The 72089-nt window shown below is 30.9% G+C and overlaps 1 protein-coding gene across 6 annotated transcripts; it reads right to left on the bottom strand.

Moving 5' to 3' along the window:
- Nucleotides 1-40803: 40803 nt before the first annotated feature.
- LOC129322801 (uncharacterized) lies at nt 40804-57545 on the bottom strand. 6 transcript variants are annotated; one of them, XM_054969200.1, is made up of 34 exons: nt 57267-57545; nt 55952-56013; nt 55389-55481; nt 53680-53851; nt 52949-53064; nt 52536-52622; nt 52320-52436; nt 52176-52239; nt 51929-52071; nt 51268-51315; nt 51104-51172; nt 49875-49950; nt 49067-49197; nt 48706-48765; nt 48505-48574; nt 48322-48386; nt 48186-48247; nt 47990-48113; nt 47856-47913; nt 47617-47729; nt 47340-47417; nt 47190-47252; nt 47006-47101; nt 46742-46851; nt 46122-46311; nt 44888-45002; nt 43358-43470; nt 43199-43276; nt 42022-42087; nt 41810-41944; nt 41652-41708; nt 41481-41561; nt 41262-41386; nt 40804-41124 (listed from the first exon to the last, which is right to left on the bottom strand). In XM_054969200.1, the coding sequence occupies exons 1-33, from the start codon at nt 57388-57390 to the stop codon at nt 41336-41338; spliced, it is 3087 nt and encodes a 1028-aa protein (XP_054825175.1). In that variant the 5' UTR covers nt 57391-57545; the 3' UTR covers nt 40804-41124; nt 41262-41335. The 6 variants fall into 6 exon arrangements, with proteins under 6 accessions (XP_054825175.1, XP_054825170.1, XP_054825171.1 ...); XM_054969195.1 differs by having other exon boundaries at nt 40804-40935; nt 41048-41124; nt 55389-56013; nt 57267-57543; XM_054969196.1 differs by having other exon boundaries at nt 40804-40935; nt 41061-41124; nt 55389-56013; nt 57267-57543.
- Between the last annotated feature and the right edge of the window lie 14544 nt (nt 57546-72089).

The raw sequence follows: 72089 nt of genomic DNA, 5'->3' as shown, positions 1-72089 counted from the left end.
TTTTCTTTGTGGAATTGAAAAGTGCACAATCTTATAACAGGGTTTTTACTGTCAATTACTTTCCACTCTAATTTTAATTCTTATGGTCCTTTATAATAAATTTTAACAGTATTATATCACTCACCTTAATTTTCCCTAAAACCTTTTCCCAGATTTAAAATTTATCCCATCAATAAATTAAAAAAAATTAAATTAAAGAGTCCTTAGTTTATTTGATGATAATGAATTCTTATGAAATTTTTCTGCCTGTATTATATATTTAAAATTTTGACTACATATAAACAACTCATTGACATATCATACTTTATTAGTAAAATAACGTATTAAATATCTGTACAAATTTAAAATTATTAACTGTTAATTTTCAAATTTTAAAAATAAGTATATATATATATATTAAAATTAAGAGAGTTACGTAAAATATTATACAACGTAATTCCAATAATTTCAATCAAAAAGTAAATTTTTGTTGTGTATACTTTCCTCTTCATGCATCCAAAGACAATTTTTCTTTTTGGTTATGAAGTTGAATTAGGATAAATTGGCGCACTGGTAAAAAAAAAAAAAGAATCTTATGCCTAAAAATATGGACCAACTTTTTGAATATTTGAGAGTATAACAGGTCTATATTGATATACAAGAAGTTTATCATTGATATACAAATAATTTATTATTGATATACAATGGTATATATCAATAGCAAATATAATAAACTAGCAATAATATAAAATATAATAAATATTTGGTTGTTTATTTAGTTTGATTCTATAACATTGAATTACTCCCGCAAGGCCTATTTAATTTATAGGATAGAGAGAATTTTTTTAATTTATATTTATAAATCATCTCATTAAATTTTCATCAAAAATTCTTTCATTTGCCTTTCATTAAATGTTAGAGAGAAAAAATATGTTGTTAAAGTAAGCATATTTAATAGAGATAAAGTTAAAAAAATTATTAAATTTTTAAACAAAGTTAATAAATTTTAAAATTTTTCTTGATTCCAGTATAACATGTTAAAAGTGACTTATAAATAAAATCAATATTGATTACTTTAAATATGCACACTATCATTTATGTCCCGCTCAGTCGTAGCCATAAATGTGATGCTTTTTATTTGGCCCTAATTAGGTGCTCAATTAAATCCCTAAAATGAAGAAGCACGATAATAAATTAAAGTTGATTATTTTATTTTTTTATTTTATTTAAGTAATTTTCGGGAGCTATAATAAATTGCAGTTGACTTGGCCATGAATTATGCGTTCATAAATTTTGTTCGGTTCAAGTAAATTCTGTTCAAAATTAATTTGGTGCATAAAAAATATTATCATATAAAAGTTTAGTAAACGGATGTTGTGAAAAACATTGCCATGATTGGGTTCGAGTTAAAAACTATTATAAAAGTTGCGAAAGACAGTTTGAACCAACAAGAGCATATTTCAGCAAATTAAAAAAAAAAAAAAACCGACAAGAGCATATCTAGTTATAGATTTATTCCGACCTGGTATTTAATTATAGATTGAGACCTCCCTCCCCAGCTGCTTCCATTACAATATCTAGCAAAAGCACTTTTTTTTTTTGGATAAAAATCTCTAGCATTCCAGGATTTTGATCCAAGCTAATTCTGGAATACTAGAGATTTGTATTGAAGTGCAAAAGATTGTCGCAAGACAATAATAGAAAAATTATTGGATCAAAAGTTTAATTGGGCCTAGAATATAGAAATGGGTCTAGAAATGATGATAAAAAATTATGTAATAATCTTAAATAAAAATATGCATAATAATTAACAATGGTAGGTCTAGTTACATTAAAAAATGCATTGATGAGCTTTCAAAACCCATCTCGCCTAAACCTTTATTTACCAAAAATATACATATAATCTTTCTTCAGCAAATCACTAGTGACATCTATATGTTTAAATAAAATTTCAAAATTCGCACCTTCCTTTTAATTAAAAATGAATTCCACACATTTAAATAGATTCGCCGTCAATGAATCTCATATAATTAATTACATAAGTTTATAGTGTTGCAGAATTATTGATAAAACAATACAATCAAAAGAATCCACATTAACCAATCCTTGTTGGACGAATCTTGTTTACTGTTTAGACACAAATGTATGTGAACCACACAATCCTATCGCAGTACACATTTTCAAGTCATTATCCACAAAGCGACTTCAATGCTAACTATTTAATTTGGTGAAACTTTTTTCCTGCTCAATATTTTGTATATACCTCTGTAAATATGTACAGGCCAAGGCAATAACATCATTCCAAAACCACGAGTTCAATCCCAAAAGCAACATGTCCACCACTGTTGTAACAATAATCTCCAGATTTTCTATTCAACTATTCAGCATGCTCTTCAACTACCTCAAATGGGTTCTTGAGTTCCTTCTCTACCACCCATTTTACAGCCTGCGTGTTCGTCATCATCAACCTCTTCATCAAGAGTTTCATCAGATCGTTACAGAAGAAGAAGAAGTGGAGGTATGGCGTGCTGGTGGAGAAGAAAAAGACTGTGCAGTGTGTCTGAGCAAGATTCGTGAAGGAGATGAAGTTAGAGTACTGAGGCGTGACCATGTTTTTCACAGGCTTTGTTTGAATCAATGGATTGGGTTCAGCAACTTTACTTGTCCTCTTTGTAGAGACTTTCTGGATTGTGGGATTAGAACTGTACTTCAGTGGCGAGAGAGGAATTAGAGCTAATCATGTTCTTTTCTTCAAGTTTTCTTCATTCTCGTCTGATAATTCTGAGTCTCAGAACTGGTGGCTACGGTGAGTCATAGGATAAAAGAATTATTGTACCCCAAAGAACAGACATAAATTTGGGCTATAATTTAATATCAGTAGACTAAACTAATCAAGGATGTTATATATATATATATATATATATCAAATAAGGTTAATGTCTGTAATATTGTAGTGTATATTTGTAATAGATTAAATCTTATAATCTATGAAAGTCCTCTGATATTGAGATGGAAAAGTGTCCTTTTCTGTTATCTCTCCTTACTTCCTTACTAATTTATTTTGCTTTCTCCACGTAAAAAGAAAAATTCGTGGTCCTTTCAATCCTTATCCTTTCTTATAATTAAGTTCTTTCATATTTCAAATTTTCGAACTTATCAATTAGCAAATAATTTCTTATTAAATGTGAATGGGTTCTTATTAATTAACGAATAACTACCTGTTGAAATATAATCTACACTTATCCCTCACCACAATTAAGCATTTTCAAATTTTTGAACTTATCAATTAGCAAATAATTTTTTGTTAAATGCAAATGAATGCTTGTAAATCAACAAATGATTACTTGTTGAAACATGAACTATAGTTGTCCCTTTTTCACAACTAAGCTCTTTTATATTTTTAAACTTGTCAATTAGTAGGTGGCTTCTTGTTGAATTTGAATGAGTGCTTGTTAATTAACTAATTGTTGCTTATCAATTAAAAAAGAAAGGCGGGGGTATTATAATTTTTTTATTTAAAATTATTTTCAAGTTAATCTCTTAATCTTGCGGCGATATTTTTTAATCTTTTCGATCCTTAATTAATATTAAATATTTTCAGCAGTCCTTGAATGATATTTTCCCTATGTTACATCAGAAAATATTAATTCAATATCCGATGTCAAAACTATATACAGAAAAATGTTCATAATGCCAATTCAGTGGTTGTTGAAGCTTGAGGAGTCCCTCATGAGTCCCACGTTTCGCAAATCTTCGCCATTGACTAGTCCACAGCAAAATTGATATGAATATGAAGATTAGGAGAATCATAAATAAGCACTCATGCAAGTTATTATTCAAAACCACGAAATTATATAATTGAATTTTTGGATCATCGTGCTTTGTTTAGTTGTAAAAATAATAATTTGACTAAAACGTTCTTTTCCGGTGACCAAGTTTCTTAGTCCGGGATTAAAAGAATTTCAATTTTTTAATCCCTTCAATTAAATTTTCAATCCAATTAAAGTGATTTTATCACTATCAAATTTTAAGCTGGTCAATTCTAAAATTGGGAGCTAAAACATTTCCAATTCAAATAAAATGATTTTATAAAACCTTTCAAACTAAATTTCCAACTCAAGTAAAATACTTTCAATACCAGTGAATCTCAAAACTACAAAAAAAAAAAAAAAGAGGGGAGGCCACAATCCTAAAATGTAATTTCATTATTTGATGGTCCTGATTAGTTACTTGTGATGTTCGAAGGTTTTATGATTTTTCCATAGAGATTTGTGATTCGACCTCCCACAACCACATTTCAAATGGCATTTTCAAGCAGGTTGGGTGATTTAGTGAACAAAGGAGACGCCTTAGGACATGGTTGGGTGTATTAGGCGATGAGAGAATTAGGGAAAACTAGACGGAAGAACAAATGGAAGAGACAGTGATGGATGAACCCAACACCAAAATGCATATAGAGAGAGAGAGAGAGATTTTTTTGGGGGGGGGGGGGGAATGCTTGTTCACATATTGCCCAACATCGGATAGTTGTTAATTATGGTTGCTTAATTGGCAATTGAATAACTCTACTAATAATTATTTAATAGTAATTGACAACTTAAATAAAGACACGAAACTTTGGAGCTTATATGAGATGTAAGAATAATTTTTCCAAAAAAATTATCAGAGACGAACAAGCTTATTGGTTTGCGTAATTTTGGTAACTAATATTTGGGGGCGAAGGGAGGAATAATAAACTCATTTATTAGGGATATTGTGAGGGGGGGGGGGATAACTGGCTAGCATTAAGGGTATATTTGAAAGTTTTTTGCAATACTTCCTACAATTAGAGAAAAAAACGTAGTATGAAAATTTGAATCAACCTATCCAATCAATGTCTTGATCAATTTAGTAAAATGTTTTGTTTATGACTAGTTTAATTATTAAATATATAAAGTTATTTAAATTTTAAATTATACTTAGGCTTTGACACTCAAGTACTACATGAAGTTCGAATACCCTTCTTCTCATTTTCTTCCCTCCTAATGACAAAAGCAAAAGAAAGTTAAGCAAAAGGGAAAGAATGATGTAATGAACAATATATAAGTTGTAAATGTCTAGAATGAATGCAACAATCATAATGACTAGATCTCAAAATTTAAGAAACTGATACCAACTATTTGTAATGCCCTTAATGATATTACTATACAATCCTTCACTTAATCTACAGATATGTACAAAAACCAAGTATTTAGAAAGTTTTGGGATCCCAGATAAAACATTCTCAAAAACATTGTATAAATTGCTCAAACTATAAAACCTTATACAACAGAATTATTATAGAAAAGTACATCAAAGATCAAGAAGACATGTGCATTTTAATCAAATTAGGTCAAAATAGGGGCTGTATAACGCGGCTCGTGCCACATGCGCCACGGCATGTGGCATAAAGACCATAGCTGCCTGCGTTGTGCCATGCACCGCGTCATGCAGATACAAGTTTTGCGACACACACACCTAATTTTGCTGTCATATAGCAATTTTTGGTATGAATTTCAGATATGCGCTGTTTTTGCATCCAATGTCCAATTAGGGTGGTTCAAATGCCCACACAAAACTTGTGTCAAAATCTAACCAAGGACACTAGTTTTATTTAAATATGATATCCCAATTAAAAATTGAACACCCAAGTACATTTTGACCGCTTTATGTCAAAATTTGTCACTTGAGCATCACCAATTGAAACTATATGTCATTAGCCACTTTTAAGACTTTGACTACATCAAAATAGACAATATACACTTGATTGACCAATTACATGGACAATATAGCACACATACACACAATTGATCTGTAAATCACCCATATCACACATTCGGGCAAAATTTCATTTCCCATTTTCAATCTCATATAAGGCTAAATCTTTCTCATACACATTAAACAATTATCATATCCACACCCAATGCCATTCATCCACTATCCCATATTCTCTTTCATCATATGTGCATATATACATAGTTCAATGGGCTAGAATTTCAAAACAATACACATACACACAATTCACATGTTTACACAGGAGATAACCATTCTTATGGCAACTTATGTACAAAATCACTACTATACAATCAAATTCATTACACCAATTCTTACAAAAAGGCATTAGTGAGAGATATCAATTCAATCTATGTCTTTCCCTTTTGCACCACTACTACCAGAACCTGAAAAATATAAATGATAATAAGTGAGATAAAAATCTTAATAATCAATATAGTTTATTAAATGTCATTACCACAAATAACCATATCAAAATGACAAAACTAAAGTAATAGCAATTATATATCAAAATATGTAGGAACATCCTCTTTTCAAAGTATTTCCACATAAATACATACTAACATGATCATCTAGCCACCGAACCTCTAATTCTCCCTGACATGAAACCATAGGCTCTACTAAATCAATTACTTATTGACTTGAACATACTTTCAGTAATAGAAACAATCGGCCAAAGGTATTTTATCCTACCCATGGACTATGGTTTTCATCTTTTCACACACTCGTGATAAAGATATGGTTGACTTTTAACCACACTCTAATAGGCACTAGGGAATTTTTGGATTGCTTATATGTCCCATAGTAACAATTTCATAATATGTTGTACTGGATTACCCATGGTATCAACCTCTACTATGCTGCATCAGATGTCCTATGGTGGCAGCTCGACCATATGAATTTTTCACTCTCATCTCCACACACACATCCTCACATATCCTGGGTGAACTCCTATCCCCTATGATCATGCTTTTTTACACAATTTATCTTAATTTCATACTTTTATACCTTATATATGTATATGTATATATATATCAATTAAAGTCAATAATCATCAAACTTCCCTTTTATAAATCTAATTTCATACTAAAATCATTCACAATGCAAAACCATGCATAGAAACTAACAAAACCATAATTTCACGATTATACCATTACTTCCACATAATCGTAATAGTTAATGAACATAATAAATTATATGGTTACTTCAACCCTTCTGTTCGCAAGAAAGGGTTACCCGTGTACTTAAAACCTTACTTTACTCCTTTTCACAATTTTGAAACATCACATATGTTAATCTACATAATTAAGCACCCAGAGTCAATTTCACTAGAAAGTGTCAATTACAATAATCAAGCACCTAATCACTTTCATTTCATTTATTCACATTCACTCACGCGCACTATAGCCAATTTTCACTCACAAAATGCATTAACTTCCTCACAAGAAAATTTTATCTCAATACCCTCTTTAGATTAGGGCAATTTGTGCCTATAGCTTGAAGCTTCATCGTTCTGACTCAAACCAGTGACAAAGTACTAGTTTTAGTCCTAGTGAAATTTTATCTCAATACCTTTCTATTACTATAGGGTAAAAAATAAACTCCTTAGAACTTTTGAATTCAATTTCTCACCACTTAAAAATAAGAGAAAATAGGGTAGAATCAGAGGTTAAGGCAGTACGAGACTTACCTGATAAGTGACAAGTTAAAAAAGTTGTCCTTGCTCCTAATTTTGCTTTCCCTAACAAATGTCTTTCTCTCCTTCACACCTCACTCTCTCTTCTTTGCTTCTTTTTCTATTTTCCACGTGCAGACATGTCCTATTTTATCTGTTTTCTACATTAAGCAGTACAGCGCGTGGCACAGTGAGGGTAATCCTCAATATGCTCACACGCTCTGCTTCAAAACTTCTTTCTGCAACTCATATCTGCTCATATAACATCCCAATGAATCAATATAATATTCCAGTGCCCAAAATATTAATCTCACGTTAAATCACTAATATATTCTATAATCAATCATTCATGTAAGATTAAAAATTTAAGATGTTATAGGGGTCGTCAGCTTTGAGCATTGAAATTTATGAGCTTGGTTTAATAAATGGAGATCTAGCATATTTCAATTTTCTAATTTTTTTAATGAAAATTTTTAAAATTGCTAACATATATTGGAAGATGTCTACCTTTTTTTCTCATCAATATTTTAATTAAGAAGATTAGTTTTGACATCCAATGAACACTACAACAAAATGCAGTATTTTCAACTTAAGAATATTGACGAGCATAACTTAAAGTCAAAAATAATAGAATTTTTCACAAATAATTATGACCGTCAAAGTATCATGTCAAGATTAAAATAATATTTTCAACACTACTGGAAGAAAGCTTTTGCAACAACTATTTTGACCCTCTTTATTTAGTGTCAACAATATTAATATTTAATAAATTTTTGTTAACTTTTATTTTTAATAAACTTTCTTGGTATTAATAAAATTGATGGAAATGTCTTATAAAAAAAAACTTTCTTGTAATGTGAAGACTAATTCTATGTATTTAAAACTTGGAAAAAAAATATTGTTTTTTGGGTCATCGTCGCTTTTTAGCAATTAAACATAAATGGAGATGTGAGAAAGATTTGTTTGATGGAAGTAAGGAATTTGGGCATCGTCCTAAGCAACTATCTGGGGAAGATGTATTTCATCAAGTTCGTGATCTAGAAGGCCTAGTCTTAGGGAAATATACCAAGAAGAGGAAGAAAAATGAAACGGGGTGTCAAACTGGTTGGCTTAAGAAAAGTATTTTCTTTCAATTGCCATATTGGAGTACTTTATTGCTACGACATAATTTGGATGTTATGCATATTGAAAAGAATGTTTGTAATAATATAATGGGGACATTGATGAATGTTTTGGAAAAAAAAGATAATTGAAATGCTCAATTAGATTTGCAAGCTTTAAGTATTAGAGCCAATTTCTATCCTATACAACATGGTGATAAGGTTTCAATGCCAGATACTCCTTGTCCTTACATTTTGACTAATGATCAAAAAATTATTTTGTGTGATTTTTTAAAACATGTTAAAGTTCCATATGGATATTCTTCTAATGTTGCTAGATGTGTGAAAATAAAGGAGCAAAAGATTTTTGGATTAAAAAGTCATGATTGTCATGTTCTAATGAAGTGCTTTCTTCCCCTTGCACTTCATGGGTTGTTAGTGGATGAAGATATTTGAAATTCATTGATTGAGTTTTGTTCATTCTTTAAAGAGTTATGTTGCAAAGTTCTTACTACCAAAAATTCGGATCAAATTGAAGATCAACTTGCTTATACACTTTGCAAGCTTGAAATGATATTTCCTCCTTCATTTTTTGATGTCATGGTCCACTTACCAATACATTTAGCAGAAGAAGCTAAGATTACAGGGCCTGTTCAATATCGCTGGATGTATCCCATTGAAAGGTAGTTAAAGTTCACTCCGCCAAATGAGTATATAAAATTCTAAATGTTTCCATCAATGTGACTAGTAATAATGCATATGTTCATCTTAAGCAGGTACTTACGAACTTTAAAGGAATATGTGCATAATCGAGCATATCCAGAAGGTTTTATTGCTGAGGGATATATTGTAAATGAATGCTTGATGTTTTGATCAAGATATTTTCATGGAATTGAAACTAAATTCAATCGTGTTGAGAGAAATTGGGATGGTGGTCCTTGTGAATTGTCTGGAATATCTATTTTTATGCAATCAGGTCGCCCTACTAGAGTTACTAGAACAATAAGAAAATTAAGCATGGAAGAAGTGAATCAAGCTCATCTATATCTTTTGAAAAACTGTGATGAAGTTATTCCATTTATTGAGTAAGTATATTATCTTTCAACCTATGACAATATTTATTATATGTTCATATCTCTAAGTGTAATGATTATACATGTTTTAGGAAGCATAAGTTGGAGATCGAAAGAGAAAATCTTATAGGTATTGAAAAATGACACAATCAAAAATTTTCACAATGGTTTGAAAGTCATGTATGTAATTTATATTTTTTTTAATTTCACTTATTTGTCTATGAGTATAATCTGTTCCATACTTTTATGTAGGTGGCACAACTTTATAATGAAGGAAGTGATCTAGTAACACAACAACTCTTCCATTTGGCTCGTGCTCCATCAAGAGAAGCCATATCTTACAAAGGTTTTATGGTGAATGGCTTCATATTTCGCACAAAAGAATGCGACAATACCAGAAAAACACAAAGTAGCGGAGTTGTGATGAAATGGGACTCTAATAAAGAATACTATGGTGTTATTGAGGATATTATTGAGCTGTCATATTTGGGAAATAATAAAGTAGTTATTTTCAAATTTTTTTAGTGGGACATAAATAATCATGGTAAGGGAGTAAAAGTGGACAAGTATAGGATAATAACAGTAAACAAGTCACAAAGATTGAGCACAAATGAACCATTTGTTATAGCATGTCAATGTGAACAGGTATTTTATGTGGAGGATATTACTAATTCTAATTGGCTATGTGAAGTGAAGGTTGCACCAAGGGACTTTTTTTATATGCCTATTCTTGAAGATGATGAAAAATTAGATAGGGCTATTTTAGAACCTTACCAACAACATATGTCTCATGATGTTGTTGACCCTCCAAATACTCTATCTAACGATGAAAGATTTATGGAGTAGGAAGGTTTCAAATGACACTCTTCATGTGGATATAAACATAATAGGTCTAAGAATTTTAATTTTTTTCTTAATAAAATGTTTGATGCTTTTTATTGAGTTGTATATAGTGGACAATTTATGTGGATTATCTTTTATCTTTTTGGTGAACTATACTAGTGGCTATTTTATTTTGTCTCATGTGTTTTTCTTAGTTGTTCCCTCTATTCCTTTCTATATTATTTTGAATTTTGATTTACAGAGAATTATCACTATGGTTGATATCAATACTACGACAAGAGATAATGCAGGTATGCTTTAAATTAATACTATTAAGTTTTTATAATTTTTTTAAGTTGTTATATATTACTTTGTGAAATTGATATTGTTGAATAGGTCAAAGAAATTACACAAAAAAAAAAAAGGTCGAGGAGCCACACGTAACCTTGAACTATCTAAATTACCTTATGGGCAAAGACTTGACATCAAATGGAGAAACAATCATCCTGTTGGTCCAAATGCAAGGTTATTTAACTCTAGGTGCACACTATTAGCAAGGGATTGCAAAATGCACCATTAAATGTTAGTGAATGGGCTGAAATTTTTATAGAGAAGAAGAACAAAATGTTTGATCAAGTTTTGGTTGTTACTTTAACACTACAAAATTTTTCATTATTTCTATTAAATATTTATACTTTATTTTGACTTACTAGTGATTTTAGAAAATCAAGGTTCCTTTTAAAGTTGAAGACTGTCAAAAACTTGTATGGGCCTAAATGAATAGGTCATACAAGAACCATTGTCATGCATTAAAGAAGAAGTATTATGATTGTTCTGAAGATCTTGAAGAGGCTCTTGTTAACATGCCACCAGATGTTAGAGAGGAAGATTGGACATACCTTGTAAGCTTATGGAATTCCCCAACTTGGAAGGTAAGCAAATTGAATATTAATTTATTTTTATATTGTGAATGATGACAATTAAAGGCTTGTCTTTTATCTTATTTCTAGCAAATAAGTGAGCAAAATAAAATGAATTGAGCAACCAACAAAATCGTGCACACAACCGGATCAAAAAATGCCCAACAATATGTTGAAGAAGAGGTAGTAAGTTTAATCATATATCTTATTCAAATTTAATTTATTTAATATATTGTTGTTTATTCAATTATAGAAGGAGAAGACGGGTGAAGAAATTGGTCGCATTCGCTTATGGAAAATTACACATACTAGTACTAATGGTAATGCTGTTAACCTTAAATCACAAGATAAACTGGTAAGTTATACCAATTAAAATATGTTTGTGCATATGATATGTAATGACATTAATTATTAAGTCTTGTACATTAATATCTTATTGTAATATTATATGAACAACTTAAAAGCATTGTATCTAATAAACAAATAGGATCTGAGGACATCAATGAAAATGAAATATTTTTAGAAGTTTTTGGGCTAGAGCGTCATGAAAGAGTTCGTGGCCAAGGAGCTGGTATTAGTCCAACTCAAATGTTTGCGCCTCCATCTTCTCAAGTTTCAAAACTTCAAAAAGAACTTTCTGAATATGAAAAATGTTGTGAAGCATCTGATGCCAAAATTAGCTTGTTAGAAGACAAGATTAATCAAATGGAGGATATACTAGCACACTTTCTTGAAGAGGGTATTGCAAATAGAGCTCAAAACTCATCATAGTAATACAATGGCTTTAGTAAATATGATAAGATTTCTATAATTATTGTGTTACTTTTCAAAATTAACATGTTTGTTTTAAATATTCCTTATTTAAAAGACTTATAGATCTTAGTATATTGTTATGATTTGAAAAAATATGAGGTAATGTTCAATTATTTTCCTTCATTTTGTGATATCGGGTTCAATTTTCATTGTGTTCTAAAAAATATAATTATTTTGCAAATGGCAAGTGGTTGAGCTTTATGAAAATACATGAAGAGATTGAGATCCTATGCCTGGAGAATCTCTTAACTTTAGATAATATTTTGCAGACATTTAAATATGTTGTAGTTTAATGTTTTATGTTTTTAATGGTACATTACAATATTGCGATACTTGGAACAATTATTGTTTATATACTTATTGGCTATTGATTCAAGTTTATACAAATATAAACAATGAACTCAATTAGATATATTCTTTCTTGAAATGAATTCTTGCTAACTCATAATATGATTTCATTAATCTAGAAACTATTGATATACATAATAATATTAAATATATTTGGATTAAATATTACAATTGGAAAAAAAGATTAAATTTATTATTTATGTAATATTGACGATCATAGTTGTTGAAAGTATTTACTTATAGAAGTCAAAAATATTTTATAATTGTCATTATTAGTGGCCGACAAAAATTGTATATTGATTTGGTATAAGAATTTTTAACACTTAATGATTGTCGAAAAAAACATAAAACTTTTATTCACAGCTACTTATTGTCGATAATACTATTTTCGACAATATTTTATTCAACACTTATTAACGATCACTTAAGCTTTGATAAAACTAATATTGACGGTCAATGACACATATTTTGACATTTGTAACCTTCAAATATAGTGATTTTTCTAGTAGTGGAAAGATCCTCTTGATATCTCACCAAAAAAGTGCTGACATGTAATTTATAAATACAAGGTTTGAGATTTGAGTTTCTAAAATGTTAAAAATATCTTTCAGAAAACTACCTTTAATTAGGTCTAACAATGTAGTCTAATCTTACAATCAAATAATCATATAAAAATATGATTTAAAGTAAATTTTTTTTCCTGGTGAAATGATTTAATGTAAAGTGAATTATTATTATTCACAAACATAATGAACAATAATAAACTTTGTTGCCACAAATTTTATAATTCTATAAGATTTTAAAAATAACTTATGATTTCATTTTTTTTCATAACATGAAATAGAAAGTGTTTTTTGAGCCAATCAAAATACACCGTTTAACGTTCACAAGGAGTCATGTGAATCATAAAACTATCAATTTATAATTGAAATCATCTAACAAGCTATATAACTAACTAGCTTGGATCTCATGCATTGCAAGGTTTTGAGATTAAGAAAATCATAAGAAATAATATAAATAACATTATTTACAAAACTTCAATTTAAGTATTAATATTGCCTTACTAGAAAAAGAAAACATTTGTTTACACATATTTTCAATTTTAAAGTTTGAATTAAAATTAGAGTTTATATATACTTTATGATATACTTATTTCAACTTAACCAAATCCTTTCAATATTTTACATTCCAAATAGTTTAGTACAATATTAGGGTGTTTTAAAAGCCAACCAATAGATAGACATGCAATGCTAACATCTTGCAAAGGCACAGTTAAACTATCACGCCTCAAAATCAGAGGATGACTGACATAAAATGTGAACCATATTACACATCACTCAAATTTTAGATTGAGAAATCTTTTCATTTTAACATATAGTTGAATTTGTATTGAAAATTTTAACATGATTAAAAAAATTATTATAATAAAAGTTTCAATATTTTTATAAAAAATTCGATACAACCTTCCTTGTAAATAGAATCTCCCAAAATTTCTACAACACAATATTTTACATAAAAATATGATACCATTCAGGAGTTTAGCTCCTTCCAATCAGCACAAAACATATATCAAAATGTAAACCTAACTATAAGCTACGTGAAGCACCTAACCTTACCTTTAAAATAAAATATGAATTCAAGTATTTACAATAATAATAATAATAATAATAATAATAATAATAAAGATGCTAGGCCAATTTCCACCCAGACTAGTTGTATGCCCTTCAGAGGTCAACAGTGGGATCAGTGACAACTAATGAATCTGAGACCAAAATAAATTTTCAGTGAATAACGTCCCAACAATAAATAATTTAAGATGAATAAAAATAAAAGTTTGAAATAATCATGTAAGTCAAAGAGACAATAATTTTCATAAAAAAATGTACAAACTTTAAAATAAAATAACTCTATAAAATTTTGAATAAAATCTTAAACTATTGAACTATAATAGCAAATGTTAATATCACTTAATTTTTAGAAGTCACATAAATAAAATAAATACTTGTAAATGAATTACTAAATAAAAATCAATAAAATATGAAATCATCAAATGATTGGATTCATAATTATAGGGACTTATCAAAACAATTAACAAACGTGGACACACAATTCACGAGTGTAAATAATCCAAACGCAGCTGATGCCACGAAAATAAACGTGAACACACAGTCCACGAGGGCAAATAACCAAACACAATCGAAGCCACGAAACAAACGTGGATACACAATTCATGAGGGTAATGATAACCAAACGCGGCTCAAAACCACAAAATCAAACGTGAGTACGATGCTCACAAATAACCATCCCTCCATTCCATGTGTGTTGGCTATCGCACGGGGCTAGCACCTCCTATAAACACCCTGCTAGCTAGGTGTACCATGGCACCTCCAAGGCTAATGAAACTGTCATTAGCAACCAGTGTTCCGTATAAAGTCTCTTTTTAAAACTATTTTCAAACATGCAAGAAAATTATCACTTTTAAGACACAATTCTCTTTCTCAAAATCAAACTCACATGAATACTTTTAAGCATTAAAATTTGCCAGAATTAAATTTTATATTCAATGCTCATACTTGCATTTTTTGAATAATTAAAAATTGTCAATGTTAATAAAAAAAAATTTTATTAATCCTGAAAGGGTATCTCATAAAGGGTAAAACATTCATATGCCATGATGAATCGTTTTTCACCACCATCTTAAAACTTAAAAATGAAAAAATTTAATTAACAAAGTGTCCAATAACCAACATAATTATTATTAAAATAATAATGTAACAAAATAAATTTTAAAAAAAATTAATTGATAAATTAGTTGGAACGCTATCCACTTACCTGAAATTTCTCCAGAAGTCAAATTTCTCCTCTCAACTTTAATCAAACTTCTTCCATTCCAAACACCTTATAAATCATATTAAAATTTTATTCAACTTTCAGCTAGTACAATAAATCCATCTCAACAGTCTCACCAATAATCAAATATAATACATTTGAATCTTTAAAACCAAAGTTTTGTTTAAAAGATATTCTTCATTAGGATTTTGTCAAGATATTAAATACATCCTTTCCAATCCCCTCATAAAAAAAACTCTAGCATTTAAATATTTTCTCAACAAACTATCGATCTCCAAGCATTCTAGCAAGCAAATGTTATTAATTTCATAGTCAAATGTCCTTTACAACTTTCAAGTCAAATTTATAGATTAATAACATCTAAGCTAACTCTACTTTCTATAAAAATCAATGAAATTTCAAAATCAAGTTCAATTCTTCTAATAAACATTTTAACAAATATCTCATAAGCACTAATCTCCAAGTGTCCCATTTACGCTCTTCTCTTCCCCTTTTATTCTAACAATTACTTCAACACCAGCCATTCCAAACACATCACTCTTATCATAATTATTTACACAAACATCTTGGAAGCACCTACAAATAATTCTCACAATGACATTGTGTCAATCTATACAATAGTGCTCCATTTAGCCTTGAAACCAACAACCCAACACCATCAAGAAAATGCATTATAACAGCACCATACACCACAACCCATTCATTTAAAATTTTTCTCATATCTAAATAAATAAATATGAGGTATTTCTTTTAAGCAAATTTTCATCTTCAAGCCTAAAATAAATAAAATTCCCAATTCACACTTCCAATCAGCACCTAACAATAGAAAAATAATTGATTTTATTTCATCAATCTCATCAACATTCCCTAAATTCTCGGTCAAATAGCAGAAAGAAAGAAGCAAAAGTTCAGATCTCATACCTTTCAAGGATGAGCACGCCAAAAGCTAGAGGAAGAAAAAATACAATATGAAATTTATCTAAACCATGAGTCTCCATCACCACCTTGCACCCACAGCCAACAAGATCACAGTATAATAAGGAAGCAAGACAGAGCCGACTTCGAAAAATGATGAGAACTAAAACACTATACAGCTCCACACTCCCAACGGCTGACCGAAAAATTAAGGGGTTCGAAGAGTTCAACTCAGCAACCAACAACAATGAACGAAAAGAAGAACAAGAAATCTACACACCTCCCAAACTCCCACGACAGCAACCAAGGAAGAGAAAAGAAATCATTCAGCGTCCGCCACTCCTAATGGCAGCAGCTTCGGCGAGCAGAGGAAAAGGTTGACGGCTAAGGAAGAAACTGATTGTGAAGGGAGGAGTTCAACGGTAAGAAGAGGAACCGACAGTGAGGAGAGAAGGAGAGCACGATGTCGGTCGATGGAGAAAGAAAGAGAAGAGAATGCTTTGTTTTTCACACAGAGGAAAGAAGAAAAATTTAGATATAAAAATAAATGAGACAATTACAAAAAAAGACACACAAAAAAATTACACAAAGGGCATCCAAAAAAATTACAAAAAAGAATACAAAAAATTTCCTCTAATTTAAAACAAAATAAAACCAAATTTTTACTCAGTAAAATTCAAACTATAAACCTTTATAAATATTATTAGTACAAGATTTAACAAACTATCACTGTCTACTTACTCTAAATTTTAACAATTAAATAAAATATTTATTAAAAGAGAAATTTATTTAATTTAAAATTTAGAGTTGTTACATAAACCAACTCATCCGTCAACAGCAGAGAAAGCCTCCTCCCCAATTTAGTACCCTTGATAAATCGTTTCAGACTCGGAATTATGTTTTTCTATTGCATCAAGGACCCATGCAACAATGTTATCACCGCCACATACCAACAGTTCAAAAAATATTGCACGATCTTGAAAAATTCCAACCCCACCTCAAGACCTTGGGATGCACTTAACTCAAATATCTACAGTCATCTAGAAAAATTCAGCCCAGGCTCATTAAGACTATGGTATGAGATAAATGCACCATTATAGATAAAGGCAAGAATTGCAAATTAATTATTTTAAATAGATTATTTTCTTTTGAAAAGATATTTAGCGGAATTCAGAGAAACATTAAGTTGCAGGATCATCCAGAGGTCTGTGAGAACAAAAGCCACACTTTAAGACAAATTTGATGGGCGACAAAAAAAGAAGAATGTAGTATATGGTGTTTTCCAGGTTCCATCTGTCTTCGAAGCTGAGCAAATCTATCACATACCAAGTTATGATAAACTTTATATCATAACGGAACTGTGTCTCTTCACTTTGGAACTTATGAGCAGTCAAAGAAGACTAGTACTTAATTAATAATGATAAAAGAAAGTTAGCTAGGTAGCTAGCTAGTTGCGAGTCATACAGCAGCTAACCCTTCGCATAAATGGAGGGGGATTATACTATTATTAAGAAGGAATCAAGGAAACTCCATTATTTTATTTTCCTTTCTCTTCAAAAAAAGAGAAGGAAATTTCTATATCCTTCAGTCACGTCTCAACAAATTATTTACATTTTGAGGACTACGGGTCCAAATCAGACAAGAAGATGCCAAAGGCTTGCACAATTTAATAGAGCAAGGTAAAATTAGAAAGTGTTTTCTAAGCCAATCAATATGTAGGTATGCATGTTGATCATAAAGCAATCAAAACACAAATAGAAAAATATAACGTCCCTGACATAGGATGAAAATACATAGAAACAAAACTCCTCTAAACATTCCATAAAATGGTCTTTGCATTTCATCTCAAAATATTCTAGACAAAAAAATTGGAATGCCAAAAGGATTAATTATAATGATGATAAAACTCTGATGAGAATAAAAGATCTTACATAGAAAAGCAGAAGAAATCAGAGGCTGAGATTCAAAACAATATACCTCGGTTGTTCATTATGTAAGGGAAAAGGTAAAGCCTATTGAAAAAAAAAAGGAAAAAAAAAAAAACTGAAATCATAGTACTCTATCTGTATATTAAACTGGTTAGGAATATGTATAAATAAATAGAGGATCAAAAATCAACAAAATCAATAAAAGATACATAGGATTCAAGCACTCTACTGTTTTCGAATAATGTGGAGCTGAATCCTAGATAATTATACATTACCATCTCAAGAATCCCTGCAAACTCCATGCACATCGAAATTAGAAATCCAAATGCTGACAAGAAGGCCTTGAACCAAAACCTCATCTATTCGCCCAAACTTTCTCTGGGTTCATTTTCTTCCCTTGTATGATTTGACGGGAAAATCACTGCAATCTATGGCTAAGCTTAAGGAGTTATCGAGGATTTTATCATCTGCCAAAGCCCCTAAGCCCATAAAAGCTCTTCCCAGATCTCCAAATTGTGTTGTGACTCTGACAGCTCTCAAATCTCAAGCATCGAAGGTAAAGATGGAATGCCCTGAAGGGGAGCAGACTAGGATTCCACTCTCCCACGTGGTCAGAGACTTAAAGAAGCACGAGTGAGAGTAAACAAACCCAACAAGATACTCGAGAACATCAATGTCACGCCCTAAGATAGAGGGCAACCGACACGGGCGCAAACGATTTTACATATTCTCGTAAATTTTAAAATCAAAATTCATTTTATTTAAAAATAAATAATCAAATTATATGAAAATTTTAATCATTTTTAATACTAATTGTTATAACAGACCTTCAACGTTTTTATAAAAATTTTAGCAAAATCTTTCTTGTAAATAGAATTTCTCAAAAATTCTGCAACACAAAATCTTCACAGAATACAGTACCATTCAAAGCTTAATTCCTTTCAGTCAGCAAACAGCATATAGGTCAAAATAAAGTTCTAACAACAATCTACATAGAGCAGTTGATCTTTTTTCTAAATTTAAAATACATAAGTCCTAAAATATTTACATAAAAAAATAAAAATACAAGCAAAATTTCCACCCAATATAACTGTATTGTCCTTCAGAGGTCGATGGTGGGATTAGTGTCAGCTAATAAATCTAAGACCAAAACAAATTTTTTCAATAAATTATTCCCAAAGTAAAATTTAAAACAATTAAAATAATAACTCAAATAAATAAATATAAACTAATTGAAAAGATGATAATTCAACATAATAAACTTACAAGTCTGTAAATCATAACCATGATCAAAAAATGAGAGTAAATTAAAAGCAATTTATTTTATCATGCTTAAAGAAAATAATTTATTTACACATAAATCAAAGTGATATACTTGCTAAGAAAAACCATTGAAATTTTAAAAACACATATTAATCAAAATTTAGAATTGTGAGAACTCAATAGAACGGGTAATAAATGCGGATACATAGTCCACGAAGGTAAATAATCAAACACAGGTTATGCCATGAAAACAAACATGAACACATAGTCCGCGAGAGTAAATAACCAAATCCATCTTAAGCTATGAAACAAATATGGATATATAATTTACGAAGATAAGTAACCAAGTGCGGCTCATGGCCACAAAATCAAACGCGGGTACCAAGCCCACAATAACAAAAGTGACAACAAAGTCCACAAGACAAACTAGCTAGTTTTTTACCACAGTACGGTACAGGCTAACGAAACTGCTATTAGCAGCAGTGTTCTCTTTAAAGTCTTCTAAAAAATCACATTTTGAACATGCGAAAAAAATAATCACTTTTAAAATACAATTTATATTTTCAATACCCAACTCACATGAGTCATTTTAAATTTCAATTTAATACTTGTCAAGATAATATTTTGTAAATAATATTTTTAAAGTTTAATAAACAAAATAATTTTATAAATCTTTGAATTATATTTCTTGAGGAAATAAATGTACATATCATCATCTAATTATCCATCATCAATATTCTATAATTTTCAAAACTAATGTAATTCATAAAAGTATAATATTTTAGTAAAAATCTATTGAAAATAAAAATAAATTAAAGAGAATAATATTCACTTACATGTCAAAGCTCCAAAATTTCAAAATATTTTGTTTTCAATTTTTATCAAAATTCTCATCTTCCACACACTCTATAAAGATATAATAAATAAAATTTAATAGATTTTTAATTTTTAACACAATTTTAAATTATCCATCATCATCTAAAATTTAAAATTAAATTTATAATTTAAAGTTAGTCCATACATTATCATCCATCTCATTAATTTTCTTCATATATCTTTAGTCATATCACTCTATTTACTTGAGGTAAAATTTAAAACTAATTTATGATTTAAAGGAGCTCAATGAGGCAGCCCCTGTGTCGCCGAACTGAGAGAAGAAAGGGCAAAATAATAATAATAATAACCTACAGCACCAACAGAGGAAATATGAACGTCTATCTTGGAAGAATAAAACAGAAGGAGATAAAGAATACCGATGACAAATGGAGAAGAGAAGCTCACGCTCAGGTAACCACAAGACTCTCCACGGCAGAAACAAAGAGGAAGAAAATGAAACAAGCAACTAAACAGGGAGGGTAAGACCCGAATACAGCACGCCAGCAAGGAGAAAATCGTATCAGAGCAACAGACCAAACTCGCGACAGCACCACCAGCAGCAACTCGAGCACGACGGCACAAACAACAGACAGAGCCGAAGACGAAGAGGAAAAACAGAGACAGGGAACATGGAAGGAACGAACCAGAACAACTACAAGCTTCAACCTCACCAGTCACCACCGGAAACACGTTGGGGAGAAGAGCCAGCGATCACTGGAACGAGAAGAGGGTCGGAGATGTAGAGAAAATGGTGAATTGATCAGCTTCTCACACTCTCTCTCTCTCTCTCTCTGGCGATTTTTCTGGAATGGCCGAAGAAGAGAATGAAACTTTTATCGGATTTGAAGAGGGGTAATTTGGTAATTTTATAAACAAAAAGCAGAAAAAAAGATATCCTGATCTTCATCACATTCGAACACGTGACCTAATGAGAGAATCTATATTCAACTGCCACTACATTCGCTTTTTTCTTATCATAATTATTTTAAAAATTAATATAATTACTACTAAAATAGAAACTTATATATTTAATTTTTACTTAAAATTTTTGGGTTATCACAATCAGAGAGATAATAGGATCCTCGGCACTGACGTGCTCGCCGTACTTGCTAGCCTCGAGGAAGCGATCGATCCTTCTGAGTTCTGACAGGAACTAAACACCAGCCTTCTGGGACTTTGATACTGACTTAGAGGCCTTGGGCATGCCCATGCCACCCTTGGTCGCACCACCAACCAACTTCATGCCTCACTCCGATTTAACTTTAACCCTAGATTTTGCAGAGGAAGTGTCTGGCTTCACCTTGTCACTGTAATGGCTCCATAAGTGGAGATTTAAGCAGCATCTGAATAAATGAAAGGCTTCCATTAACAAAAGTGATGAGAATGAAGGAGAGGAAGAAGATGAAAAGACTGATTTGAGAGATGATGTGAAATTAATATTTCAGATAACAAATTAAAATTTAAAATTTGAATTAAGAGAAGAGAGTGCTAAGATCAGTTAGCAGAGTCTCGAGAATATATGTATTGAAAACTGAAACATCTCTTTTCATTTGTCAACATGTAACATAATGGAAAATGCTCTTGTGATAAGTTGCTGCGTAAAATTTGAATTTGAAATTAACGCTCTCATGGAAAGTGATGAAAAAAAAACAGTTGATTAAATGCTCCCGTGGATTTCAATTTTTCAATTCAAAAATTGAAAACAAAAATGACAGTACATGAATAATTAAAAAAGTAATAAAAAAATGTATACTTAAAAAATTAATTGAACCAATTGAAAAGGATAATTAATATTATACCCATATATGTTGGTCAATAGAAGAAAAGAGATTTGTGATCAATCACCATAAGTTTTGTATTGGTTGATTGTCAATTGTTAATTTATATAAAGACATAATTCACAGTCTCGTCAATTTTAAAATTATGGAAAGAACTAAACATTTTAATCGTTTTCATCAGCATGGACCACAAAGAACATCGTTTCGCATTAAATATTAGCCACTAATATCGCAAATGAAAATAACACGTTTATTTAATGTAATACCTCAACTAACTATATTGCTTTCTTTATTTTCTTCTTTCCTGGGCAATCACTAATATTTATTTAAAATGAAAAAACGTTGCTTTTAAGTCTTAATACTTCGGGGAAATTATATTAAAGGGCCTGGAGAAGATAATATTATTAGAAATGATCTTAAAAATAGTAATTATTTAGAAGGATCAAATACCAAAATATAAATTTTAAAATACTAAATTGCCCCTATTTAAATCTCATACATTTATTAACCACACATCTCACACATTGTATTTAATAGTTACCAACAAAACTCATTATTTGAGAGAAAACTATTTCTTTTATGTGTGTGTGTATAATAAGGAAATGAAAATAAAAAAAGTAAAACGAAAAAAACTAATTCCCAGAAACTCGTAGTAAGTTAATAATCTCATCTCCCTTGAAAATTCATAATTGTAGAGATTGAGACAAGATATTCTTTGAAAATATAGTAATTCTCTACAAGTATAATTTTTTAATTATATTGATTTAATTTTTAAAAAGTAAATATTTTAAATTTATATTAATTCAATTATTTAAAAGTAAATAGTTTTTAAAATTACATTGATTTAATTGAATTTAATACTCCTTTTATTTCTGTGTGGAATTCAAAACTGCACAATCTTATAACAGGGGTGTAACTGTCAATTACTTTTCACTCTAATTTTAATTTTTGTGGTCCTTTATAATAAATTTTAACAGTATTATATCAGTCACCTTAATTTTCCCTAAAACCTTTTCCCAGATTTAAACTTTATCCCATCAATAAACTAAAAAAAATTAAATTAAAGAGTCCTTTGTTTTATTGATGACAATGAATTCTTATGAAATTTTTCTACGTGTATTATTATTTAAAATTTTGACTACATATAAACAACTCGTTGACATATTATACTTTATTAGTAAAATAACGTATTAAATATCTGTACAACTTTAAAATTATTAATTTTTAATTTTGAAGTTTTAAAAATAAGTGTGTGTGTGTGTGTGTGTATTAAAATTAAGAGAGATACGTAAAATATTATTCAACATAGTTCGAATAATTTCAATCAAAAAGTAAATTTTGTTTCTGTAAATTTTCCTTTTCACGCATCCAAGGACAATTTTTTTTTATTATGAATTTGAATTAGGATAAATTGGTGCACTGGGCAAAAAAAATAAAATCTTCGGCCTAAAAATATGGACCAACTTTTTGAATATTTGGGAGTATAACAAGTTCACATTGATATATAAGGAGTTAATCATTGATATAAAAATGGCTATCATTGAAAATTTAAAAATTTACAAACAGTTTATTATTGATATAATGGTATATATCAAGAGCAAATATAATAAACCGACAATAATGTAAAATATAATAAATGTTTGGCTGTTTACTTAGTTTGATCCTATAATATTGGTTATATTTGCAAAAGCCCATTTGAATTACTCCCTCAAGGACAATTTATAGGGAAGAGATTTTTTTTTTTTTTTTGCTTATATTTATAAATCATCTCATTAATTTTCATCACAAATTCTTCCATTGCTTTCCATTTAATGTTGGAAAGAGAAAATATATTATTAAAGTATGCATGTTTAATAGAAAAAAATTGAGAAATTATTAAATTTTTAGACAAAGTAAATAAATTTTAAGATTTTTTTTATTCTAATTAAACATATTAAAAGTGACTTATAAATAAGATCAAAAAAAATATTGATTTAGATACACACACCCATCATTATGTCCTGCTCGGTCGTGGCCATAAATGTGATGCCTTTTATTTGGCCTCAATTAGGTAAATCCCTAAAATGAAGAAGCATGGACAATAAATTAAAGTTGATTTTTTTATTTTATTTAAGTAATTTTTTGAGCTATAATACATTGCACTTGACTTGACCATGAATTGTGCGTTCATATTTTGTTCGGTCCAAGCAAATTGTTTGTTCCGTTCAAAATTAATTTGGTGCATAAAAAATATTTCAATATAAAAGCTTAGTAAACGGATGTTGTGAAAAAGATTGCCATGATTGTGTTCAAGTGGAAAAACTATTATAAAAGTTGGGAAAGACAAAGTTTGAAACCGAAACAGCATATCTAGTCATAGATATCTTCCGACCTGGTATTTAATTATAGATTGAGACCTCCCTCCCCCAGTTGCTTCCCTTAGAACATCTTACAAAAACTACTTTTTTTTTTTGGTACAAATCTCTAGTATTCCCAGGATTTTGATCCAAACTAATCCTAAAATACTAGATATTGTATTAAAGTGCAAAAGATTGTGGCAAGATAATAATAGAAAAATTGTTGGGTCAGAAGTTTAATTCGGCCTAGAAAATGATGATCCAAAAATTACATAATAATCTTAAATAAAAATACCATAATAATTACAAAGGTAGGTCTAGTTGGTTAGAAAAATATATTGATGAACTCTCGAAACCATCTCACCTAAACCTTTATATACTAAAAAATATACATATAATCTTTCTTCAGCAAATCACAAGTGATATCTATATGTTTAAATAAAATTTCAAATTCGCGCCTTCCTTTTCATTAAAAATGAGTCCCACACATTTAAAATAGACTCGCCGTCAATGAATCTCAATAATTAATTACATAAGGTTATATTATTGTCGAATTATTGATAAAACAATACAATCAAAAGAATCCGCAATTAACCAATCCTTATTGGACGAATCTTGTTTACTGTTTAGACGAAAATATATGTGAACCACACAATCCTATCACAGTTCACATTTGCAAGTCATCATCCAGAGAGCGACTTCAATGCTAACTAATTACTTTGGTGAAATTGTTTGCGTGCTCATATTATGTGCATACCTCTATAAATATATACAGGCCAAGGCACTAACATTATTCCAAACCACAAGTTCAATCCCAAAAAAATGTCCAATGTTGTGGCAATAATCTCTAGATTTTCTCTTCAACTATTCAGCATGCTCTTCAACTACCTCAAATGGGTTCTTGAGTTCCTTCTCTACCACCCATTTTACAGCCTGCGTGTTCATCATCATCAACCTCTTCTGCAAGAGTTTCATGAGATCATTACAGAAGAAGAAGAAGAACTGGAGATATGGCGTGCTGGTGGAGAAGAAGAAGAAGTAGACTGCAGTGTGTCTGAGCAAGATTGGTGAAGGAATGAAATTAGAATACTGAGGTGTGAGCATGTTTTTCATAGGCTTTGTTTGAATCAATGGATTGGGTTCAGCAACTTTACTTGTCCTCTTGTAGAGACTTTCTGGGTTGTGGGATTAGAACTGTACTCAGTGATGAGAGAGGAATTAGAGCTAATCGTGTTCTTTTCTTTCAAGTTTTCCTCATTCTCGTCTGATAATTCTGAGTCTCAGAACTGGTGGCTACGGTGAGTCTTAGGATAAAAGAATTATTGTACCCCAAAGAACAGACATATAAATTTGGGTTATAATTTAATATCAGTAGGCTAAACTAATCAAGGATGTTATATAAATATATATATTATATATATGTATGTATATGTATATATCAAATAAGTTGAATGTCTGTAATATTGTAGTGTATATTTGTAATAGATTACATCTCATAATCTATGAAAGTCCACTGATATTGAGATGGAAAAGTGTCCTTATCTGTTATCTTCCCTCACCTACTTTCTTGCTAATTTATTTTACTGCCTCCACGTAGAAGGAAAAATATGTGGTTCTTTCAATCCTTATCCGTAAAAATGTTCACATTTATTCATAAAAAGAAAAAAAAAAAAAAAACAAACAAAAGAAGAAGTTGTTCACGGTTATTCATTCAATATATATATATATATATTATTCACACTTGCAGTATTCAAGATGTTTTTTAATAAGAGAGTATTTGTACGCAATTAAAATGCCCTGGTTTTCTGATTTCGCTATATGTCTTGTTCCTATTTTAGCATGAAAGTTATTTTTATAGATTCAATCAAAAGGAAATAAAGAATATGAAAAAATTTTGAATAATTTTTTTTTTTAGTTTTCTAAGGTATCTTTTACAGCCAACAGTCATGAGACTAATCTCTTAAGAAATCTAAACACATTTTAAGATGTTATTGTCTTTAAGTGATGCTCTCTACTAGGAATCGAACACTTTGAATAATTACTTCACTAATAAAATAAACAATTATAGTATTATTATTAATAATAAATAACTCCCTCCAATCTTATTGTAAGGCATAAAGATTAAATAACTTTTTGTCTTATTTATAAATCATGTCATTAGTTTTTTTATCAAAAGTTTCTCTTTTATCTTCCATTAAATGTAGGTAAAAAATGTGTATATTTAATAAGGATAAAATTAAATTTACTAAAAAAAAGTAAGATAAAGTTAAAAATACTTGGAAATATATCTTGTATCCTCATTATTCTCCAAAATCATTAAAATGTGAAGTTATATAAAAACAAGTTATACATGCATTGCAAAGGTTAATTCTTCAGCCTGAATTCTCATATCAAAACGAAATATTCACTACCAAGATAAAACAAAATATTAGATCATAACAGGTTATATAAAATCAATAAAGAAACAAAAAGAAAATTTGAGTCCAAGAACCGGTGTGGAGGGAGAATATTTCCTTTCATGCGGAAAATGATTGCAAATATATATAGGTGGGTGGTATGTTTTTGTGACTGGCCCCTATTACAAAAAACAAAAAAAAGAAAAGAAAAGAAAGAGAAGAGAAGAAAAAGAAAACGAAAAACGAATGGTCCTGAATTTACTGATTATTCAAAATAATTTTAAGCAAAATTCAAAGTAAAGAAATATCATTCAAGAATCACTGAGTAAATTTAATCTCAAACACGAACAAAAAAAAATTCTGAAATATCTGCTAAACCAAATAACTGATTTGAAAATCATTTTTAAGGTTTAAAAAGAACATAATACTCTTGTTTTTCATAAAACTTGTGGACTAGCGAATGTTTGTTAAACACGTATAAGTACTGTTAATTAATGAATGATAACTTATTGAAATACTTTTCCTTCCCAAAATTGAGTTCTTTTAGATTTTAAATGTTTGAACTCATCAATTGGCAAATAGTTTCTTATTAAATATGAATAGGTACTGATTAATTAATAAATAATTACTTGTTAAAATATAATCTACACTTATCCCTTCTCACGACCAAGCATTTTTAAATTCTTGAACTTATTAATTAGTAAATGAGTACTTGTTAATCAATAAATGGTTATTTGTTGAAACATCAATTACTATTATTATCCATTCTCACAACCAAACTTTTTTATATTTTTAAATTTGTCAATTAGCAATTGACTTTTTTATTAATTTGAATGAATGCTTATTAATTAATGAATATTGCTTATCAATTAACAAAGAAAGGCAGGGCATTATAGTCTTTTTTCATTTAAAATTATTTTCAAGTTAATCCCTGATCTTGCAGTAATATCTTTTAATCTTTTGATCCTTAATTAATATTAAATATTTTCAGCAGTCCTTGAATGATGTTTTCCCTATATTACATCAAAAAAATTTAATTCAATATCTGAAGTCAAAATTATAAACAAAAAAAATCTTCATAATGCCAATTCAGTGGTTGTTGAAGCTTGAGGAGTCCCAACGAGTCCCACGTTTCGCAAATCTCTTCGCCATTGACTAGTCCACAGCAAAATTGATATGAATATGGAGATTAGGAAAAATCATAAATAAGCACTAATGCAAGTTATTATTCAATACCACGAAATTATATAATTGAATTTTTGGATCACGGTGGTTTGTTTAGTTGTAAAATTAATAATTGACTAAAACGTTCTTTTTCAGTGACCAAGTTTCTTAGTCCGGGAGTACAAAAATTTCAATTTTTTAATCCCTTCAATTAAATTTTCAATCCAATTAAAATGATTTTGTCACTGTCAAATTTTAAGTTGGCCAATTGTAAAATTGGGAGTTAAAAAATTTCCAATTCAAATAAAATAATTTTATAAAACCTTTCAAACTAAATTTCCAACTAAACTAAAATAATTTCACTACCAATGAATCTCAAAACTACAAAAAAAGGGGTCACGATCCTAAAATTTAATTTCGTGGTTCGTGGTCCCGATTAGTTATTTGTGATTTTCGAAGGTTTGTATTTATGATTTTTCCATAGAGATTTGTGATTCGATCTCCCAAACCACATTTCAAATGGCATTTTCAAACAGGTTGGGCGATTTAGTGAACAAAAAGTCGAATTGGGACATGTTTGGCCGTATTAGGCAATGAGAGAATTAGAGAAAACTAGATGGAAGAAAAGATGGAAGAGACAATGATGGATGAACCCAACACCAAAGTGCATATAGAGAGATATTTGGGGGAGGGGAGATCACATATTTCCCAACATCAGATAGTTGTCAATCATCGTTGCTTAATTGTCAATTGAATAACTCTACTTATAATTATTTAAGTAGTTTATCACCCGTGCAACGCACGGGATGTTACTTTTAAAAAATTCATCTAAGTATTGAATAACAAAATCAGTGCATATTAATATTTACATGAGCAAAACAATAAAAAAAATTCTTGGTGAATAAATAATATGTAATAACTCAGTAGTAAACACATGCTCAAGTAGTTGATATAAGACTAATTAAGTTTATATATCTTGAAACAACTTCTATATTCTTCACATTTGTTTCAAACTTTTTACAATAAAATTTAGCTTCATCAGGAACAACTTTTATATACTTCTTGCAAGAGTTGTAAAACCATCCAGGCTCAAGTCTTGAACCACAATAATAGTAATAGTTACACACACACACACACACACACACACACACACACAACATAGTGTCTTGTAATGTTCATGTATATGTTAGTACACATGCAGAAAAAAATCATTTAAAAGTAGAGTTGGTAATATAAGCCAACTCACGGATCACGGGGGTTGCAAGTTTTGCAGGGCAAGTTGATAACTTGCATGTTACGTGAATTGTAATTCTTCTGCCAACTCGCACAAGTCACAGCAAATTGGCCTATCAAACTGCTAGTGAAAACATATTTTTTATAATTTTAAAAATTACAAATTCACCTCTTTATATTATTTTTTGTGGTAAAAAAAATCATATATTTTCCATCTTGCATGGATTATACAAAGGATTCAAGCACTCCACTGTTTTCGAATAATGTAGATCTGAATCCTAGATAATTATTCATTACCATCTCAAGAATCCCTGCAAACTCCATACGCGTCAAAATTAGAAATCCAAATGCCGACAACAAGGCCTTGAACCAAAACCTCATTTTATTGCTTGCCCAACATTTTTTTGTGTTCATTTTCTTCCCTTGTATGATTTGACGGGAAAAACACTGTAATCTATGCCTAAGCTTAAGGAGTTATCGAGGATTGTATGATCTGCCAAAGCCCCTAAGCCCATTAAAGCTCTCCCCAGATTTCCGAATTGTGTTCCGACCCTGACCGCTCTCAAATCTCAAGCACCGAAGCTAAAGATGGAAAGCTCTGAAGGGAAGCAGATTAGGATTCCCCTCGCCCACGTGGTCAGCGATTTAAAGAAGCACGAGCGAGAGTTAACGAACCTAGCAAGATACTCGAGAACATCAGAGAGATAAATAGGATCCTCGGCACTGACTTGCTAGTCTTGAGGAAGCGATCGATCCTTCTGACAAGGAAATAAAAGCCAACCTTCTGGGACGTTGATACTGACTTAGAGGCCTTGGGCATGCCCATGCCACCCTTAGTCGTACCACCAACCAACCTCATGCCTCACTCCGATTTAACTTTAACCCTAGATTTTGCAGAGGAAGTGTCTGGCTTCACCTTGTCACTCTAATGGCTCCATAGGTGGAGATTTAAGCAGCATCTGAATAAATGAAAGGCTTCCATTAACATAAGTGATGAGAATGAAGGAAGAAGAAGATGAAAAGACTGATTTGAGAGATGATGTGAAATTAATATTTCAGATAACAAATTAAAATTTAAAATTTGAATTATGAGAAGAGAGTGCTAAGATCAGTCAGCAGAGTCTCGAGAATATATGTATTGAAAACTGAAACATCTCTTTTCATTTGTCAACATGCAGCATAATGGAAAAAATGGTAGATATTAATGCTCTTGCGATAATTGCTGCGTAAAATTTGAATTTGAAATTAACGCTCTCGTGGAAAGTGATAAATTAATGCTCCCGTGGATTTCAATTTTTCAATTCAAAAATTGAAAACAAAAAGAGCAGTACACGAATAATTAAAAATAAAAAATAAAAGATGTATACTTAAAAAATTAATTGAACCATTGGAGAGGATAATTAACATTATACCAATGTATGTTGACCAATAGAAGAGAAGAGATTGTAGCCAATCACCTTAAGTTTTGTAGTGGTTGATTTCAATTGTCAATTTATATAAAAGACATAATCCACAGCCTCGTCAATTTTAAAATTATGGAAAGTACTAAACATTTTAATCGTTTTCATGAGCATGGACCACAAAGAACATCGTTTCATTAAATATGGGCCGCTAATATCGCAAATGAAAATAACACGTTTATTTAATGTAATAACTCAACTAACTATATTACTTTCTTTCCTTTCTTCTTTTTTGGCCGATCACTAATATTTATTTAAAATGAAAAAACGTTGCTTTCAAATCTTAATACTTCGGGGAAATTATAACAAAGGGCCTGGAGAAGATAATATTTATTAGAAATTACCTTAAAAATAGTAATTATTTAGAAGGATCAAATACCAAAATATAAATTTTAAAATACTAAATTGCCCCTAATTAAATCTCATACATTTATTAACCACACATCTCACACATTGTATTTAATAGTTTCCAACCAAACTCATTATTTGAGAGAAAACTATTTCTTTTTATTTGTGTGTGTGTGTATAATAAGGAAATGAAAAATAATAAATTAAAACAAAGCAAAACTAATACCCAGAAACTCGTAGCAAGTTAATAATCTCGTCTCCCTTGAAAATTCATAATTGTAGAGATTGAGAGACAAGATATTCTTTGAAAGTGTAGTAATTATTTACAAGTATGTTTTTTTAAAAATTATATTGATTTAATTTTTTAAAAGAAAATATTTTAAAATTATATTAATTCAATTATTTACAAGTAAAGATTTTTTAAAATTATATTTATTTAATTGAATTTAATACTACTTTTTATTTTCTATGTGGAATTGAAAACTGCGCAATCTTATAACAGGGTGTCAATTACTTTCCACTCTACTAATTTTTATGGTTCTTTATAATATATTAACAGTATTATATCATTCAACTTAATTTTCCCTAAACCCTTTTCCCAGATTTAAACTTTATCCCATCAATAAATTAAAAAAATTAAATTAAAGTGTCCTTAGTTTTATTGGCAATGAATTCTTATGAAATTTTTCTAGGCGTGTTATATATTTAAAATTTTGACTACATATAAACAACTCATTGAGATATCACACTTTATTAGTAAAATAACGTATTGAATATCTGTACAAACTTTAAAATTATTAATTGTTAATTTTCAATTTTAAAAAATAAGTATATATAATATATATATTACAATTAAGAGAGTTACGTAAAATATTATATAACATAGTTCGAATAATTTCAATCAAAAAGTAAATTTTTGTTGTGTATATTTTCCTTTTCACGCATTCAAGGACAATTTTTTTTTTTTTTGGGTTATGAATTTGAATTAGGATAAGTTGGTGCACTGGCCAAAAAAAAAAAACCAAAGAAATCTTATGCCTAAGAAATATGGACCAACTTTTTGAATATTGAGAGTATAACAGGTTCACTTGATATACAAAGAATTTATTATTGATATACAAATGGCTTATTATTAAAAATTTTAAAATTTAGATGATGTTTATTATTGATATACAATGGAATATATCAATAGAAAATATAATAACTAGCAATAATGCAAATATAATAAATATTTAATTGTTTACTTAGTTTGATCCTATAATATTGATTATATTTGCAAAAGCCCCTTTGAATTACTCCCTCAAAGCCTATTTATAGAGTAGAGAGAATTTTTTTTGTTTATATTTATAAATCATCTTATTAAATTTTCATCACAAATTCTTTCATTTGCCCTCCACTAAATGTTAAAAAGAGAAAATATATTATTAAAGTATGCATATTTAATAGGGATAAAGTTAAAAAATATTAAATTTTTAGACAAAGTTAATAAATTTTAAAATTTTTCTTAATTATGATGAAAATGTTAAAAGTGACTTATAAATAAAATCAGATAAATATTAATTACTTTAGCTATACACACCATCATTTATGTCCCACTCAGTGGTAGCCATAAATGTGATGCCTTTTATTGGCCCTAATTAGGTGCTCAATAAATCCCTAAAATGAAGAAGCATGATAATAAATTAAAGTTGATTATTTTATTTTATTTAAGTAATTTTTGTGACCTATAATAAATTGCACTTGACCGTGAATTGTGCGTTCATAAATTTTGTTCGGTTCAAGTAAATTGTTGGTTCTGTTCAAAATTAATTTGGTGCATGAAAAATATTGCCACATAAAAGCTTAGTAAACGGATGTCGTGAAAAATATTGCCATGATTGTGTTCAAGTAAAAAACTACTGTAAAAGTTGGGAAAGACAAAGTTGAACCGACAAGAGCATATTTCAGGTAAAAAAGAAAAAAGAAACCGAGAAGAGCATATCTAGTTATAGATATATTTCGATCTGGTATTTAATTATAGATTGAGACCTCCCTCCCCAGTTGCTTCCATTAGAATATCTTCCAAACATACTTTTTTTTTTTTGGGTACAAATCTCTAGTATTTCAGGATTTTGATCCAAACTAATCCTAAAAAACTAGATATTTTTATTAAAGTGCAAAAGATTGTGGCAAGATAATAATAGAAAAATTGTTGGGTCAGAAGTTTAATTGGGCCTAGAATATAGAATTGGGCCTAGAAATGATGATCCAAAAATTATATAATAATCTTAAATAAAAATACTATAATAATTAACAAAGATAGGTCTAGTTGGTTAGAAAAATATATTGATGAACTCTCTTGAAACCCATCTCACCTAAACCTTTATTTACTAAAAATATACATATAATCTTTCTTCAGCAAATCAGAAGTGACATCTCATCACGCCTAAAATAGAGGGTGATCAGTACGGAATGTGAATCGTGCCACACATTCCCATAAGCCTCAAAGCATAAGTTAATTTCATTTTAAAATATAATCAAATCTATATTGATACTAATCATTATAATAAAGTTTTAATATTATAGAAATTTAACAAAAACCCCCTCCCTATAAATAGAATTTCTCAAAAACTCTACAATACAAAATTTCACAAAAATCTTATATCAATTAGGAGTTCAACTCCTCCCAGCTAGCAAACAACATGTATGTGTGTGTGGTGTGTGTGTGTGTGTGTGTGTGTTAAATAGAAACCCTAGCTATAGTCATGAGTACCTAGCTATCTTTTTCAGAATGAAATACACATAAATTGTCATTACATCAAAAGGAGGGACTTCCATCAACTCTTCACTTAGCACGCGTAAAAGTTCTCAAGATCAATATAAGGTCAATGTTAGCAAAAGTATTTGAGACCAAAAAATATTTTTTCAGTGAATAACGTCCCAACAATAAATAATTAACATGAATAAAAAGGAAAGTTTGAAATTATGTAAATTAAGAGAGAACAATTTTCATATAAAAAATTTAATAAACTTCATTAAAAATAGCTGTATAAATTGTAAATAAAATTTTAAACCATTGAATTATCATAGCAATTGTTAATATCACTTGATTTCAAGAAAGCACATAAATGAAATAAATAAAAAAACCAATGAAAAATAAAATTATCAAATAATTCTATTTAAAATTATAGGGACTTATTAAAATAATTAACAAATGTGAACACACAATCCACGAGAGTAAGCAACTAAATGCAACTGAAGCTACAAAAAAAGGTGGACACACAATCCACGAGAATAATGCTAACCAAACGTGACTTGAAATCATGAAAACAACGTGAGTATGAGACCTAAAAATAACAAATAGAGAACAAAACTTACAAAAAATCAAACTAGCTAGTCAGTGACCATGGCGCGCTAAGGGTAACGGAACTACCGGTAACAACCACTGTTCTGTATAAAGTCTTTTTCAAATCCATTTCAAACAACATGTGAAGAAATCACTAGTAATATATAATTTTTCATCTATCAAAGTCGAACTCGCATGAATCATTTTTGTGTCAATCCAATATTTGATAGCATGAAATCTCTTAATCAAAATTCAAATTTATATTATTAAAATTATCAAATCTAATAAAGATTTTCACAAAATAAAGTAACTTGAGTATCAAAATAAATAATAATCACATTATTGTATTAAAATGATTTACATCAAAATGTAATATTTTAGCAAAGATAAATTTAATTGAAAATTAGTTGAGATACTATTCACTTACCTGAATGTTTTTCAAAGATTTTAAAACTTACTTCTCTTAACTTTTGACTTTATTCTAATGAAATCCTTAATGTCTTAACAAACAAGTCAAAATTCTAAATAGAAAGCAAGAATGGCAGCAAAGAAGGAACAAAGAGAGCTTCAGGCTTCCACATGTATGAGAAGGAAGGAGACCAAAATCCAACTAGCAAACAACATCATCGATCTTCATCCGCGATAAACAGAGCAGAAATAGGGAAGAGATTGTTAGCCACTCCACATGACAGAGATGAACAAATCGTTGAAAGCACATAATGAAGGAACAGCCAATGATAGGGAAAGAGAAGCAGTAGCTCGACTTCACTATGGCGAGCAAACAAGAGCGACGAGAACGACAGTAGACAAGCAACAGTAGCAATGCGAATTCACCATTGACAGCGAGTTAAGAATGTGGGTAAGGTTTAGAGAGATGAACCGACTATATGAGGATCTAGAGAGGTGTATGATGGCGGTGAGAAAAAAAATCGAGATGCTCTATTTTTTTTTTTCTTTTTTTATCTACGTGAAAGAACTAATTCAAACCAAAAGAAGTAATGGGAAAAATTACAAGAAGAGCAGAAGAAAATCACAATAAGAGGCACAAAAAATTTACAAGAAAGGACACAAGGTTTTCCTACAATTTTAAAACTAAATTTTTACTCAGAAAAATTGAAACTTTGGATCCTTGAGAAAATTTTTATCATAAGTTTCTCTCAACTACCAATTCTACTTATTCTAAAATTTATTTAAAGAAAATATCTTTTGGGAGAATTTTCTTTTTCAATCTAAAATTGAGGGTCATTACACATCTATATGTTTAAATAAAATTTCAAAATTCGCACCTTCCTTTTAATTAAAAATGAATCCCACGCATTTAAATAGACTCGCCGTCAATGAATCTCATATAATTAATTACATAAGTTTATATTGTTGTAGAATTATTGATAAAATAATACAATCAAAAGAATCCACATTAACCAATCCTTATTGGACGAATCTTGTTTAGACACAAATATATGTGAACCACACAATCCTATCACAGTTCACATTTTCAAGTCATCATCCGGAAATTGACTTCAATGCTAACTAATTAATTTGGTGAAATGTTTTGCGTGCTCAATATTATGTGCTTACCTCTATAAATATATACAAGCCAAGGCACTAACATTACTCCAAAACCACAAGTTCAATCCCAAAAACAACATGTCCACTGTTGTAACAATAATCTCCAGATTTTCTATTCAATTGTTCAGCATGCTCTACAACTACCTCAAATGGGTTCTAGAGTTCCTTCTCTACCACCCATTTTACAGCCTGCGTGTTCATCATCATCAACCTCTGCTTCAAGAGTTTCGTCAGATCGTTACAGAAGAAGAAGAAGTGGAGATATGGCGTGCTGGTGGAGAAGAAAAAGACTGTGCAGTGTGTCTGAGCAAGATTGGTGAAGGAGACGAAGTTAGAGTACTGAGGTGTGACCATGTTTTTCACAGGCTTTGTTTGAATCAGTGGATTGGGTTCAGCAACTTTACTTGTCCCCTTTGTAGAGAATTTCTGGGTTGTGGGATTAGAACAGTACTCGAGGGCGAGAGAGGGATTAGAGCTAATCATGTTCTTTTCTTCAAGTTTTCTTCATTCTCGTCTGATAATTCTGAGTCTCATAGCTGGTGGCTACGGTGAGTCATAGGATAAAAGAATTATTGTATCCCAAAGAAAGGACATATAAATGTGGGTTATAATTTAATATCAGTAGACTAAACTAATCAAGGATGTCATATATAAATATATATCAAATAAGGTCAATGTCTGTAATATTGTAGTGTATGTTTGAAATAGATTAAATCTTATAATCTATGAAAGTCCTCGGATATTGAGATGGGAAAGTGTCCTTTTCTGTTATCTCTCCTCACTTACTTCCTTAATAATCTATTTTGCTTCCCGTGGTCCTTTCAATCCTTATCGGTAAAGATGTTCACATTCATTCATTAAAACAAAAGGCAAAAGAAAAGAAGAAGTTGTTCACGTTTATTCATTCAATATATATATATATATATACACACACACATATATTTACATAGTGTTTTTAGTAAGAGAATATTTGTACGCAATTAAAATGCCCTGGTTTTCTAATTTCTCTATATGTCTTGTTCCTATTTTAGCATGGAAGTTATTTTATAGATTCAATTAAAAGGAAATAAATAATATGAAACATTTTGAATTTTTTTTTTTCAGTTTTCTAAGGTATCTCTATAGCCAACACCTATGAGGCTAATCTCTTGAGGAATCTAAACATCATTTAAAAGGGTTATCATCTTCAAAGTGATGCTCTCCACCAGGAATCGAACATTTTGAATAATTGTTTCACTAATAAAATAAACAATTATAGCATTATTATCAATAATAAATAACTCCCTCCAATCTTATTTATAATGCATAAAGTTATAATTTTTTTATCCTATTTATAAATCAAGTCATTAGTTTTTTTATTATAAGTTTCTTTCTTTTACCTTCCATTAAATGAATGTGAAAAAATATGTATATCTAATTAGGATAAATTAAACTTAACACAAAAAAGAACGATAAAGTTAAAACTACATTTGTTCATTTCCACAATCAAGTTCTTTCAAATTTTAGATTTTTGAACTTATCAGTTAGCAAATAGCTTCTTATTAAATGCGAATAGGTATTTGTTAATTAATAAATAACTACTTATTGAAACATAATATACATTGTCCCTTCTCACAACCAAGTATTTTCAAATTTTTGAACTTATCAATTAGTAAATGATTTTTTGTTAAATACAAATAAATATTTGTTCATCAACAAATAGTAACTTATTAAAACATGAACTACACTTATCCCTTCTCACAATTAAACTCTTTCATATTCTTAAATTTATCAATTAGAAAATAGTTTCTTATTAAATTTGAATAAGTACTTGTTAATTAACGAATTGTTACTAATCCATTAAAAAAGAAAGGCAGGGGATATTATGGTCTTTTTGTTTAAAATTATTTTCAAGTTAATTCCTTAATCATGCTGTGATATTTTTAAATTTTTTAATCCTTAATTAATATTAAATATTCTTAGCAGACCTTGAATGATATTTTCCCTGTATTGCATGAAAGTATATTAATTCCATATCCGATGTCAAATTATTTACAGAAAAATCTTCGGAATCCATTCAGTGGCTGTTGAAGCTTGAGGAGTCCCACGTGAGTCCCACGTTTCGTAAATCTTCGCCATTGACTATTCCACAACCACGAATTTATAAAATTGAATTTTTGGATCATGGTCCTTTTTTTAGTTTTAAAAATAATAATTTGACTAAAACATTTTGTTTCTCTGGAGACCAAGTACGGGAGTTAAAAATTTTTTCAATTTTTTAATATCTTCAATTAAATTTTCAATCCAATTAAAGTAATTTTATCACTATCAAATTTTAAGCTGGCCAATTGGGAGTTAAAATATTTCCAATTCAAATAAAATAATTTTATAAAACCTTTCAAACTAAATTTCCAACTCAACTAAAATAATTTCAATACCAGTGAACCTCAAAACTACAAAAAATAAAAAGGGGGTCACAATCCTAAAATTTAATTTCATGATTTGGTGGTTCTGATTAGTTATTTGTGATGCTCGAAGGTTTTTATTTATGATTTTTCCATAGAGACTAGTGACTCGACCTCCCACAATCACATTTCAAATGGCATTATCCAAACAGGTTGGGATTGATTTAGTGAACAAAGAGGATGAATTAGGACATGTTTGGCCGTATTAGGCGATGAGAGAATTAGAGAAAACTAGACGGATGAAAAAAATGAAAGAGACAATGTGAATGAACCCAACACCAAAATGCATATAGAGAGATTTTGGGGAGGGGGAGAAAATGCTTTTTCACATGTTGCCCAACATCGGATAGTTGTTAATTATCATTGCTTAATTGTCAAATTGTCAATTGAGTAACTCTATTAATAATTATTTAATAGTAATTGACAACTTAAATAAAGGACATGAAACTTTGGAGCTTATATGAGATATAAGAATAATTTTTCCAAAAAAATTATTAAGGACAAACAAACTTATTGGCTTGTGTAATTTTGGTAACTAATATTTAGGGACGAAGGGAGGAATAATAAACTCATTTATTACGGATGTGGGGGAAAAATAACTGGTTAGCATTAGGGATATATTTGAAAAATTTTTACAACTTCCTACAACTATAAGGGAGAAAAAACATAGTATAAAATTTTGGGTCAACCTTATTCAATTGAGTCAATAAACTGTTAAATTAGTGTCTTAATTTATTTAATAAAATGTGTTATTTATGATTAATTTTATCTTAATTCAACTAAAATTTTAATTATTAATTCTTGAATCAATATCTTGACCGATTGAAGCTTTTAGTAATTTTAAAAGTGACAAAAGTCATTAAAACGAGATGCATGAGATGCATGAGAGGAGGGAGGGAGGAAATTACACACATGTAAACCCCAAGAAATGGTTATAAAATAAAAACCTTATTTATTAGCTATTTCCAATATTCTCTTGTTATTCATACTCCTTGTAAGGTAAGGGGGAAAAAAATTCAGAAATGATGGATCTTTTCACTTTAAATGAGATAATTCTAAGCGATATATATGACTGTCTCTTGTGTGTGTGTGTGTGTGTGTGTGTCAGAATATTAAAAAAAAAATTCACAAAAAACAAAAACAATGGTTGTTGGAGATCATCGATTTCCATTGACTAAGTCCATGGAAACATTGACCCAAAAAGGAGATTTATGTAATTCCACTTCCCGCAGCCGCGTTTTTCTCCTTAGGCGAAACTCTTTCACGTTATTAACATCGCCGATTGGAAACTCTACCAAAAAAAGTCTCCAACTATTAAGGTTAGAATAAGAATGTTCACACGTTGGACTAAGCTCGACCTCAGCTTGATGGCATATTACTGATTACTGAACACCCAGTTTTTTTTTTTTTTATATTAAAATAATAAAACGAAAATACAAGTCAAATTCAGAGGTTCAAAATTTGCTCATTTATCCTTTTTTATTAATAAAAAGATAATTACCTTCTTCTAAAGTAATTTTATTTGAAAAGTAATGTTAGGATTAAAAGTAGCATTTTCTAAAATTATGAATACTCAATACGCAATATTATACATTACTTTAGCCTAATATAAACTGAAGAAATCAATTTAAAATTTTAAAAAGATAAAAGATTAAAGAGCTTAAAAAGTCTTCAAGATAATTATAACATTTTTATCTAAATAATCATAATACCATTAACATATGATACATCAAGAAAAAACAAGCATGTAAAATCAATCCATATTCATGAAAAAGTATTATAAAGAAAAATTCAAAAGAAAACAGAGAACACCACAAACAAAATGCAGATAAAGATGAAGCTGCTTGTGGGATGCAGAACTCTAATATCAAATTAAATAGTATAAATTGTAAACTGACTTGCTATCATATTATCTATACCACTTTAATATAAAAGAAAATAAATCAATAATGGATGATATATAACTTTGATAAATTATGCTATTGAATAATAGTACTTGAATTACCATAAAATACATTGGAAAAGAGGTCTAATTTGTGATGTAAGCTTCAGCCTTCAAGCCACTAGCATATTACTTTTTCGCTAAATATTTCCTCATGAATTTGTGTTAGTGTGTTCCAATTTGAATGTAACACTAATTCTAATAAAATAACATCTCGTTAACATTAAAAGTACTGGCTCTGCCACTAACAGGTACGCATCATCAGGCACATCCTCATATTGAAGTCTCAAGATATTTGAATAAAACTAAACATTTCAAAAGATCACACAACATGATTATTCAAAATCAATTGTTTACATTACAAATCACATGTTACTAACTTTGATCTTATGATATACAGATAAGAAAGAAAAATGGTAACTTGGCAAAGAGCAATAACCAATGTCAATGGAAAACTGATCATTGAAATGATGGATAGCCAAATAAGTTACACATCTCAAAGACTCACATTTGAACAATCCAAACTCCAAAATAAATCTACGCCTCGGAGGACACATCCACAGGGCCCTAGTACAAGAACAAATGAAAATGTAATGAACACACAAAACTGATGAAAAATACATTTAAAAAATAAAAAAACTAAAAAAAAAGAAAAAGAAAAAGGAAAAGGGGAAAAAACTGAATCAGATTACGCCTTCTCAACCATCTGTTCGTTGATTCAAAAGGGGGGGGGGGCACCATCTCTTGCTTTAGACCCTGAAAAATAAAAAATATCAGGTTTTAGTCTTTCCCATGAGGTTTTCCTACTAAATATACAGATAAGCTTTTGAAAAAAAAAAAAAAACCAATAACATGCTGCTAATTTGTAAGAAAGCATCCGTATTTTCGAACACCTTTAAAACGCTCAAGTAACTTGTCTTATCAACCCATCTTTAGGAAGAGTGCAGAATGGTCATTACATTAAAACTCATCTCCGCAGCACCGTTTGAATAGCATTTCGTTGAGCCTGAGTCAAGTTCTGCAGTACAAGGTCACATGTTCATATTCAATATTACCAAGAACATAAAATATCGACTTAAAACAAATAATTCCAGACGATTGATTAAGCAAACCTGACAAATGTTATCAAAAAACTGTCTATCATTTTGGTACAAGTTACCAAAAAAATCCGTGAGGTAGATTGCCAGATTTATCTGTCAGATAAAATCAAAATTGTTGGGGAAAAAAATCCAAATTCATGCAACAAAACCTGTGAATTACAAAGCAAAATGTAGAGCACAGACCTGATTAAGGGGATCAGCAATGCTTAAAAGGTTATCTTCATATTGATCCTCTTGATCCTTGTGATTTTCAAGAAAGTTTAATTAGTGATCAGCGATATGAAAACAGTCAATGAAGGTGAAAAGTGACGGGATATAATTACATCATAGGTCAGACAAACCTCATTAAATGTTTTTGCTATTGCTTCAAGATGTTCATATGTGGGTTTCCCTGAAGCAGCAGCAGACAAGGAAGAAAGAAATCCTCGCTCATTTTCAATGTCATCCCCGGGTTGAACTTCTTCCCAGTCATCATCCTGAAAAAGCAGCCAGTTTTCCAATTGTGAGATTCAATAAACAGAACGGAATTGGCCCTCATCAGTAAGTAAACGACCTCATCATCACCAGCCAAAACTTGCTCTTGTATTTCAATTAATGCATCTGCCAGTAAAGCCACTATCTGCAACATATTGGACATAATCAAGAAAAGGCTTCAATTATTTATACACCAGCAGCAACAATAACAAGAAGAAACCTTATCCCATTAGGTGGGGTCGGTTATAAAGATTGCACAATTTCATTATGCTTTATCATTTACCAAACTTTTAGAAATGATGTTAACTAAGAAGTTTCAATCAACAATTTTCAAAAGTGTTCTCTTTAGCTATCCTTTACCTCTCTTAACAAAGCTTAAAGTTATCAATTCCACTCTTCTCACTAGTGCCTCTCGCGCTCTTCTTTGTACATGTCTAAACTATCTCAAACAATTTTCCACTATTTTCCCCTTAATAGGTGTTATCCCCACTTTTTCTCATGTGCTTATTTCAGATTTTATCTTTACGTGTATGTCCGCGTATCCATCTCAACATTCTCATCTCCGTTACTCTTACTTTATGCTCTTACTGTCCCATTAAAGCCCAACATTACTACCATAAAACCAATAGTAGTTTTGATAAAGCTTCAATTATTTATAACTAAAGAAATTCAACTTTGATGCATGTTCTTCTTTAAAAGATGACAGGAATCTTTGATCATGATGGTGCACAGACAGTACGTCTTAGTGAAAAGCATCCTATAGCTTCTAGAAGAAAAATCATATTTCAAATAAAAATGTTTCAACGTACGTGCCCGTATAAAAAGGAACCATTAAACTCTGACTAATGTCCTGTAGAGCAGTCATCATGGAATAAACGGAAGACAATAGAGATTTCAGTAATAATTTCCCACTGATAAAGCGATATGAGCTGCTCAGTCTTACATTTGGAAGCATGGGCTGCTTTATGGAACACTTATGTGTGTTAGTTCTCCTGCCTCAAAATTAAAAGAGACCAAGATAGAATGGGCTAAATAATCCAACATTATGTATTATGGGGCATCGGCTGCATTGTAGGGCATTTAAATGGGTTAGTTCCCCCATTTCAAAAAGTACTTTCAGTAGGGAACTCCCCACCACACTGGGGGTGTACATAAACTACCGGGAGTTAAGAGGATACACATTAAGTCATGAGCATAATTCTGTCAATAAATAACCGTCCTAATTATATTAAGACACTGATCATGATATGGAATACCTTTGTAGGAAGTGGCAATATTATCCACTGATCCGAAGCTGATTTTGCTTTTGACCTTGTGGTTATTCCCACACCAGACTTCATAAAACAAATTCCAGAATGAGGAAGCACAGTCGAAATCATAAATGAATAAATGATTACATAGAATCAGAGAATAACCTTAATTAGATGGCCTGGAACACTTAATTTTGCCAGTTCAGTGTGCGAGCTGCTTAGCAGCAAGGCTAGAGCACTTGTAGTAACTTTTATTTGATAAGCCCCCTGTATCTCACCTGCACTCAGATTGCATTTGGATGAGAATTTAATAGGTCTAAGTTATGCAAGCATAAGGACTTCAAGTTTTATTGTTCTTAAATAAATAAGAAATTCCGTTAGAAAGAGGGGGCATCTTGTTGGAGGATAAAAAATTAAAAATACCTTCAAGCCAAAACATACAAGAAGGCCAAAAACTACCTAATATCTATATAAACATGTATAACATCAGATCTATTACAAATAGTAAAGTTATTTGCATTGTAGTTCTGTTGGGCCTCCCAACATTTTTGGGGCCGTGTTTACACAAGGAAGCCCAACAGAAATAACCAGGAGCAGAGTGAGCAAGGGCATAGGGGAAAGGCACAACAAATAACAGTGCCTGACCTTGTCAAGGTAGTGGGAGGTGTGAAAAGGGGCAGCGAATGACAGACGAGGGAGGACAGTAGTATCATGTTAGTGGAGTGTGCCTGGTCTCTCGAAAACCAGGTTGTGTGTGATGTCTCTTTTTGTTCTTTGTCCTTGATTGAGGATTGAATAGGAGTAGTGTGTGAGGTGCTGATTAGTGGTTGTATTCTCTACATTTTCCCTCTGTAATAGAGGATACCCAGTGAATTATCTCTTTGTTCACGTGTTAATCATTTCCTTTATCTGTTATTGTTGTTGGCCCTGTCATATTCTCAGAAAAGTTACACAGCACAAGAACGAAAGAAAGCTTGCTGCGAGAGGCAGAAGACCAACGAGGGGAAATTAACAGCCTAGTTTGAGCCCCAGATGAAGCAAACAACGCATGACAGAATGACTCCACAAAGTGTAATTCTCAATCGATTTTAACGCAAGCATGGTGTCTAAACAAAGGCTTGGATTGCCTGTCAAGACATGAGAGCTAAGGAGTAAATATTATGGTAGAAATTTGAACAATATTTCTCTCATCTGTAGATCCTTCCTACTCGCAGCAAGCAATACATCTAAAGAAAGAAGAAAGTGAATAGACATGTAAATGTAATAGACTAATAGCAAGGATTTTTTTGGTCAATAATAGCATAGATAAACAGCAGAAACAAGCCCAAAAAAAAAAAAAAGGCTTGCAACTAATTAAAACCTGTAAGCCTACATAAACCACAAGATTATAATCTCAATTTCCTATCTGTTCTCATGGGAATATCAAGCGTTTATTCAAGTGAAAGAATAAATCATGTTAATCAATTTATTTTAAAAAAATCAGAAATTATCGCCATAAATTATAGGGGATTCTCCTGAGTAGTTTAGTAAATTCCAATAACCGTTTCAACCATCCACACAGGGGGAACCCATAAGCTATTTCCAATAATCATAGAGAAATTGAAATTCATGCTCTTAAAGAAATCCCATGCAACGACAACTCTCAATTTGAAACACACCAATCACATTGCAAAAAGACAGCTGAAGGATGCTCACCTTGTTGCTTAGTCCATTCTGACATTACATAAGCAAAGGAATTATCATGGCCTTCAGCAGGAATTGAGATCAGCAAATCAATAAATTGTCCAACATTAGGAGCACTCATATGAACCTGCAGTTATAAAGAAATATTTGAAAAGTGTACCCCAAGAGCTACGGTGTGGACAAATTTTTTGCCAAACAATGTGGGAAAAGGTTTAATTATCATGTTGGTCCCCTAAACTTATTAATTTGTTTCATTTAGTCACTTCATTTTCAATTTGCATCATAGTCACCCCTTAACATTATTTAGTGTTTCAAAATGGTACCTTAATTTCTTTCCAGTGTTTCAAAGTGATCCCTTGCTTTTCATAATGTTCCAAAATAGTCCTTGATATAACAGAAAAAGGTGAATATGGTACAAAAGTTGAAAGTTTAGACAAAATCAAAACAAATAACAAATTGCCTAAAACAATAATTAAGCCAAAATAATAAGGATAGCATGAGAAGGCATCCTAGAAACTACTATTGACTCTGCCAACTATATGCAATTTGAGTTACAGCAATACCTGTAACTGGGGAATCTAAATCATTATAAAACTGAAAAGGAAAATATAAGGACAATAGAAAACAATAAATTCCCTTGATTTTACTCATATATCAGTCAATTCGGAAGCTTAAATCTTTTTATTTTTCATTGAAAAATAATTTTATTAGAAAGAAGAGAGAACAATACATAAACGGAGGACCTCCCAACGCAGAAAAGACTAAACAAATTTTAGCTTTTTCTAGTCCCATTGCAGTAGCGGTCATCTAAGTTCTTTTCCCAATTTCTTAGCCACTCACTGAATACGGAGAATTTCCTCAGTGACAAACCCCTCTGGGAATCTAAAGACAGGGCCTCTGATGTCAAAAGTTTTCATTCGCACAGTAGTGTCAAACAAGATTGAATGATGAAGGAAAATGCTGAAGCATAAATGTGGGAGTTATCACAAGATCTGGGGGAGATTGTTCAGGAGGATGAATAATTATCAGTATAATTTAAACGGATAGACAATCATGTAATTATAGCTTTATTCCTAGGAGTCAACTGTTGGGTAGGACAATTGTATGAAGATATGTTTCCATTTATGGTAGAAAGATCTGTATACATAATTTTCCCCAATTATCATTTGAAAGAACAAATACAATTACCCACTTTCTACACATTGTATAAGAAATCCATAATAATCTGATATTTTGGTTACATTACCAATCTGGCAAAAACGACTAGCAATGAACTCCTCAAGGAAGCAATTTGAGCAGATTGCATACGTCTGACAACAGCAGCAACCAGGTCGCGTATATGTACTGCCATTTGTGACGGCAAATGTAATATAAGTTGAAGAATGTAACTCCCAACAAAAAGAGATCCAGAGCTTTCCAAATTTGGGTCTAGAAGCCTGCCCCAAATTCCAAGAAACACAGCATTTGGAACATCAGGATTCTATGAAGAGAATAGAGGGAAAAATTCTGATTTCTAAATTGATGGATAGGGAAGGAAAGAAACAATTAAAAAAGCCCACTTGTAAAGACTATGAGAATCAAAGTGAAGACCACCAGGAATATAATGCCTTATTTCATTTTGATTCCTTATATCACTAAACCCTTCTTCTATTAATGACAGCCTATGTTCATCTAAGTTCTACTAGGATGCATATACATAGGTGCCATGATATGGAAGGTTGAATGTAAAAAGCATAGCAGAGAACTGATTCCCTTCATAAGATTTCTTTTCCATCAGTATTGACTAGACAGATGCCATGCTCCTTCGAAAAGGATGCTTGCATTATGATGGTATTTATGAAGCAATGTAAAATAATTACAAACTACCTTGAAGCTATTTCAAGTAAACTTCTCATAGTTGCTTCAGAATTAGATCCCCAAGCAAGAACTTCTTGTCTTCCCTCAGATATAAAAGCAGCTAAACATTCTGTGGCATTCTGTTAAGTGTTGAGTTGAGTTAATGGATGCCAATTAATTCTACTTTGCAGAGTACAGCTATCAGAAGACGTATTAATTTGAACCAAACATAGCCTCCAAAATATTACAACTCAAGTCTTCAGATATACATGCATGTATGGAAAACTGCATGACCTGAATTTCACTATGATCATTGCTTTGAAGTACTATTCTGACCATGGCCTCAAAACAAACATCATATATTGCTTTCACTACATCACGAGGGGCATTCTGTAACATGTGATGAGAAACCACAAATCAGCAAATCATGAGTTGACAAAAGTCAAAAGAAATTATGCTTTAAATCAAGTAAACTTGCCTTTAGTAGCATTGTTACCAGATCCAATGACCCAGCTACCAAACCATCAACCTGCTCTTGTGGCTGATAAGGGAAAAAAAGGTGCATCAGAAAGCAATACTTAGATTTATTATTCTACGCTAACATTAGAACAGCTTTAATCAGTCGTACTTTACTTAAAATTGGTCCAACATATGGCAAAATTCTGGAAACCAGTGGATGTAAACATCCAGGTATACTTTTGATGGCCTGGGGAAAATAACAATAGTTAGGTGAATCTCAAAACCATCTATAATCATGTTGCCAAGGTCTGAAAATGTGAACCTAGACGATACAGAATATATGGAGCTTAAATGAGTCATAACAAATAATTAACATAACATGCCAACATCAATAAGAAAACACAGCAGATAATAGCTTCTAAAAATAATATGTTAAAGACCGTTACCTCAAGAACCTCAAGTGCATCACTACTGATAAAAGGATCTGAAATGTGCAATGCCCATACATTAAGGATAACAGGAGAAATAATGGGCTCCACAAACGCTGATGATTCATGACCTATAATGAGCAAAAATATAGGCATCAACGCAGGAATAGTAGCTGACCAAAAAAAAAAAAAAAACACACAAACCTAGAGAAACTAGAAAATTTTGGTATTTACTACCAAGTAATATCTAAACTTGCCTGCCTTAATTGTTGCTTGCAAAGTTTCAAGTACCATGTGCAGGGTTTCATCCGATGCCTGAAAATCATGTTAAGATGATTACCAAATGAAAAAAAAATGAGTACTAGTAAAAAGATATAATATTGCATAGTACTTGAGAAAGAAGCTCCGAGAGAGATGAAAATAAACCCAACATTTGTGGTTGGGTAATTTCATTCTTCGTTTCAGGAAGGAGCTGGCAAAGTGCACGACAAGCACCAACTTTCACAGGCAGAGGCCTATTACAATTAGAAGTAAGTGAAGGCAAATTACAAGAAAAATATAAGCTACCAAAGGACAAATGCGCTCACACATCTATTGTGATTGCCTTCACTGCTGCATAAAGGAAATGTTCTAGAACACCACTGCTTAGCTGTACAATAAAATAAGTAAGAAGACCAAAAGAAAGAAATTGGACTATAATAAATTAGAAAAATTAACAGTTACCATGGAGGAGAATTTAGCAACTGAAGCAAAAATACGAGCATAAAGAAAGGGGTATTCATGAGAACCTGCCAAGAGTGTGGGGGGAAAAATGTAGAGAAACATCAATAAAGGAAATATAAAACAATTGTATGTATTACATAGAATGGAAGCCCATGGCAGGCGAGGAAAGAATTAATGAGTAACCTATTAGAGAGTCCTCAGTGATTATCTGCTCAACCAGGTGGTGAAAGCCACTTGCTACTAGACCTGAATCCTGTATAGATAACATAGGAAATATGAAATTTGAACACCACCGCAAAACAAATTCTTAACTAAAACAGGAAAAAAAAAAAAGTTATAATATATTAATGATAATCAAGAACTAAAATGCCAAAATGCCCAAACCTCTGCCTCCAACAGTTGCTCAGAAATAAATGATAATGCAAAAAGAGTAGCCTCCCTTATCTGCCATGAATTACATATTGTCACAACTTGGAAAGTTGAAATGAATTTAAAGAATGCAAATTCATAGGAAATTTTCATGAAATGCTTGATGCATATGCAAAATCTGCCTCTTATACAAAGGGGGTCAAAGACTGAGCATATATGCAAACAGAGAGGAAAACGCCAAAAAATGATGATTGAGACATGGCAGAACATTTAGAAGCTTACTTTGAGAGCCTAGTCAAAATTTTATATATCATATCACATATTGGACATATTAGACCCAAAGAAAAAATGCAACAAAAAAAAATTCCGCATTTACTTTCCACCAGCTTGCATTGCCAGCTACTTTTCTGCTTTGAGATTCAGTGTACTGTTGTTTTGCAGCATCTATGATGGCCAGAATTCCCTCACCGCCATAAGAATTAACTACTTGTTCCAGCAAAAGTGCACCTGGAAGAAACAACTTTCTAATAACTTATTTGACAAAAACTCCAACAGTCTCCCCATTTTTATTTTTATTTTTTGAAAAAATAGATATAAGCATAAAAAATTATAAAATAAATAACTGGAGTAAGCCAATGAAATTCTAGTAAATTCAATGGGATTTCCTTGAACTTTGTTAAAATCATACAAACATCCCATCCCACTATTTTAAAAAATATATATAATTTAGTTTAGTTTTAAATATTTTGACTGAACCACCCTTTATTAAGTTAATTATACAAATATGTATAATATCTAAATATTTCAAAATAAAAATAGAGTAAAATTTTCACACGTGCACAAATTAAAATAAAAAAAAACTGATTTTGTTTTCATCAAAGTTCGTCTAAAAAGCAAAGTTATGTTCAAGGAGGACATTTTAGTAAAAAGATTAAAATTAGACTAAAGTGCAGTATAAGTTGAAAAGAAGTTCTTGTAACGTATTTTCCTAAAAACCAAAGGAGGTTTATGTATTTACTCATAAAATTAATGTTATTTAAAAGTTTTGAAATCTATCAAAATATGAATTTGAATAATGATTTATCTTCCACAATGATTAAAACTATTATCAAATCAATTTGAAATGAACTTCCAACATTAAGAAATTGAAACTGATATGTCAAATCTTCAAGGGGATTCTTAACCAGAAATTCGGCAGCTGTAATTGGCATCATCTTCATCAGCAATAAATTGATTCGCATCCATTGACCACGTATGAACCTAGAGAGAATAAAAAATTCCCAAATAACAGTATTAAAATTATTCAAGGAATTATTTGTAGATTTTAAAAGGAGACATAGCCTTGCATATAGACCACAAAAATGGCACCAATATATGCGTCCATAACTTCCATTTATGGAATATTTAAGTAAACCTATGTTCAAAATCAAGACTAATGAAAAAACAACTATGCCATTAGTTTTTAATTTTTCCTTCATCTTGGGATCAGATGAGAAGAATTCGTTTTCTTTTACTTTGCCATAAAAAAATGAAGGAGAAAAACATATTCAAGCTAGTGCCAATCAATCATGACGTACTTAAACATGAATAACTAGCATTATTCATACAAATGCAAAGCTGAAAATCACAGCGAATTTCCAACACTGAAAAATATATACGAGTTAAAATCTATACAAGTTATTACACAGTAAAATGGTCGTTGGACAAAATTTACTATTTTAGTTACTTCAAAGGTTCCATGAAATTCTGAATTTTATGCCACAGTGTGTGTGTGGAGGATTAGACTAAAAGGTAACGCTCTAATCATACTTCAATCTTATTGACAAATTGTTGACAGTAAGCTCTATTATTACAGAGAACAAAGACAAAAATTATTATGCAAGTAATGAGCCAAGGAAAAGGAACAAATCAATTTTGAAAAATTTAAATTGATGGATCAAGTTAATAGGAGTCAAATATAAATCCAAGTTCATACTCTCTGATATAGTAAATCTGAAGAATAAAACCAACTAGAATACTTTAAGTAACTCTGTTCTATCAAGATTTGAGTGCGTGCACACATACCCTCATTATGCAAATGTTCACACAATAATACCATAGGTCCTAAAAATATTGACTATAAATCGGCTCAGGTTCACAAAAGACTGCTACAAGCAATGTAAAATGACTTCTTGCATTTGCAGTCATCAAGTCAAGATAATGAAAGAGGTCAGTCTGCATTGCACTAAATTAATATTAGACACTGATATTTAATAACAACATTTTGCTTTTTCATTCAACAAGCAAAACATGTTATATTGCTGAATATCGTCTGACTAAAAATTGCAGAAGGCCAATCAGATACTGCTGAGCAAAGTCATAGCAAATATGATCAAGAAACTACTAATGAGAAGGTTCAAAATGGAAGTCATACCTGCTGTTCTGTCATTTGCAGAAAAGAGATAGTGTAGTAGACCAATTCTTTCACATTTGCCACAACAGCCTAAGCAACAAAAACACAAGTCATAAGTCAAATTAGTTTCAAATTAGGAAGAAAAAAAAAATGAAACAACAGTTTTAAGAAGTTCAGACTCAAACCTTTCCCAATCTTGTATTACCCACAATAGTCAACAGAAGTTCAAACATCTGTAAGTAAAAATATGGATGTTAAACAAATAGTTGAATGGAAATCAAGGAAAGACTAGCATAAAACCATTTGGAGCTGCAGGACACTAGTTTAGACACACTGCAGCCAGTTAATTACTTAAAACTCCTGATTGATGAAAGATATAAAATGATTCAGCTAGGCTACCCCAAAGTGTAATTAAAGGAGCCGGAAATCTAAAGTCATTGTCTATACCCTATACAAATTTATAGATAAATCCAGAAGGACGTATCTTTTGATGAGCATAAAACTAGATAAAAAGCCATATCACATAGATTGACATACCCGACAAATATTATCAGGGCAGGCCTTCCACATAATAAATTAAAAGGAAATATAAAGTCATATGAATGATAAAGATGTCCCATGTAGCAGCTAAAATCAGCTATTCAACCACTACAACTACAACAATTACAAGCATTATCCTACTAGATGAGATCAAGCACATGGATTGCACAATGATGTTGTGCTCTATCAACAATCAAATCTTTTAAAATCAGCTATTCAACTATGACAGCATAATATCATCAGAAGTGGAGTGTTTTTTCCCTTGATAATTAACATGATGAAATTAATAAGCTTATGCCACCATACCTGAATAATAAAGGAATCAAGGCTTTTCTCTGCACCTTCAGAATCATATCTTCCATCATATGAACCTTCTATACCATCAATCAATGATCGTTCATACACTCTCAAGGAGGAGATAAATGTATTCCACAGTGATCGCAATACTTCTACAGTGGACAGCATGTTGAAAAAAAATATAAGAGAACAAATAGTGAAAGGAAATTTTAATTTGTATAAGCATATCAACTAGACAAAAGAACAAATTATTTACCCTCAAATTCACTGCCAATAAGGCTTGAGAAATTCTGGACAAACTTGTTCAAGCACTTCAAAACCTTGATGAAGAGAGATACTTGTTATTTCTTGGGAAAACAGAACACACAGTTAAGAAGACTTCAAAAAGAACTAGATCAACCTCCATTCTGATACCCCAATCATCTGAATTTTCAGATTGAACTGGAACCTCAAGAATAGAAGAGAATTGGGCCATCCATGGCTTAAGCATAGGGAATATCATGGTTCCTGTTTCTGTCTGAACAGAATGTCTTGATCAGTTAATAATTAGGGGGGGGGGGAAGATAATCCAACAGCTACCAGAACAGTACACCATCACTAAAAGGAAAGAAAATACCTTATAGACGCCACTCATTGTCCCCAACATGGAAGTGCAAGAATATACTACTGTAATGGCCTTGCTTCGTATATATGCATCATATATCTGTACCCCAATAAAAAATCATCAAACGGGAACAGATCAAGCTAAGTTCACCCAATAAACTGAACACTCTAACATCTATTTTTTTGTCCCATCTTCATTTTCAAAATATAACTATAGGCCTCCGTGAACACAGTCACAGAGACAGACTAAAGAGTGCAAGAGTATGCTTGCACAGTAGTGTTCCTCCTAATAATTGTGTAAAATCATGTTTTGTAACCTTCATCTTAAAATATTCAAAAAAAAAAATTGACACAATAATAAGTGAACATAAATGAAGTAAAAATACAGGTCAACTTGAGATTATAGGTAACTTTACAAAAAATGACCTGGGGAGAAGATACAATTGTAAGCAAACATGGAAACAAAGCAGGTACTAGTGTTGGAATTATTTGATCATCCAAGTCTGCAGAGAGAAGCGCCAAGCATCTCATGGCTCCATACACTAAAATGTTCAAAAAGAGAAAATGAATTAACATAAAGAAAACAGAAGACAAATACAGAATAACAACAAAAACGTCAGAAGAAAACATGACACAATTGATAAAAAAAAATTCTGTTTAATTTAAGGAAGAACACATTCATCCTAACACCTCTGATTTTCTTTAAAATTTAATCAGCACATCTTTTCTGCTGTGGCAGATTTTGGCAGTGCATAAATGGTTTCTACTTTCTCTTAATTTTTCAAAAATATCAAACAATCAGAAACAGGGAAAAAGAAAAGATGGAGTGTGTGTTTGGTTTTCAATTTACATCTAGTAAAAGTCCATTTTCAAGATTTGGCAAAAGCACATCCCAGATGTGGTTTGAATGTACTTTTGAGGATTACCCAAACAGGCCAGGAGAGTAAGGAACCTCTAACAAAGAATCATGGCTTTATATTTGGAGATGACAATATTTGATTTGTAATCATACCACCAGAATGCTAAAGTTTCCAAAACATTTTTCAATAGCACCAATCAATCCATAAAACTGTTCAGCAAGTAACTAATATGCTGTTCTGATTCACTGACACTATTGACATTGGATCCAGATAAGATTGATTACAAGAAATGCTTGCCTCCATTCAAGTTGGCCTGATTGCTAATTAACCTCAAGAGGAATGGTAACAAGTCTGGCCAAAACTCTGGCCAGTCATATTCTGCAATAGATGCCACAGCCATGCTGATAGCTGTGCAGATTTTCTTGTGAGAGTCATCCAATGCCAATAGAAGAATTTCACGGATCACCACCTGAAGATCAAGCATAATGTAATTACATGTGCAGGGGGCAAAAATAAAGAGCCAATTAACAATTAACAATATATCTTTTTTTCTGGCCAACAACAATTAACAATATATCAAAACATACAAAAAATAGCATCTCAAATTATTAATGATCAACTTTTGAAGAAAACTAACATGAGTTCATAATGAAGTTGGCCAGAGAAAATTCACAAAGAAGCAGTTTTGTAAGTGAATAGTGATGAATAGATCATCATGTCATAAGAAAGGCCAAGGGGAAAAAAATTACTTTTGAACCAGTCTAGCTTCCACAGAAAACATTTTCATCCCATGTAGGAAGGATGCAAGTAATATACTAAAATATTCTAGTTTTAGAAAAAGAAAAATATGAAATTTATGCAACATGGTTGTTTCGGGCCTCAAATGACACATAATCCATCAAATATTTGGGAAGACGGGCTAGGTTTAACAAGTTCATAAAGAAAGGGAGGTGGAGACGTTTTCAAATTTGCTGAATTCATTTTTTGCCACTTCCATTTACTCCAATACAGAAGCATGGAATTTGTAGTGCAGTGCAGGACTTTATCCTGCAATAATCTATCTGCTTCAATAATCAAGCTTTAACAATGTCTGTAAAGCATATAGTTTTCTTAAGAAACTTCTTAAAAAATAGCAAGTTCCTGAAATGAAATAATATGAAAACAGAAATAACTATTGCAATCCACATTATTCCAAAAGCTCACAATAATTAAATTCTACGCGAGAAAACCAAACAATCTAGCCAATTAAAATAAGTATGTACAACATTATTAATCATATTATGATCCGAAAACTAACAAACAATGCATTTTAAATCATATTTTCATTCATTCATTTTATTAAGATAAAAAGAAGTCCAAAAATTACTGAGAACTTCAATGTAATTCGGATAACCTGGTGTAAATAATACTAGCAAATTTTATTTTTGTTGGAAGTCATGGTTTTTAAAGGGATATTAAGTCAGTTAGTTTTTTATCGTGTTAATAAAGACTGAGTAAATATGTACTTTTATTGTTAGGATCAAATAAAAATCCTGGAGATATACATATATATATACACATATTTTCCTGATGCTACATGATTTTTGGCAAGATCAGGCAGGCCTGTTGCTTAAGTTGTTCATTTAAACCCTAATCAGAAGTACATTCAATGCGGCCAATATTCTCCACTAGCGACCTACATTTTACTAAGCACAAAAATAGTGGAGTGTTCTGTTATATAGTTCGAATTGGTAAAGTGAATTATATCTGTTTATTCACCCTCTTCATCAGGCGTAAACAGACACTACTGCCAAGTATTAAAAAAAACCAACACAGATTCAACCGCCAATCTAACTGCAGTACTGGACAAATATGAAGTAACTTGTGGTTTTAGAAAAGCAGATGAAAAGCTAAGATGCAACTAACCACTCTTGAAAGAAATGCTCATCTTTACCAGATAAAAACCTTAACTTTTCCAAATAAAAAAAAAAAAAAACCCTTAACTTCAAAGATGGAAGTTTATTCACCTTTTCATGACTTGAAACAACAGGAGGTTCAAAAGCGTCCTCACCCTCCTGCCAATGCTTTTTAACAAACTGCTTCAAAAGGACTGCAGCTAGGTAGAGGTAAGTTAAGCCATTCAAGTTGTAAAAAAAAAAAAAAGGCTCATGGAAAGTGGATACTTTCTAGCACAAATATCAACAACACCCAAGCATGTAACTCTTGCTATGTCACCAAAGAAAAAAAAAAAAAAAAAGCAAATGTAATGTAAGGGGAGAGAGAAGATATGACAAACATCAATTTACTGTTTTCCTGATCAAATTTGAGAATAAGGAAAGTTCAAGTTCTCCGCATTATTTCAGACACCAACAAACATTTCCTTAGTTGTCAAAAAAGATATTTTCGTTTTAAATTCTTTTTCTCTTACCAGTCCTAGCTATGCCTTCTGCCAATGGTCAAAAGTAAAAATCACTGTTTACCACAGGCACAGAAAATCAATTAAGAACTGTGTCACAGACAGTATTCTTCCCTTAAGAAGGATGGAAAGCATGAGGGAAATATATTGATGTATCAAATATGACAAGGATATTTGGCGCAATCCCACTGCAAGCTCCTTATTTGCAGCAACTTTTGATAGCGCAGTGCCAAAACCTTCAGGGTCATATATAATCCAAGTTTAAGATCAATGCAGTTATACCAGATCGATAAATCTTCATAATCAAAGGAAAAGATGCCTTTTAGCATAAAATTTATGTCACCATGCATGCACAAATTCATGCATCATATCAGCACATTTCAGTCTATCAAGAATCAACATCTACAGAAATAATAAATAACAGTAATATAAGTCGATTTCAAAATCCCACTGATACATGCAGTGCATTGATTCTATTCAATATAATTATTAAACAGGCATACAGCTCTGCCAGAGATCACATAACAGTCCCCTCTAGAAATAAATTATCAGAATTATTTGTCAATCGAATCTCAGTTTGAACCACGAATACTCAAACTTAGTACTAGAGAAATTGTTTTCTTCTCCTCTTTCTCTGTTAAGTCAACAAAGCAATCAGGTCTTTAGTTCCAAATTCATTTAGAATCGACATATAGAGTCCAGTAATCCACTCAACAACTAAACAAGGACCAAATCACCGAAATTAATCATCCATCTTAGCTAAGATTTCTTCTTCATCCAAAACCCTTTGAATTCCCCTCCCAAGTCCTATCCAATATGAACATTCCTATTGTTCATTGTTGGTCATCATTTTTCAGGTACAGCTGCTTCCTTTGCCTATTCTCATGTCCATATTTCTATATCATTGGAACGTATCGTAACACCACCCGAACCTCTAAAAGAACATTAAAAATGTACCATTATAAAGGCCACCATGAAGCCAAAATTGCACAGCGCTTTATCAGTCATTTCTTCTTTTCACCTTTCACCCTTTTCTAACCAACACATTCAGCTTAATATTTTACTTTCTAGAAGGTACCTTGAGCATAGATTTAAACAGGGAGCACGCTTTATATATACAAAATCTCCGATTCCAAACGGTTGTTCATGGTTCAAGCCATTGATAGAAGAGAAAAACAATGCTCAACGAACAAGAGTTAGCAGAGCTATTCCAGGAGGTTTACTAAAGATCATACATCTAGTCATCATCATTCACGTAAAGTGAAGAGCTATTCCCGCCCTCCAAATTTTTGAAGTCATCTTCAAAAAGGGAAAAATCATTTCAGTGGACAATCATCACAAAAGAAAACCATTGAATTGTTAACCAATTCAAATTCCAATCTCTCCGTGCTTAAATTTCCAGCTATCTACAACATCTGAAAGCGAAATTTTATACAACCTAATCACAAATGACAAACTAAAAATAGCAACAATTTCAATAATTTTCAACCCGGTAGGAAGGAGGCCTGATTCAATGAAGCTTCAGCAAAACATCGCACGTCATGGTTGGGATCAAGTGTGGCAGACAAACAATTGAGCAACCAATGCTGATCTCGATCAACGACGTTGGCCATGAATAGAAGCAAGGAAAAGAACCGAGAAAAAAGCCTATAGTTCAGATAATAGAGTTAGAACTCAAAGGTTGGATTTTTCAGTTTGCGCACTGTTCCGTTCGGTGCTTTTCCCGCTCCCCTGCAAGAAATGTCACCACGAAGAGGTTTCAAGTTGGTGAGCCCTTATATAGGAGCGAGGGTAAAGACTCCAGAGAGAGTGAGGGACTTCATCGCAGTGGCAAAAGTGAAATACATCCGAAGTTGCTTGGACTATTGCGGTAACCCAACACATCAGGGATTTCTTTTTTTTTTTTTTTTTTAAGTAATAAATCGTTGCCAGGCAATGAAAGATTATTATTATCAATTATTAAGTTTAAATATATTTTTAATTTTAATTTTTTAACTTTATATAAAATTTTATTTTAATCATTTAATTTTATAAAAAATTAATTTTTTAATTCTAACACTGGTAATTTCATCAACAAAAAAATAATATATTAGATTTTTAAATATCGATAAGATATTTTTAAATGTTGATGTATTAAGTTAATTCGTTAAAATAATTATAACTGACACAAAAAAAATTATATGAAACTAATTTTGTTAGAGTTAAACAATTAAAAATATATTTTTATTAAATTAAATAATTAAATTAAAATTTTATATAAAGTTAAATGATGAAAATATACTTTAACTTAATTATTAAATAATTTTAATGAAAATAAATGTGACATTTTAATTAGCTATCAATTAATTAAATTTGAATATTAATTTAAAAATAGAGAAGTGGGATCTAATAATTAATAAAGCTTGAAGTATTCACAATTGTAAATGAAAATGCAAGGCTAACATAGAACAAGATTTTCAAAATAATCAATTTCAATATATATATTGCCACCTCCCCATGTATCCCCCCTTCCTGTTGAAAAATCTAACACCTGACCATATCATTATCCACGCTACATCTGAAATAAAATAGCCAAAAAAAAAGGGAAAACAAAAGTCATTGTTAATACATGTGTGTGTGAATAACAGTGACAAGGATATGTAATAAAACAGATTCAATCTACCATGACGGCAAAAATAAACTAGTGAGAATGACGTTCAAGGCCCCAAATGAAAAAAATGACATTGAGAGTGCAAAATAACAAAAGTTTCAACAACGTATAAGATAAAGTTTAGCAATATAATTCAGTTGTACATACTAAATTTTGTATTGTTCTAAACTTTCATTGCCATTTTTTCTTGTATAAGGACCTTGAATGTGATAATTCTCCCAAAAAATTATTGGCATTTGAATTGAAATTGAAAACAAACAACACAACAAAATGTACACGAAACGAATGAAAAGAACCAAAAGGTGTTCTGACGAACCTTCATTTCTTGGATCAGCAATCCTCATTGTCAAGAATTAGATAGAGGAAGAGCTTAGATAGTTAACCTTATATATTTATTATATTTTAATTTTATCCAATTAAATCAAGATAAATAAATTCTAACATGTCAATAACATTAATAATCAATAAAAAATTTGTTATACAATAAATAATATATAAAAAATTTACATGGTTTGATTTAATTGGAAACAATTACTTTAAGTATATATAGGGATAAATGATAAATTGGCCCCTAATTAAGCTATAAGTCCAAAAGTATTTGAGATTCCAAACTCATTTTTAGCGTAAAATTCTCTTTCAACTTTTTAAAATAGTACAATTTGACCCTTGTTAATTACTATTACTAAAAATTAATTTTGACCATTAATTGATCAAACAAAAAAAGACCTAAAAAATTACAGAGAAATTCACAAAAAAATTACATACATGAACTAAGAAAATTTCATCAGTCCTTTTCTGTTATTTTTTGATTAACTAGTGATTAAAGTTAATTTTTGTCATTGAACCTATAGTTTAAGGGCAATTTCTTAAATATGCGGCTTAAAGAAGACCAATTTGCTCTTTTATGTTATATGTGTGAATATAATACATATATATATATATATATAAAGCCTAAACATATTAGCTTTTTCCGATTAGACATTATCAAGCTAGGGTGGAAAACAATTCAAATAAATACAATTGAACACTTCATATTATTTGATTTAGACAGCCCATATATTGAAATCTCCAGTAGTGTCACTCCCATTTGCGCCTAACTTGATGAACGAACTTGTAATCACAAGTGAGCACCACACTATTCCATCTTTTTTCTTCAAAACAATACTCTCCACTCGCAAGTAACAGTAAAATTTCCTCCATGATGAGCTTTTAATTTATTATCCCCATCACTAATTACCTACAAACTCCTCCACTCAAATTATCTTGTGATTATTCCCACCAACCCATCCAACGTTTCCTTGTTCCCATTTCATTCTTTCAACAATGGCCATGTTCAACCCTACTTCCTCTTCTTTTTCTTGGTCCTTCCACTTTGTTACACACACACATATTATTAAGCCCAACTGCTCTATGCAATGTGGCAATTCTCACATGCATCAACTCGAATCAGTAAATACTTAGATGTCTTAACCATCTCTCTCAATGAAGACACCACAAACAAGAAGTTTTTGTTGTGCGCAATTATAGGGTCAACCTAATTTTCTGGCTTTCAAATAGCATGACACACACAAATCTTGGTGAAACCAAGGCCAATCCCACTTTTTTGGTATAATATTATAATATTTATTCATAAAATAAAGTGAAAAGATTTATAAAATTGAGTCTTAAAATTTTAAATTAAGTTGTGATGTCTCTGCTAAATGTTCATTTATTTCCTTTGTTTTCAAGCTATTGTTTCCCCTTCTCAACAAATAATATCAAAGCACGGTTTATATATGATTTAATTATTATCTTGATTTAAAATCTATCATATTTATATAATTGATATTTTAGGAGATATTATTTTCAACTATTTTATGAATTATATCTAGTCTCTCCATCCTCATAGTAAAATTCCTCACTCATCGCTCTATGTTTTTTACCCTTTACAGTGGGAGTTTTCTCATGTTAAAACTTATGAATCATCTTTTAATTTCTTCTCTCATTTCTCCACAATTCCCGATTGTTTGATCTTTTTTTTTTAATTCCACAATTATCTTCTGAGCTCTTCCCAAGACATGTCTGTTAACTAAGATCATATCTGATAATATACAAAGTGAATATAATTAGTAGAGGACTCGTGAGATAAAAGTATACATGTATATGCGTACCATTTTCCTACAACCAGTGATGGAGAAGAATCCATAGACGACGAAGAAACAGTGTTTGAATCTGGTAATTGAGCACGCAAGGAAGAGTTTAGGATAAGGAGTATGAGAGTATAGTTTTCCATTCATCCCTCAAGAACCTACGAGGTTTGCCATTTGGAGCCATGGACTTGGCTGTGAAGTAAGCACGAAGACGCTTTTGGATTACTTCATATTGTTGACGCATGTCCAATGGACTAAAAGGACATGACTCAAAAACTGTGGCTAGTGATTGCTTCCCTGTAAAATTAAAATTGATCCATATGTTAGGTCTATTCAGTCCCTCGTCTAGATTTGCATATATAGAATGCTTCAACAAAAAAACAATAAAGTTTTTAAAATAAAATGCGAGAGAACTTCATCAAAAATATTTTTGCCGGAATATTTACTGCATTTTAATTTTTGCCAGTTTGCTTGCTAGAAAGGAATAGATTAAGAAAATAAAAATAAAAATACAATGATCAAGTTATGAAGAAAAGGTAGGTCAATCATGTTCATGAGAAGGCATGGGTAATTTAATTTATAAGGTTGTAAATCATAATTATTCCTAAAATTTGTGGTGGGTGTATGGTGATTCTCACATTTGGAGTATATGATATGGACTTTTTTTTTATGTTTACCCTAAGGGATGGAATAATTTAGTTTATTTTTATTTTTATTTGTTTATTCCATTCAATTCTATTCTTTCTAGCAAGCCAACGGGCCCTAAGGTAAGTCAACCAGCATGATCTCTTACTTTTCTAGCTCTTGCATTTAGGACTCAAGGGAATATAGAGTATGAATGATGAATTGCACTTTATACTTCAACATTAACAAATCAAAAGAAAGGCACTAAATCAAATGGATATGTGCAGAGATGATTCATATATATATCTTCCATCTTCACCCTTTGGCCTCATGATATAGTAGAGATTTGTAGACAATGGTTGATTCAACACTAGGATGAACATGATGTTGTGGTCTGATCCCTTATCAAGATCAAGAATGATCAAGCATCTATTCTGAGGAAAAGGAAGGGTCCTTATTCTTTGATCTTTTCGTACATCTAAACTAATCTCTGCTTCTTCGTCAAAGATCACTAGAAAACTAGAGTTAAGACCTCCCAGAGGTGGAAGAGAAATAGCATCCTGGTCCTTCATGTATACAAAAGAGGCCTTGTTACATATATGCAAGGGCAGAACTAGCCTAACTATTTAGGGGGGCCAACTTTTAGATAACAAAATTGTCAATTTAAAATTTTTAAGATTTATCATACTGAATTTTTAAAAAATTAATTTTATGAGTTACAAAATATTATATAACAAATCATGTATAATTACACAATTTTTTAAGAAAAATTTAAGATTCCCAATCTGAATATCAAATGATGATCCATTTTTATCCCTATAATTTTAATAGCTTTTTATAATTAGCTTGAACAAGACATCATGAGGTTCTTTTTAATAAAGAGTGAAGAGAGTATTGTACTCCCTCTAAACCACAATATAAAGTATCTTTTAAAAGCCTTATTTGGAAGGCCCCTAGCCTTGATCCGTTCTCACCCTTATTTTATTAGTCTTCTTGGTCAAAAATGAAGAAGGAGATCAATAAGATGGTTTTTGATTTTTTTTTTTTTTGCTAATAAGAATAGATTAGATGTTATTAATGCAACAAATATAGTTCTTATTCCTAAAGTGGATAAACTTAAGGGGCTTGTGTCAATTTAGTCCCATAGGTCTTTGCAATATGTCTTACAAAATTATTGCAAAGATTTTGACTACTAGAATGAGGTTACTAATGGATAAAATCATTTCACCCTTTTAGAGAGCCTTTATAGCAGGAAGATTAATTCAAGACAATGTTATAATAACACATGAAGCATTTCATTATTTGTAGCATAAAAAGGAGGGAAATAAGTGGGAGTTTGCCTTAAAGATTGACATGAATAAGGCATATGATAGAGTTGAGAACTTTTTGGAGGTAGCGATGCTTAAAATGGGGTTCTATGATGATTGGGTGTGTCGTACTCGAAAAAATGCGACGCGGACAGCGCGCGAGCGGAGGTCCCAGCCTTCGCGGCGGGAACCGGATCGAACGAGGAGTCGCCACCAAGATTTTGAGGTAAATCTCGAGAAACCAATTAAATAGAGGATAAGGATGATTTGCGTAATCAGAGAATAGGTTCGAAAGTCGGTTGAGTGTGGGGAAGGTGTTAGGCACCCCACAACACCTGTTCGTTAGAACAGTTACCTGAAGTTTGTTGTGCTTTATTAATATAGTTTTATATTTATTTTAATTATCCCTTTTATATTCATATGTTTGATATAAAAATGATAAAAATTAGGTGAGAAATGTTTATTTATTTACAAGGGAGGACGGACTTGACTCAGAATCTGACTCTAAGGCCTACGTACCCTGTGATGGGGATCAAAGTCCACGTAGTTCGGGCTTAAAAGTTTGTTGGTGAAAATATTTTTTTGAAGAGAAATTAGTTAAAAATAATTCACCATTTTGCAAATAAAACAATTTCTGAAATTTGATATGTGTGTTTTAAATTGCAAAAGGTAATTTAATTTTAATTATTTTCTCTATTTTTAAATTTTTAATAAAGAAAGGAAAAGGGTTTAAAATTACTATTATTTTTTTATATTTTATGATTGAGGATTTTAACTGCTATACCTGCAGAGCCTTATTAGTTCATACGGTAATGCAATTATTCTAAGTATCTGCGGAGATTTCGAAACCTCACACGATAAAAGAATTTAGCAATTTAATTTATTTATTTTTAAGTGTTAATAATAGTTTGCTTAAGTATGTATATATGTTTTTAAAGAAGTTTAATCATCATACCTGAATAGCCTTATTAGCTTATACGGTAATATAATTTATCCTAAATATCTGTGGAGATTCTAAAATCTCACACGATAAAGGGATTAAATTTAATTAATTAATTTAATTAATTATATAATATATATGTATATATATATTTTTTAAAAACTAAATCGTTATATCTGTAGAGTCTTATTGACTCATACAATAATACGATGATCTTAGAAGCCTACAGAGATTTAAAAATCTCATATGGCTAAAAGATATAATCAATAAATATGGTTACAATTTAAATACATTAATTTGGTTAATTAAGTTTCTTAAATTGTATATTATATTATTATTTACAAAAATAACTTATTTATTATAAAAATTGAAAATCACTATATCTACGAGGACTTATTATTTCACACGATAATGTGATTAATTTAAGTCCCAACAAAGATTCTTGAAATCTCACATGGAACTTAAATAAATTATTAATTTGGATTATTAAAAGAGAGTTAATTTTAATATATAAGTTTTGCTCTCATATCTGCGAAATCTTATTGATTTACACGATACGAGATTATTCTAAATATCTATAGAGATTCAAAGTCTCACACGATAAAAGGATTAAATAATTCACTTTGAATATATTTTAATGCATAATTATACAACGCATATAAAAATCTTAATCGTTATACCTGTGAAGCCTTATTGACTCACGTGATAGTACGATTATCTTAAAGGTCTATGAAGTTTCAAAAATCTCACATGACCCCAAGATTTAATTAGACAATATAATTATTAACTTAATTAATTAATATTATAAAAAATGTTTATTATTTTATTTATAAAAATTTGTTTATGTAATATATACAAATTGTAAATCACGATATTATGAGGATTTATTATCCTACATGATAAGGCAATTAATTTAATTCCAACGAAGATTCTTAAAATCTCACGTGAGACTTAAATATTTATTATAAGATCGACTCTCATACCTGCAAAATCTTATTGATTTACACGGTATGAAATCATTCTAAGTGCCTACGAAGATTCTTAAAATCTCACATGACAAATAGATAGCTGAAATATTTGTATTTACAGTCAATGTATAATATTATGGGTAGCTAAACAATTCATGCAATAAAGGCCATGGAAAGAATAGAGAAATAAAATATTTTGACAATTCACCATTCTTTTGACTTGAGGATATATTTTAAAAAAATTCAGATTTGACATAAACTTTTGGCAAGATCATAGCCATGATAGATGCGGTTTCAAACTACAATCACCTCACAAAGTATCAATAATATTTTCATAGGCTCTCTCTCTCTCTCTCTCTCTCTCTTTTCGTCAGACACCTCTCAAGTATGTTTTAAATTCAACATAAAAATATTTAATTCTTAAAAATTTGTTTTAATGCCTAAACATATATTTAGATCAATCCACACTCATAATATCTATCATATATATATATATATATATATGTTCATCAATGAATCCAAACTAAGGGAGATGATATGATTTAAATATTACCTGAATAGCTTGTATTTGCATTCTTCTTCCTCTCAAGGCAACACTTCCATCACCTCAACCTCAAGCTTTGAACATGTTTCTGGTTTTTTTTTTGCTTGTAAAACATCCAGAACTTGTGTGATTGAGGGAAGAAGAAAATGATGATCCTGTTCAATGTAAAAACCCACGTGTGCATGCATGCTACTGTTTGTGCATTTTTTTTACTCTCTCGGTTCCAGTTTCCCTGTCACTCTCCTCTAGTTTTTCTTTCCTCTGTCTTTCATTTTTCGGTCCCTTCTCGGACTCTTCCTCGGTCTCACCTCTCTCTCACGTTTATAGCTTTATCTTTTTCTGTCTCTCAGATGTCTCAGTTTTTTTGCATTTTTTGTCCCCATTTCTTCCTCTCTCAGTCTCTGATTTTTTTAGAAAAAATGCTCGTCTCTCTCGGTCTCTTGCTTTGTTTTTTTGTTCTTTTTTTTGTCTAGTTTTCTCTCTTTTCTTCCCCGTTTCCTATGTCTCTTGCTCTGTTCTCTCTTTTATGCTCTCTCCTTTCTCATCCCTTTGGTCACTGCTCCCTCTTCCCTCTTTCTTCTCTTTTTTTTCTCCTCCTCCCTCATGTATTTCGTTCGTGCTCTGTTTTTAGCCTATTTTTTGTGCATGCGTGTGCTTGCTTTCTATGTTAGTCTTTTATGTTTCTACTGCTCTGCTTCTTCTTTTTTTCCTTCTTTTCAGCTGCATTTTCTGCGTGTGCCATGCTTTTCGTTTCCTTTTCCATTTGCTGTTTTCTTTTTGCTGTTCCTGCATGTTTTTGTTTCTGCTTCTTCTGTGTGTATGTCCAGTTTTTTTTCCTGCTCTCTGTTCTCTTTTCTGTTGTATGTTTCATGCTTTCTCCTCTGTGCTGTGGCTTTAGTTTTGTGTGTTCACTGTGCACACAAGTTTGATCTAGTTTTTTTTTTCTTTCTGGCATTTTTGTGATCATGTGTGCTTGCTCTGTGAAGCTTTTACGCTTGGTCAAAAGTTGTTTTCAGTCTACTCACTTTATACGTGCATGACCAACGTTTTTTGCCATTCTTTTTAATGCTTCTTTTTTTTAATTAGATTAAAGGAGAGAAAGGAAAACTTAATATATTTAAATAGAGAACAAAAAGATTTAAGGAGAAAAATTTAAAAATATTTAAGTCTAAAAAAAAATTGATTTTCAAATATTTTTGAATGGTTAGGATAATTTAGGAGAGATTTTAAAAGACTTAAACAAGGTTTTTTTGTTATGTTAAAATTATTTTTTTAAAATATAATCCTAAGAAAGGATTAAATTTCATTTTGTATTTTTATATTTCTTGGTTATTTATTATTAAATTTAAAAAAATGTCCGGACAAAATACGGTGTTCACAGGGTGTCTTGGTTGATGAAGTGTATCTCAGTTGTTAAATTTCATCTTCAAGTTTCCGGTAGGGAGCTTTCTTGCTTTAATCATGAATGTGGTGTGAGGCAAGGTGACCCTTTGTCACCATATCTTTTTATCATTACTATTGAAGTACTTATACTAATAATCCAGTATCATGTTGATAGGAAGGATTTAAGGGGTATTAAGCTTGCAAGAAGTGCTCCTATTCCATCACATTGCCTTTTTGCAGGTGATGCTTTATTCTTTCTGAATGTTGATATGATTAATTGTCAAGTGTTAAAAAGGATTTTAAAGGCATATTGTGTTGCTTCAGGTCAAAAAATCAACTGTGATAAGTCTTGCTTTTTTTTTTTTCTACTAATGCTCCTTATGAAAAGAAGGTTGAGGTATCTAGGCTGTTGGGAGTACAATTTTCTAACCAACTTGGTAAATATGTTGGTTTACCAATTGTGTAGGGAAAATCCAAGGCTACTGCATTAGCTTTTGTGTGTGATAAAATTGGATTGAAATTGCAAGGATGGAGATAGAAAATGCTTTCTTTTGCTGGACAAGAAGTGTTGATAACAGAAATAGCAAACTCTCTTCCAACTTATCCTATGACATGCTTTTCTTTCCTTGAGAAAGCTTGTAAGGACATTAACAGGTTAGTGGCTACTTTTGGTGGAGCAAGGGGTGATGAGGGGGGAATTCATTGGAGAGTTAAGATTATCTTACTAATCCTAAGGCTAAAGGTGGATTGGGATTTAGAAATTTGAAGTGCTTCAATAAAGCTTTGCTTACTAAGATTGCTTAGAGGATTCTAACTAATCCTTAAAAGGTATGGTGCAAAATGTTGAAAAGCCTAAATGTGACTTTTGGCAAGCCAAGAAGGGGTAGGGAAAGCTTCATAGTATTGGTTTAGTATTTTGGAGGATCAAGACTTACTTAAGGAGGAATTCTGTTAGAAGGTTAGGAATGAAGTTGATGTGAGAATTTGCGAAAGTTATTGGATCCCTAATTTAACTAGCCATAAGTTAAAAGTTGATGCTAAAAAGGATGATGAGAGGAAGTTGAAGGCTGCTGATCTAATCTGTGATGGAATGTGGAAGCTGGATTTAATTGCTAACAAAATTTCTAATAGAGAGAAGGAGGCTATTTTAAAGATTCCTTTGTCCAAAATTTAGTCTCTGACTCTTGCTTGTGGTTGGCCAATAAAGTTGGGTGTTATATAATTAAATCTAGTTATATTATGGCTAAAAGAAAAGAGGAGGATAAATTTGAATGTAGGCCTAGCAGTTTATACTGCATTTTGTAATATTCTCCTCCTTCTAACCCATAATTAACTCTAATTCTCAATTAACAAGGAAATGGGATTAAGGTCATTAACATAATACCAAGTTTCAAATGGTTAGAAAAGTTGGGATCCCAAGTTTACAAAAACTACACCATTTTTTAAGTTCTTCAAATAGACAAATCAGAGTTCACAGTTATGGAAAGCATGAGATCATTTCAAACATGAGTGTATTGGCATAAGAATTTGAAAAATAAGAAAATTTTGAAAAGTGTTAAGGTGTGTGCCGCGACTTGTTGAACATACGCCACAGTGTGTTTGCTTCTGTGACATGCGCCGCAATGCAATTGCATGAATTTTGATAATAAATTCTACTGTCAATTTGATAGCTTTTAGGACAACTTTCGACGCACCCCAATCCTCCATCTGATATTCGATTGATGCAGACTAGATGTCTGTAGAAAACTCTTTCCAAGCTCTAACTAATAACTTTGGCTTTATAATTTAATTATTACTCAATCATAATTTGGACACTCTTTTCAAAACTTATACTTTTACAATAATCTTTGCAAAACTTAATGTCCAATTCATTTACTATAAGCCTTTAGCTATTGACACTCATTTGACCACATGCAAAGCATCAAAACTAAATCATGCAATGCACCATATCACCTTAAATACTTATATGTACTACTAAAAAAAGGAATAAATGACGGCTATTTTAATCCATAAATGATGGTTAATATGCATCATTTATTCAACTGACATTTAAAGTCCACCAATAAATGACAATTATAAAATCATCATTTAAAATAAAATTTTAACAGAAGGACAAACAAAATGAAAATATAAATGACAAATAAATAAGATACCCGTCATTTAAAGTTAGTATAAATGACGGGTAAATTACTTACCCGTCATTTAAAGTTCAATTTCAATAATGGGTCAAAGTATGGCAATAATTCGCACCATACTTTAAATGATAGGTAAATAAGATACCCGTCATTTAAAGTCAGTATAAATGATGGGTATCTTAGTTACCCACCATTTATATTAGTATAAATGATGGTCATTTATTATATGATTTTTTTAAATACGTGAGCTATTTTTATATCAGTCTCCTTGTAAAAAGAAATCAAAATAGTAGCAGCCAGCCATTCCAGATTTAAATATCAATAAAATTTATTGTATTCAATTTCAAAATTAATCAATAAACAAATATAATTACATAAAGTGAACTATTTCCAAAAATAAACTACCTATTAAAAAAACTTCCTATCTACTTCTTCAAAGTAGTTTTATTGATCTTCTTTGTACGAGGTCTACATTTGGAAAACGTATTGACACCATTCTTCAATTACCTCATTTATTTCAGCATCCCCGAATTCTTCAATATAAGAATTATCATAGTACTGCAATATATAATGATTTACCATATATTAATATAATTTTAATACATTAAATATTTTTGTAATTTAAAAGTTAATATCGTTGACATACCATCTCAGAAATTATGCTCTCGTTATGGATAATAATGTCCTTCATGAACCTCATGATGCAATAGCCACAATCTAAGCTATTTTTTTTGTCTTGGACACTAAAAATTAAAGAATCGATGAATATGTATTAATGCATTAAATTTCCAATTACCTTAATTATATTCTAAATTTAGGCCGCATCAAAATTTGTAAAGGACCTTAGAATTGATTGTTTTGTTTTAGTGCAGTATAACACAATCGCCCTAATGAAACAGTAAAAAATATGTTAGTATGGAATTTAAATAATTAAATAAATATGTAAAATACTTTATACACTTACGTATTAATCAACTCCAATAAAATTTGTCTCCTCTCAGGTTCCCCTCTAAGAGAATCGAGATAATATATCTTTAGAATGTTACCGAATGGTTCGGCAGCAATCAACATCCAATGGTCCCTAATAGTATTAACAAGTGTTGCAAAATTATAATTAATCCATTAAATTAAAAATAAAAAAATTATTAAGATAAGTGAGAATTTCGTTTACCCTTAACAGTATGGTATTATGAATTATGTTTCCTTTCAAGCCCCTGCTTTGAAATTTTCACTTAATGCATTTACTTGTTCTAAAATTTTGTCGCTTTTAATTAAGGCATGTGCACCCACTTCATGAGGACTAACAAAGACAAACTTCATTTGTAGATCAAAAGCGACAATAAATTTGTGCACATATTATAAATACAAGAAATGGATTAGTTTATATTTAAAATATTAACTATTCATATATGGAAAAAAAATTATCATATGTAGAAGCTGAGAACAGTGAGACTGGTTATATCATGTTGAAGCACTTCATCAATAATATCAAGCGAAAGCATGTTATATTGGTCTTTGCCATATGTACCAGCCTCAAACGGGATTTGTAGGATTGAAGAATTAGACCTATGAATCGTTGCATATGCCTAGAGAAAATTTCTGTGTTGACTTGGCAATTGAGGCTCTTGTTCAAGCACAGCTTTATAGGAGACTATCTTTTTAGAGAAGAGCCTAGATCGAGGTATCATCTTTTTTTTACTGTGCATCTTTGCTATTTTTTTTTAGACTTGGCATCCTAACTTCACTAGTTTGCCATCCAACAAAACTACCCATCACCTCTCCAACAATCCCTACATCCTCCATGGGAATAGGTAGCGAATAGTTCAAATCCTTCGACACATCAATAGCAACACATACATAGGATGCAGGGAGTGGCATATTATGTAGCATGTCTCCCAGCAAATTAAACATCCGACTGATAGCAACCACATGACGATTCGAGCTATTTGCCAATAACTCACATAGGCTCTCACCCTATATTAATAAGTAATATACTATATTAAAGTTATGGGAAATAGATATAGTAAAATGTAAGTGAAATAAATTAATAATGTTTTACCTTAGGGACATTTTTAATAGCTTGCATGACACCGTAACTACCTTTCTCGCTAAAACTAATATGAAACTCTACCTCCTCCCTCTCCTTGTCCTTTAGCAAAACTTCAATCATGCCCCATTGCCTAAATAGCTCCTCTTTCAAGGTGGTAATCTCAACCCTTGCACCCACAACCTTTGTTGACCTTGCTTTCTTTTGTGACCCGAATATTTGTTTTTTCGAGACACCAAAGCCATATCCCCTAACTCGACCAGGGTATTCGGGATCTCGACATGTGCAATATATAGTAAGAAAGTTAAATTAGTTGATTGAGTATAAAAAAAAGTGTTAAGTTAATGTACTTACACACTTGTCAACAAGCTCTTGAACACGTTCATCAACAATGTTTCCTTCTTTATTGGTTCAGCCTTCTATGAAGAGTCTGTGACGTGAAACTAAGCTTGCCCTTGGACCCTCTCGCTCGATCTATGAATTTAAGTAAATTTTAATGTGAGTATAGTACATATATCCATGAAATAAGCTAAAATTATATAGTATAAATATTAACTTACCATTTATTGCTCAATTCCTGCATATCTTATATGCCCCTTCTTGTAATAGTATAGATCTTTCTCATACAACTCTTTCTTTTATGGCTCAACTCCTGTGCAAACACATAGAATCATATCAATAAAATTAAATATATCGACAATAATAAAAAATTAATTCATCTCATTATTCTTACTTGAAACTGTCCCTCGAGATGTTGAGCAATAAATTCATCCCATTGTTCTTGTGAAACTAATGGCCTTATCAAGTTGGGAACCTCAGCACTAATGTTTCCTCCTAATTTTTTAATGTATTTCGCTCCCACGAAATACCAAAATGTCCACATTACCTTTCTAGCTTGTTGGATGATAAATTTTATCTGACTAGCATCAATTATAAATGCTGACTGTAAACAAAGATAATTAATTAGATTTTCGATCAAGTAATTTCAATTAACTACAACAATGTGAGTAAAGTATTTTACCTCTACTTGCTCCTAAATATAATTTTTTGTAGTTGGACTAGCATCGTTCTAGTGCCTAATTGTAATTGACACATTTACTTTTGCTACAACCCCTATATAGCTAATGAATTTATTTTAGTTGGTCTTGATAGGTTGACTTTTGAAATTCCATTCAACTTCATATTTCTGTCCAGCAATGCTTTTTCTATTCACCTCGATCATTAATGTCAATCCTCTTGTCATTTGATTTTCTTCTTGCTGAATTTACTAGTCATTTATCTCAACGCAACGATTAGCACTACTAGGTCCATTGAAACCAGTACTCTTTTGAGAAGCCATTTACCTACAAAAGTAGAAAAAATAAATAATAAATAACAATATAAAAAAATAAAGCACATAATAAGTAATTTGCAGGTTTAATGTAAATCACACATTACAAAACAAATATAGTACATAATAAATAACAATAAATTTTTAAATCACACAAAACAAGTAACCTACAAGTTTAAATTATCTTTGGTACTAGATATATACATTGCTTGGGCTATAAGAGTTACACCACTATTTTGTATTGTGCTCCAATTA

Source organism: Prosopis cineraria, unplaced genomic scaffold (genome assembly GCF_029017545.1).
Source record: "Prosopis cineraria cultivar Desert tree isolate PC_DT_omini unplaced genomic scaffold, ASM2901754v1 PC10, whole genome shotgun sequence".
Lineage (NCBI taxonomy): Eukaryota > Viridiplantae > Streptophyta > Magnoliopsida > Fabales > Fabaceae > Prosopis > Prosopis cineraria.
Note: the sequence above shows the minus strand (reverse complement) of the source record. Positions and strands in the feature narration are given on the sequence as shown.

Bases quoted from the DNA above. Each gene is read 5' to 3' on its own strand.
- LOC129322801 (XM_054969200.1), bottom strand. From the start codon at position 57,390: ATGGCCAACGTCGTTGATCGAGATCAGCATTGGTTGCTCAATTGTTTG. The intron at 49,198-49,874 runs GTTAAGAATCCC...TGTTTCTTCCAG, and splicing joins TTACAGCTGCCGAATTTCTG to GTGCACTTTTGCTGGAACAA. The intron at 41,562-41,651 runs GTCTGTGCTCTA...TTTATCTGACAG, and splicing joins TTGCTGATCCCCTTAATCAG to ATAAATCTGGCAATCTACCT.